The sequence below is a fragment of the Pongo abelii genome, chromosome 8, assembly GCF_028885655.2.
Source record: "Pongo abelii isolate AG06213 chromosome 8, NHGRI_mPonAbe1-v2.0_pri, whole genome shotgun sequence".
Classification (NCBI taxonomy): Eukaryota; Metazoa; Chordata; class Mammalia; order Primates; family Hominidae; genus Pongo; species Pongo abelii.
The window spans coordinates 29,524,010-29,596,098 of record NC_071993.2 but is presented as its reverse complement, the minus strand read 5'-3'; the positions used below and the strand labels follow the sequence as shown (position 1 = coordinate 29,596,098).

The 72,089-nt window shown below is 40.9% G+C and overlaps 1 long non-coding RNA gene across 7 annotated transcripts; it reads right to left on the bottom strand.

Annotated features, from left to right (window-relative positions):
• Positions 1-15,868: 15,868 nt before the first annotated feature.
• Positions 15,869-70,238, bottom strand: LOC129048196 (uncharacterized). 7 transcript variants are annotated; one of them, XR_008510358.1, is made up of 6 exons: positions 68,796-68,841; positions 64,120-64,190; positions 62,180-62,274; positions 58,214-58,310; positions 57,429-57,582; positions 51,563-51,902 (listed from the first exon to the last, which is right to left on the bottom strand). It is a non-coding gene; the product is annotated as an uncharacterized LOC129048196 (long non-coding RNA). The 7 variants fall into 7 exon arrangements; XR_008510360.1 differs by lacking the exons at positions 51,563-51,902; positions 58,214-58,310 and adding an exon at positions 15,869-16,602; XR_008510357.1 differs by lacking the exon at positions 58,214-58,310 and having other exon boundaries at positions 68,796-68,850.
• Between the last annotated feature and the right edge of the window lie 1,851 nt (positions 70,239-72,089).

Here is a 72,089-nt window from a genome sequence, read left to right as displayed (position 1 = left end):
ATCAGGTTTTTGTAGTTCTGGACACAAGAAAGGCAATGGGCCTTGTACCATCAAGCAACGGAAGTTGGAAAAAAAAAAGAAAAAACAATCATCTCTGCTTTGGGGAATCACTGAATTGGCAAACCACCCCCATTTCCAACTTTTCTATGACCTGAGCCTTTGATGACGGCTAACATCAAATTGGGAGTATTCTGGAAACACCACACCCAGGTCTGCGCCTTATATTTATAGAGCTTTTAGCACAAAGGCATTTTCTTCAAAGCACTTTAAGAGCTGGGCACACCCTGTCACACACATGAGCTCCATGAAAGGAATTGCAGCTTCACAGCAGCCCCAAGGCCTGAGCTGGCGAACAGGAATGCTTTGGAATACACTCCCTGGCCACAGGCGAGCAGCCCAGTTTGAAACTAGTGGGAAGAATGACATCAGGTGGGACCAGCCAAATCCCTGCTGAGGGGCCCGACCTGTATTTCTGCAAGAAAACCTTCGTCTTGATGATCATAGACCATGCACTAGACACATACTTTATCTCGTTTAATCCTAACATTCCCCCTACTGTGCAAATGAAGAAACTCCGAGGCAAAGAGAGGCAAAATAACTGACTTCAGGACGATCACCAGTAAGAGCCAAAGCTCTTCAACCTTGGTTAAAGCTCATCTCTCTCTACAATCATGTGCCTTTTGCTGCCGTTCTAATACATGATCTAAATGTATCAGAGAGAGGCTGACTTTAAGATCAAATGAGCCCAACATGGTTCTGGGTTGAATGTATTGCTTGACTTTGAGACCACCGTGACAGCCTCGGCATAATTCAAAAGCAGGCCCAAGTCCAGGAGTGGTGGCTCATACCTGTAGTCCCAGCACTTTGGGAGGCCAAGGTAGGAGGGTGGCTTCGGCCCAGAAGTTCAAGACCAGCCTGGGCAACACAACCCTTTCTCTATTAAAAATACGAAAACTAGCTGGGCATTGTGGCACGTGCCTGTAGTCCCAGTTACTTGAGAGGCTAAGGCGGGAGGATCACCCGAACCTGGGGAGATCAAGGCTGCAGTGAGACGTGATCATGCCACTGCACTCCAGCCTGCAAAAACAGAGTGAGACCCTATCTCAGAAAAAACAAACAAACAATCAAACAAACAAACAAAAAAAACAAAAGCAGGGCCAAAAAAGAAGGCCATCAAAGCCCACATTTCAGTCCATCAGTCAAGCCTTCTGGGGTCCCCATGAATCCCTGTTCTGGCTGTGGAGGGGATTTATACGTGTCATGTGTTGTCACAGCCAATCACAGCAAGAAGGGCTACAATTCCTTGTTGTCATTTTCCCCAACTTCAGTCCCCTTACTGAGAAAAACCAAGGCAAATCGCTTCCAAGAGGCCAGCCCAACAGGATAGCACTAACTCCCCTAGTTACAAACGTCTCACACCCAGAAAGCCTCTTGTGCACATTGGGATTCTGGAAAAATGTCAAAACACCACACACAGTCTCTTTACCTGGAAAACAAGAGTGTCCAAGTCAGGGCATTCATGGTGCCACCAGAGCAGTCTCCAATATCATGTATAGTTCCCAAATTCAATTTTCCATGGAAACCTCGGTCATTTTCCTCCAATAATTCCTCCTCTTAGAAAGAGCACAGATTCAAGTTCCAGCTCTGCCTCCTACTAGCTGTCTGACCTGGGCAAGTTTCTTAACTTTGTTGTCTGTAAAGTTGAGATAATATTACTTACCTCACAGACAGATGGTTATGCAAATGAGTGAAACAAATGACAGAAAGTTTAGGTCCATCAGATGATAATGATATTTAAATCTGTTTTCACTACTCTTAGTAACATTATTTTGGGCCAGGTCTCTAGTCCTGCGTCAGTGATTTGTCTTTTGTTTTTGTTGTTGCTTTTTGGAGACAGAGTCTTGCTTGGTTGCCCAGTCTGGAGTGCTGTGACATGCTCACTGCCCACTGCAGCCTCAACCACCCAGGCTCCAGCGATCCTCCCACTTCAGCCTCTCAAGTAGCTGGGACTGCAGGCATGCACCACCACGCCCAGCTAATTTTTGTAGAGACAAGGCTTCGCCATGTTGCCCAGGCTGGTCACGAACTCCTGAGCTCAAGTGATCCGCCCTCGTCAGCCCTCCAAAGTGCTGGGATTACAGGCATGAGCCACCGTGCCTGGCCCCTGATATGCCTTTATTTAGCACCTAATGTGTATGGACTCTGTCTATGAATTTATTGTAAAGTCAGAGACATTGAGGAACAGGTTAGTGTTAGACTGTGTATATGAAATTAAAAGAATTGGAAAACATGAAGACCAGATAAATAAAATAGAAGGAAAGTTCCACTAGAGAGGTGAGACTTTAGCTGGGCTTCCAGGCGTAGTATCTCAGTAGGATAAACTTACCAGACTAGGGAAGAAGGTGTATGTTGGGAATTGCGGGGAGGCTTCAGGCCTGGTGAGTTCTTCAGAAGATGGGGACTTTTGTTCATTCAGAGTGAAACGGCCAGTGAGCATTTATAAAGTGTTGACCACTACTGATTTGTAGTGTTTGGTGATTTCTGTGGTGTTCATATTTCCACCATAGCTGATTTCCACCAATGAAGCTGAAAACAGGCAGGCCACAGTGGCTCACACTGGTAATCCCAGTGCTTTGGGACGCTGAGGTGGGAGGACTGCTTGAGCCTGGGAGTTCAAGACCAGCCTGGGCAACATAGTGAGATCCCATTTCTACAAAATACAAAATAAAAAGTAATCAGGCATGGTGGCATGCACCTGTGGTGCTAGCTACCTGAGAGGCTGAGGCGGGAGGATCACTTGAACCCAGGAGTTTGAGGCTGCAGTGACCCATTGAACCCAGGAGTTTGAGGCTGCAGTGAGCCATGATTGTACCACTGCACTCTAACAGCCTGGAGACAGAGCAAAACCTTATCTCCAAATAAATAAATAGATCAATAAAAAGAATGAAAGCAGAGTCGGGGAGAGATGTGCAGCAGCCTGGCATCGTACAGTATTCCTATCATGTGAATACAATACAGATCAATGGCCTCCGTAAAATGGAGTAAAATCAGGAAGTGTTGACTTCTAAATATTTATTACCTTGGTTTTTAATATAATTTAATGATAAGTTTATGTTGTTTAATTTTTAGTAATGGATGCATTTAACAACTAACTTGCAGAATTCCTGGAAACTTCACATTCGGCTCAGGTGATTTAACAAGCTGGCTCTGGCACACCAGTGAGGCAGCTGCAAAAATCCAGGAAAGAGATGCTTATGGCATGCACCAGGATGTGAGTTGGGAGGTGATCAAAAAAGGAAGGATTTGGGATATATATGTATGTGTGTGTGTGTGTGTGTGTGTGTGTGTGTGTGTGTATGTTTTGTTTTTTGAGACAGAGTCTTGCTCTGTTGCCCAGGCTGGAGTGCAGTGGTGCGATCTCGGCTCACTGCAACCTCCGCCTCCCGGGTTCAAGCAATTCTTGTGTCTCAGCCTCCAGAGTAGCTGGCATTACAGCTGCCCACCACCACGCCCGGCTAATTTTTGTATTTTTAGTAGAAATGGGATTCTGTTATGTTGGCCAGGCTGGTCTCAAACTCCTGACCTCAAGTGATCCGCCCACCTCGGCCTCCCAAATCGCTGGGATTACAGGCATGAGCCACCGTGCCCGGCCAGATTTTGGGTATATTATGAAGATAGAGCAGGGAGGATTTGCTGGTAGCCTGCATTTGGGATGGGGAGGAGGAGAGAGCTCAAAGGTGACTCACGGGATTTTATTTGTCTCACTCCCTGTCTTGGCTCCCTACGTCTCGTGGCGAATGAGCTTCCCTTTTCCTTCACGTATGTCAAATCCTCCTTCTTCCTAAAATTAGCTCCAGCTCTACACTACAGGAGGCTTTGCGTCTTTTTCCTTTATATAGGAAAGGTTTTGAAAAAATTCTTGCTTTCCACCAAGGCATGTTTCTAAAACTATTTTTTTATTTGTGTAAAACAACATCCTTATTTTATTTAAATATATATGGGAGAAGAAAGAGAGAGAGATGTGAGGGGAAAGAAAGTGAAGGGGAAAAGGAGAAGTAGGAAGAAGAAGGGGAAGAGAAGAAGGAAGGAGAAAGGAGGAGAAGGAGGAAGGGGAAGAGGATGAAGAAGAGAAAAGGAAGAGGAGGAGGAAAGACATGCTGGAAGGCAGGGAAAGCAGGCATTCCCCGGTGGCCCAGGACGGCAGCCAGGATGTATAAGCTCCAAGCCAGGAATGGGCCCTTTCACACTGGGATCTATATTCTCATACATAATTTAAATCCGTTACAACAACGATGTATTGGTATTTGAATAATAAAAATCTACGGCCGGGCATGGTGGCTCATGCCTGTAATCCCAGCACTTTGGGAGGCTGAGGCAGGCAGATCACTTGAGATGAGGAGTTTGAGACCAGCCTGGGCAACATGGGGAAACCCCATCTCTTACTAAAAATATAAAAAATTAGCCAGGTGTGGGGGCGGGTGCCTGTAGTCCCAGCTACTTGGGAGACTAAGGCACGAGAATTGCTTGAACCCAGGAGGCAGACGTTGTGGTGAGCCGAGATCATGCCACTGCACTCCAGTCTGAGCGACAGAGCAAGACTCTGTCTGAAATTAAAAAAAAAACAACAAAAAAAAACTAAAGAAAGAGTGGGAGTCAAAAATAAAATATATTGTCACTAAATTCAACTTAAAAGGAGGGAGAGATACAGTCTTCTGAGGAGCAGGAGGGCCTGGCAGTGAAAGATGGGTCAGCAATGGTCCCTGAGCAGGCAGCATGGTGTCAGGTGTCAGGCATGGGACAGGAATTCAGAAGACCCAAGTTCTGCTCCAAAAGTCTCCTAGGCCGGAGAAACCTGGATCAACCCTTTAACAGTCTCTGCTTTGGGTGAGGAAATGCTCCTATGTAAAGTGGGAATAAAAATGCCACTTCCAGCAGGGCATGGTGTTGTGTACCTATAGTCCCAGCACTTCGGGAGGCTGATGCAGGAGGCTCACTTGAGCTCAGGAGTTTGAAACCAGCCTGGGCAACAGAGCAAGACCATATCTTAAAAAAAAAAAAAAAAATCCACTTTCATGCCTCAGGTCATTGTATTGTGATGAGGATCACATGAGAGGACAAAAATAAAAATTGTGGAAGTCTTTTGAGAAGGATTTTGCACTTTAAACACATGAGCTTTTACGGTAAATTGCTCGGGAGGTTGCCAAGAATTCATACAAAGAAACATGAACATCTTTCTAAGAAACTGGAAAATCCCAGTGATAGTTCTTCATGTAACAGGGCTAGGACCGTTCCTCAAACTGGATGGAACCACCTAGACACGTCAGTGGCCTTCGGATAAGTCTTGAATCAATGTGATCCTTAGTCATTCTGACTCAGCAGACTCGACTTGGTACTTGACACACCTGATGGAAAATAATTAGAGGGGACTTACCCATGGTCTAATGGGGAAAAGGAAGCTAAAATGATAATTTGAAGCTGGAAAACATTGATTGGCTTCCTCTCCCTTTCCAAAGCCTCCTCCCCAGAGCTCACTTCTTGGAGGACTGGATGGCAGGTGGAGATGGTGAACGGGGTCCTGGCCCACCTGGCAGCGCACTTAAATGGTCAGGGAGCATCAGCCCCCTTTGCTGGAGTCAGTCGAGTGTCCTTCAGCTCTCAGCGCTGCTGTGGGCTTTGAGCAGCCACGTGGCTCTCAGACGAGACATCTATTGACAACCTCAGAGGGCTCCTACACTGATCAATAACAGCATGCCTCCCTTGCCTTTGGCTAAAAGCTAAAGAGACAGGCTGATGCATATATAATCACTAGAATTTAATTATATATCACATTGATTTTTAATTAGAACTGTAGTGAGGACCTCATCTATTAAAAAAAATTCCAACTGGCAAATGGGTTTTACTCAATTTATCAAATAACTTGAAATGCACTGCTCCTTCTCACTTTTAAGCCTCTTGATGAGAAGCAAACCAGCTACGCAACCCCTGTCACGAGGGTGAAGACCTTGAAACCTGCTAGCATGTCTCAAACATTTTTATTCAAGTTCTGTATTTTGGCATGTAAGCCAGACACCCGGAAAAGCAATGACAAGGGGCTTCCGTGTTATTTATAACTAAGTCCAATTAACACTGGAAAAGGTCCCATTGGCTCTGATCCTGTCTAATCTCTTTGAGAAGTAGGTCCAGTGACACAGCCTGGCTCTACAATCAGATCTAGCACCACAGCTTGCCTCATCTGACCCCTGTTTTCCTGCAGAGCTTGGATGCCTCAAAGCTCCCCGTGCACCTTCGCTTGGTTTTTCAAGGCTGCAAGGCAAGAGCTTTGCAAGCTGGAGGTAGACTACGGACCCAGAGCCACAACTTCATCCTTCGTAAAGGCCCTATTGGTGCTCACATTTGCAGAGAGGGCTTGAGAGACATGGGCGTTGTCCTCCAGAATCACCAGGTTTCTCTTCAAAGTTGCTCTGGGACCTAACGGAGTCACACAAGCTGGCTAGTTGCTCACTGTGCAAGGAAGAAGAGGCTCAGATGTCTGCACCAGTCAATACTGCTGACCAAGGCACATCCAGTCACACAGTGTAGCCAGGATTCCCTCCAATGAGGAGCCTAACGGATGTGATCTATAGTCACAATAATATTAGTGTTACCTACATCACAGGCACTGTGCAAAACTCTTTGCACAGTTTGTCTTCTTTATCCATAGTTCAGAACTGTGGATGGATCTTCATTTTGCAGATAAGAAAACTATGACTTAGGCCGGGCGCAGTGGCTCACGCCTGTAATCCCAGCACTTTGGGAGGCCAAGGCAGGTGGATCACCTGAGGTTGAGAGTTTGAGACCAGCCTGACCAACACGGTGAAACTCCGTCTCTACTAAAAATACAAAATTAGCAGGGCGTGGTGGCACATGCTTGTAATCCCAGCTACTCAGAAGGCTGAGGCAGGAGAATTGCTTGAACCTGGGAGGCAGAGGTTGCGGTGAGCCGAGATGGCGCCATTGCACTCCAGCCTGGGTGACAAGAGTGAAACTCCGTCTCAAAAAAAAAAGAAAAGAAAAGAAAACCATGACTTAGAGGGTGTGAGCAGTCTGCCCAAGCTCACACAGGTGGCAGCGCTAGGACTTGAGCTGCAAGGCTCTTGCTCTTATCCCCTCTTCTGTACCACCTCCTGCATCAATGGATGTGTTCTGCCAGGCACGGCCCGCCACCTCCTCACACCTGCCAAGAACAGCCACGGGAACACGGCCAGCAGTGGTGAGAACAGAGCAGCCATTTCCTCACTTCCTCTCTGCTCACCCATCCCCCGAGCCCAGTCCGGTTCACTGCCCCACTTTCCTCATGGTGACTCAAGCTATGTTGACATGAGAAAAATTGCCCTGCCTCCAGGCATTTTCTTGGGCCAGCTCTCTGCCCAAAATTTCCTTCTTCCTCCTCTCCACTAATTCATTCAACTCAGCCCATATTTATTGAGCTTCTACTGTATGCAAGGCGCCATGCTACATGCTGGGAATCTCAGACTAAAACATGATAAGCCATTGTCCTCACCCTAGCCAGGTAAACAGACTACTAGAAACAATGAGAGAAGCCTTATGACGACATAAGCAAAGGTAGATACTAAATAATATGGGAGAGATGGGCATGGATGGTTTCCTAAAAGACACCCATCCTTCTGAGCCCAGCCCAAATCCCATCTCTTGCTGTTATCATCTCTTTTTCTCTACTTCTCATTCACCTCTCCCGGCCTTCCCCATGCTACGTTGCATCTCCTGTCCCATCCATCTGTCTTACTTAGCACCACAGGCAGACTAGTTCCAGACAAAAGAAACATTCTATAATTCTAAATCCTTCCAAGTACACAGAGTATCGCTTCATATGCAGGAGACTGAATGAAGACTTTAAGTATAATTAACACACCCTCTCCAGACCAAATCTTAGTCTCAGAAATCACAGTACAGATCACCACATACTGTAATTCCTCCATTCTGGCCTGGACAACTACTAACCTGTGTCCATCATTCTTTGGAATGAGCTCCTCTGCAGAGAAACCATGAACACATCCACTTCCCTGGAATCTGACTACCAGGGAAACAACAGGTGTTATGGAGGCCGAATCCTGGCTTCCCAAGAGGGCCACATGCTAATCCCTGGAATCTGTGACTGCCATCTTAAAAGGCAAAATCTGTAGATGTGATAAAGTCAAGCATCATAAAATGGAAAGATTATTCCAGATTATCTGGGTGGGCCCTACATGCAATAAAAAGTGTTCTAAGGGCTGGGCGCAGTGGCTCACGCCTGTAATCCCAGCACTTTGGGAGGTCGAGGCAGGCGGATCACCTGAGGTCGGGAGTTTGAGACCAGCCTGACCACCATGGAGAAACTCCATCTCTACTAAAAATACAAAATTAGCCAGGCTTGGTGGCACATGCCTATAGTCCCAGCTACTTCGGAGGCTGAGTCAGGAGAATCGCTTGAACCCGGGAGGCAGAGGTTACAGTGAGCCAAGATCCCACCATTGCACTCCAGCATGAGCAACAAGAGCGAAACTCCTTCTAAAAAAAAAAAAAAAAAGAGTTCTAAGAAGGAGGCAGAGAGAGATTTCTGACAGAAGAGGACGAGGTACTGCGACCATGGAGGCAGAGATTGGAGTAATGCATCCACATGCCAAGGAATTCCAGCAGCCCTGCCAACTTTGATTTTGGCCAAGAAGGACAGATTTTGGACTTCTGACCTCCTAAGCTACAAGAGAATAAACTTGGGTTGTTCTAAGCCACCAGGTGTGTGGTGGTGTGTTACAGCAGTCGTAGAAAACAATGTAATTGCTTACAAGTGTCGTGGAAGACAGCAGCAGGTACATGAGCTCATGCTGGAAGATCCCAGGTGGCTTCCCCTCCTGCACTCAGGGAAGAAGGGAGCCTCTTCTTAGACTGGAGATCTGCCCTTCATGTGCTCCAAGGGACAGATTGTGGCTTTTTTATGGGAAATGGCAAGGCTTTGGGTTGTGAGTCACTCTTTTCTTTCCTCCTCCTCCTCCTCCTTCTTCTTCTTCTTCTTCTTTGTGAAATGGGGTCTTGCTAAGTTGTCCAGCCTGGTCTTGAACTCCTGGGCTCCCATGATCCTCTCATCTCAGCCTTCCAAGTAGGTGGGACTACAGGTGTGCACCACCATGCCCAATTTCTTCCTTACCTTCTTCCCCATATTTCCAGAAGTCTTTGATATAACAGAGTTTCTGAATCATTTCACTGTATTTAGAGATAGTTCACCTAGTCAGAAAAAAATAAGCATAAATCCTCTTCCCAGAACTAAGGGAAATCAAAGCTCACTGAATGGAACCAAGCAAGAAAATGTGTTGAAAAACATGACCCACAACTTTTTCAATGTATACTTTGTGCTTCATTTCTTCATGCCCCTTTCTCCTGTCATGGATGTTGTCTGAGAATGAGCTCTACAGTTTAGTGTTAAGAGTTATTTGTGTACTGTCCAGTTGCTATAGGCTAATGCAGTAGAAGGAGTTGGAAAGAAGACAGTATTGATGAAAATTCAGCAGGGCTTACGCAATTCTGTGCAGGTAGGATTTAAGGATTTTTACACCCTTAAAACAAAGGTAGTCTTAGTGCAATTTCTCCTGAAGTGGGTTCCTTCATTCCTTAGCCAGAGGTGATCTGATGCTCACTCTCGTGTTGTTGAAGAAACACTTAAAACATATGAGCCAAAAATTGCAATAGAACATATTCCTCCTATCGAGAGCATGGGACCTCCGTAATGGAGTGCTCTGCCAAGATCTTAATGAGACAAAAAACCCTTAAGTGTTATAAAAATAAGAAATAAGAGGGCAGTGAATTTAGTTAATCCCATTGATTTCCTAATTCTTTGCCCTTATTCCCAAAGTATACATTTAGAAATGAGATGTAATTCTGGGAGTGATTTTCAACAGCCTCATAAAGGTGGGTAACTTGCATTTTCTCTCTCCAGGTCTACCACCTACCACTGTAAAATATGGACAGAAGTGCATGTGGCTCTAGGGGAAACTTTCCAAGCACATATTTAATAAATGCAGTATTATGCTGTTGCGGGGGTGAGGAGTGGATAGAGCAACTGGAGTGGCAGGTGTGGGGTAAAACTCTAAAGCTTCAATGCTTGCTTCCTTATCGCTGTCCTAGGCAACGAGTTAGCCAAGGGGAAGTAGATGTGGTATCCTTAGTTATTCGATGGCATGGCAGCATAAAGCCACCATCAATTTGCACCAGCCCAATGTTTTTGAAAATATTAAAAATGCACACCTAGAAGGTTCAAATCTGGTGTTATAGTAAAGTGGAGAGCAATTCCGTTCAGATGAAAGTTACCCTAAAATTCATTGCAGGAGCTTCTGATGTGCACTATGTTATCAAGGCAGCAGGAGATGACGCCAGTGTTCTTTTATAACCCTCTTACCTACAAGAAATCTTAACTTTGTGTGTGTCTACTTTTCGTGTTAAGCACCTTTCAATTTAGTCCATTTTCAGATACTGCAAATAGCATTGTCATTGTCAGCTTTGTGCATAGGAGCTGTTCTCCTGACTTTTCCTCTGCTTATAGAGTATTTGAAACCGGATTTCAATGTCTAGCCCTTTCTCTGACTTCTGGTATCCCTCTTAGAAGTCATTTCTTTTCTGAATACTTCTACTTTCTTATATGAGTGCAAAGGAACTGAAACTTCTTGCTCCCCTGGTCAAAGAAATTGCACAGATATCTAGAGTTATATACAGAAAACACCTAAATAGTCTCAAAAGATTGTTTTAAGTACATCTCAAGGCATTTTTCCTTTTTCGCTCAAGGTTCATAAATGTGAAGCTGGTTTTCATTTTACCAACTTTTGTCTACAATTAAGATGAAAAAAGGAAAATATCAAAATCCCATAGGAAATGCTGAATTCCTGGATGTTGATCCTAAGTATTCCCAGACAAGAATCTAGAAGAAAAGCAGTATATGAGTAGATCTTCACAGTCGAAACTCAGGCGATCTGGAGAGGTCTAGATAAAAACAGGCAATATCAAGTCAATATCCAAAAAGTTGCAGAATCTTGATTTCACAGTGACTAATGATTTAGGCAATTGTCAATATCAGCGGAATCTATTTGTCTCTAGAATAGACCTAATTTTCATTCTTTTAAAAGAACTACTCTACTCCTCATTTATTCTCCACATTGATATACAGTAAACAAAATTTAGATATTACCCACATTGATGTTAGCCCTCTGCTTGTGGGTTTTCTCCTTGTTTTCAAATGTCTAAGCAGATCTCTACCCTCTGATCCCAACAAACATCTTTTTGTTGGGAGATATCAAGAGAGTTTTACCTGCAACCAGGTAATGACTACTGGGAGGCTGTGGGTGGGAGATGAGTTATGAGCCCCCCTATGACATCTCCTGGGACACATATGATTGGTGGTGGGAGAAGCCAATCAATTACAACTCAAATCCATCATTTGAAGCCAGTTTAATACACAGGTACCTCATTTGTAACAATGCTGAACAATGTATAATTTCAATTTTGAAAGAGCTTGTTCTCCCAGGAACACTGAACGCATTGCATGTGCTTTTTTTTTGCTTGCTTGTTTGCCATTTTTTGCAATTCGTCTTTTAAAAAGGTGTATGTAGATCTTATTGTGGTTTCCTTCCATACCAGACATGCATCACAAATTACTAATTTCATTAGTTTTCCAAAAATGAGGACAAATCCTTCATTGTACAGTAAGTACTAAAATCTTTAGGTCTAAAAAGGGAATCTGGCCAAATTTTTCCCCCCAAGAACAGCTACTTTAAACCACAAGTTTCAGCTAAGAAACTTCCTGGCATCATTAACACATTAATTAATAACCAAGAAGACACAAGAAGATTTATATATGATGTTTGCTCTTAAGTGTAATCTAATTCCCTGACTTCATAACCAAGATTTTTTCAAACCTGAGTATTGAAAGCAACAAAGAAAATACTATTCCTTTCCCCATTTACAAAGGAAAGACTAGTTTTTCCTTTGTTTAACTATTATGTTACTGACTGTAGCCATGGCAACAATATAAAAAATAATTGAGGTAATAATAAAAGGATGTTTTGTAAACTTTATTTTAATGAAGGACCATGAATTTCATAATACAACTTATATGTTTATAAATGTGATCAGCCCTCAAATACAAACAAAACCCACCATTACAATCACTATCACTGGGGGGATTTTTAATGACTGGAATGTTTTGCTAGTTCTTACTTTGATTTGAAAGAAGCAAATCAGAAGGAAACAGTTTACTTTTGAGATTTTAAAGAAACCATATAAAATATGTCCACTTAATACATATTCATTTCATCTCTACTTCCCATATCTGGAGATCTATGGAGCAAGAAAGGATCTTCCAGGTCTTGTCAGTGCTTGAGTCACAAAAATAGATTCAGAAATGTTTATTTCTACTGACTTTTCCACTCTGGACTTTGGTGGGATTATTATGGTTCATGTAATTGTATTATTTTCAAAAAATTGTTAAATGTGATTTGCCTTTTGTAAGACTTTTTAATTAAATAAATTGACAATTTATGAAACATTCCCTTGTCAGAATATGAAAATTGGTTAATATGGTTATCACAGCAACAATAGGTGCGATAATTCAGGAAAGGATAGCATTTACTCTAAGTCAAAAAGTAATCAAGATTGTGGCTGGGCACAGTGGCTCATGCCTGTAATCCCAGCACTTTGGGAGGCCAAGGCGGGCAGATCACTTGAGTTCAGGAGTTTTAGACCAGCCTGGCCAACATGGTGAAACCCTGTCTCTACTAAAAATACAAAAATTAGCTGGGCATGGTGGTACACACCTGTGATCCCAGCTACTCGGGAGGCTGAGGCAGGAGAATTGCTTGAACCCGGGAGGCAGAGGTTGCAGTGAGCTAAGATAGCGCCACTATATTCCAGCCTGGGCAACAGAATGAGACTCCATCTCAAAAACAAAGCAATCAAGATTGTGAGTTCAGCACACACTAAAACTTCTCCGTCTGCTTCTACTGTATATAAATGCTTTCTATGCCAAATACATAGACATTTTAGAAAATTATTAAATTGTCCCAAAGAAGAAAAAAAAGTTGTACATTGTATTCAAAAGCAAGAAATAACCACCGCTACGGAGGAAGAGTACAAATGCATTAACTCATGAACTAAACACAGCTAAAGTAGAAATGAGTGAATTAAAATGTGGAACAGAGGAAATACCCAGAACATAGCATAGAGAGATAAAATCGTGAAAATTGTTTTTAAAATTACTTAAAACACATGGAAAACAGGAGAATTTGATGAACAGACTTTCAGTAGGAGAGTATAGAAAGAATAAGGGAGAAAACATTCAAATTTTGGGGGAAATTTCTAGGAAAAATGAAAGCTATAAATCAGAATTAAAATATCCACCAGGATGAATGAAGTTAAAATCTCTGTGCATACCATGTTAAAACTGCAAAATTTGCAGAATTTAAAACTGAAAACACTGTAAGTGATCAGAGAAAAAATTAGATTGCCCACAAAAGAAATATCACTAATAGACTTTTCATGAACAATAAAACAAAATAAAACCAAAAAAATGCCAGAAGAAAGCTAAGTACTATCTTAAAAACAGTTGAGGCAAAATAACTATTAACTTGGAATTCAGTTCCCAGACCATCTTTTAAGAATGAGAGCAAAATAGAAACATTTTCAGAGACATCAGTACCTAGGAAATATACTCTCTCAGATGTTTGCTGGAAGGACAACTAAAGAATATACCTCCACAAGAAGAAGACTGAATCCACAATAAAGAAATGTTTCTTTTTAAAAATTTTTTTATTTAACTTTTATTTTAAGTTCAGGGGTACATGTGCAGGTCTGTTATATAGGTAAGCTTGTCTCATGGGGGTTTGTCATACAGATTATTTCATCACCCAGGTATTAAGCCTTGTACTCATTAGTTATTATTTTTTCCCATCCTCTCCCTCCTACCCTTCACCCTCTGAAAAAACCCCAGTGTGTGTTGTTTCCCTGTTTGTCTCCATGTGTTCTCATCATTTTGCTCCCATTTGTGAGAACATGCAGTATTTAGTTTTCTGTTCCTCTGTTAGTTTGCTAAGGATAATGGCCTCCAGCTCCACCCATGTTCCTGCAAAGGGCATAATCTTGTCATTTTTTATGGCTACATAGTATTCCATGTTGTATATGTACAACATTTTCTTTACCCAGTCTGCCACTAATGGGCATTTAGGTTGATTCCATGTCTTTGCTGTTGTAAATAGTGCTGTAATGAACATATGCATGCATGTGTCTTTATGATAGAACAATTTCTACTCCTTTTGGTATATACCCAGTAATGGGATTGCTGGGTCGAGTGGTGTTTCTGTTTCAGGTCCTTGAGGAACAGAGGGCATAAGTTTCAAGGATCAGGACACAAATGCAGCAGAAACAGGATTCGAGTATTTCTTCCAACAGAGTTGTGAGTTGGGAAGTATTCCAAGATAACCCCAAACTTCCTTGCAATCCTGTCATAATTAATAAATCTTAAAGCAGTAACAGAAAGAGGAAGACAAAAAAGAAAAGAAGAAAAGAAAGAGAAAAAATGTGATTAAAATAAGCTTGAACTGAGACGTAGGTGATAACATGGTGTTCAGATAAGGAGAGTGTTTGAAAATAGCACAGAATGTAACTATATTGCCATGTTACAGAGAATATAGACTTTGTGAATTTTAAGTTTTGAAAAAATATATAAGTATACACATTAAAACTTTATTAACACTAATAGACTAGAAATGCAATAAATAAATTTCATATCAGTAGAAAGAAATAAAAGAAATGAACGGACCGCATAGCTATACACCATCCTATGATAATGGTGTCCCTTGGGGTGTGGACTGGGAACACTAGGGTTGGAGGCTAAAGAGGATTTTAGTTTTAACTCTAATGCTTTAGTGTCTTAAAAAAAATACTTCAAGCAAATATGGCAAAATTTGAAAAGTTAATATTTCTAGGTATTAACATTTCTAGGAATATAGGTTTTTGTTACATCATCCTTTATACTTTCTCATATTAAAATACCACAAGCAAGTATGACAAAATTTCAAAAGTTAATATTTCTAGGTGTTACCATTTCTAGGAATATGGGTTTTTGTTACATTATCCTTTATACTTTCCCATATTTTTATTTTATTTCCCATTACCCTTTATACTTTCCCGTATTTATTCAAAACAAAAAAAATGAAAAGCTTCTGTGCTTATTCTGAGCTGTTATCCAAGTGTGGGTAGAACATGAATGAGTTCCAAAGCAGTCCAGGTTCAAGTCCATGAAGTCTAGCAGATCAGTTCAGCTCCTGTCCAGAGCAGACACAGGGCTGTAACGCATTCCCCATCTGTTATGTACAGGTGAGAAAAATTCTTAATGGGAGAGAACTCCAGTGAACTTAAAGGGTCATTGCCTTTTAAACACTAGTAGTTTATAAAAGCCCCATTATCTTATGCTCTCTGTTGGTTTGAATTACTCGGTCCTGGCTTCAGTGTGCAAGTAGTGGAACAAAGATATCAATATAGAAACTGCCATAGCTGGGGGTCAGCAGGGGGTTACCCAATTAGAGAACCCTTAAGAAACCACAGAAAAGAAAATAACTTCTCTGTCATAATAAGGACCCTCTCCATGGGAGATGGAACAATCACTCTGTGTGTTAGTTTTCTCTTGCAGTGAGTGAATCATGAAGCACAATGAGAAACAGTAGATTGTCTTCTGTGAATGATGGACGCTGGCGGCGGGTTGCCCGTGGGATTAGTTGTTCCCTGGTACAGCTGTTAGACAGCACTCCACCCACGCATAAGGGAAAAGGAGTTAGAAAAGACAACACAAAGGGCAAATCAGTGAATGGGCTGCGTTTGCATTTCTCTCAACGGACATTTACATGAGAAGCATTCTCAAATGGGCTGCATGCTCTTGGAATATAGCAAGATCACGGTTATTGGCTTAAGGAAGTCCTGTAAATATCCTCCTCATTCTTCATTGGTGGATCTTAGTCTCACTGGTCAGAAGGCTTCCTCTTTATTGCGGAGTCAGGAATGGCTTAGGGCAGGCACTAGATCTGGATATTGATGCTACAATCTCTACCAAAGATGGCAAAAGCCCAACTCAGGCAGTGGCAGTGGGGATAGAGAATAGGTTATAGATCCGAGAGAGGTTTTAGAGGTAGAATCATAGGAATTGGTGGCTGGTTGCCTGCGCAGGAGTTGTGAGTCGGGAAGTATTCCAAGATAACCTCAAACTTTCTTGCAATCCTATCAATTGACTTAGGAAATAAGAAATAGAAGTGCTAAAGGAGAGATGGAGGTGGCAGGCAGGACAATTAGATGAAGTCTTGAAGATGTTGAGGAACATATGGACCTTCGTGGGGTAGATCCAGTAAGGAACAGGAAATGTGCAGCCGGAGGTTAGGTAGAGACCAGGAGATGGCAATTTAGAAATCACAGGTGCAGTGCTGGCAGCTGATTCACAGGTGTGGGTGGGACTGGCAAAGGCAGCATGTGATGTGGTAAAAGGGCTGAGAGTCCTCCAGTCAAAGACTTCTCACAGCCATGGGGGTTTCACGGAGTAGCTTCCTGAAAGGGACCGTAAGAATGGTAAGCAGGTGAGACCCCAGCCCCCATTTAAGTATAGATCAGCACTTTCTTGTTTCCAAAGTAAGATCTCTACATTAGGTTTCAAATGAAGAGAGGATCCTATGGCTCAAAAATTTTTCTGAAAACCCTTGCTGTTGTTCACAGGTTGGCTGAGGCTCATTAAACTTCTCCAGTGAGGAAAGGAAACACTTATACACCACTGGTGGGAATGTGAATTAGTTCAGTGACTGTGGAAAGCAGTCAGGAGATTTTTCAAAGAGCTTAAAATAGAGCTACCATTTGACCCAGCAATCCCATTGCCAGGTATATACTCAAAGGAATATAAATCACTCTACCATAAAGACACGAGCACACATATGATCACTGCAGCTCTATTCACAACAGCAAAGACACAGAATCAACCTAGGTGCCCATTAATGGTGGATTGGATAAAGAAAATGTGGTACAGGCCAGGCTTGGTGGCTCACGCCTGTAATCTCAGCACTTTGGGAGGCCGAGGTGGGCGGATCACAAGGTCAGGAGATCGAGACCATCCTGGCTAACACAGTGAAACCCCGTCTCTACTAAAAATACAAAAAGAAATTAGCCAGGTGTGGTGGCAGGTGCCTGTAGTCCCAGCTACTCGGGAGGCTGAGGCAGGAGAATGGTGTGAACCTGGGAGGCGGAGCTTGCAGTGAGCCAAGATTGCGCCACTGTACTCCAACCTGGGCAACAGAGTGAGACTCCATCTAAAAAAAACAGAAAATGTGGTACATATATACCATGGAATACTATGCAGCCATGAAGAATGAGATCATGGCCTTTGCAGCAACATGGATGGTACTGGAAACCATAATCCTGAGCAAATTAACACAGGAACAGAAAACCAAATACTGTGTGTTTTCACTTATAAGTGGGAGCTAAACAGTGAGTACCCATGGACATAAAGAAGGGAACAATAGACACTGGGGCCTATTTGAGGGTGCAGAATGGGAGAAGAGTGAAGATCAAAAAACTACCTGTCAGTTATTATACTGATTACCTGGGTGACCAAATTGTATATATGCCAAACCCCTACAACATGCAATCTACCCATGTAACAAACCTGCACATGTACCCCTTGAACCTGAAGGTTGGGAAGAAAAAAAAACTCCAGTGGAACAGGCCAGGGCATACCAGTTTCTCTGCAGTCTGAACATTGCTCCTAGCTTTGGGGTTGGCAGCTCTAGCCCTGGTGGAGCGCAGCTGGTAGGACCCCAGGGGCCAAGGTAGGCAGGGAGGTGAGGTCGTCACAGGTGGTCTATCAGTAAGCCCACACTGGGATGGGGAGGAAGAGGAGGCTTAGAGGAAGTCGGGTCCTGGCCAGGTAGATCTCGGGGTGAGATCGGATAAGCAGGCTAAAGGCACAGTGAAGCACAAGCAGCCACGTCCATTTCGGGGAAAGTCCAATTGAGAACATCCCAAAGTATGAGGCTCGATAAATGGGTGGGTGGAAATTTGTCCTCAAACAGGAATCACGTGCCATGTTTGGCACTGTTTGAGGAGACAGGGACAGCAGCTTTAAGACCGAGCTATGTAATGGAGTTCTTTCTTACTCCACAGCTGAGGGGGTGATTACCCAAGGTTGCATCATTTAAAGGACTCTAAGAATGTCACTTGGACAGGAGATTAAGCTTTTACCCACTGTCTCTAATCATGAAATAAAAGTGCAAATACCCCTCCCTTACACTTAACTTACATTTGAAATAAAAACACCTGAGGCCAGCATGGTGGCTGATACCTGTAATCCCAGCACTTTGGGAGGCTGAGGAGGGAGGACTGCTTGAGGCCAAAAGTTCAAGACCAGCCTGGGCAACAGAGTGAGATCTCATCTTTACAAAAAAATGTTAAAATTAGCCAGGCGTGGTGGCAGGCACCTGTAGTCCCAGCAACATGGGAGGATGAGGTGGGAGGATGAGGTGGGAGGACGGCTTGAGCCCAGAAGTTGGAGGCTGCAGTGAGCTGTGATTGTACCACTGCACTCCAGCCTCAGTAACAGGGCAAGACCCTATCTCTACAACAAATAAATTTTTTTTAAAAATGGCCAACTATGAAAGGGACAGGAAAACTAAAGAGAGTTAGAATCAAACCTTGTCATAAAATTGCAGAACTCATGGGATTGTCTTTGATCTGGGAACATTCAAGGGTGCTAGAAGTTAAAAGGCGGGAAAACTGGGACTGCTGAAAGGCCAGTGGATTGGGGCTGGAGTTGGGAAGATAAACTGTTTCTGCTGCGTTTGTGTCCTGACCCAGCCCAAAGGCACCAACTTCATAATTGGGACTACAAATCTCTTCTAAGTCAGAGTCCTAGAGTTCAGTGTGAAACCTCCTTTCCCACTCACATTTCCTGATGCTCTTCCTTTCCTGTTTGGAAAGCTCTGAGGTTAGCAAACATGCCTTTCAGTCTGTTGCGTGCAGTTGCCCCCTGCATTCCTCCATCTGCTCCCACCTCTCTACCTGGCCACTCACCTGAGCTCTCTGCAATTTCCACCACAAAGATGGCTCCAGTGCTCCAGGCAATGAGAACCCCATTCTTTCTGGACTGAACTTCAAACATCTCTTTTTTAATCTTCCTCTGCCCAGGATGATTTATTTTCCTTACCCTTTGTCTTTTATGAACCCCTCTTAAGAATATGCCTGTAAGCTAGATCTTGGCATTTTTAAATCCTTTTTCTAAAAGAATAGGTGGGGGGAAGGACTTTGCAAGCCACGAATATGATACCTCCAATGTCATAAAAACACCAGATCATCAACTTTTCAAGTCTCCTAGAAAGAAATACCCGGCAACCTTAATATTCCATTCCAAAGCTTAACAACTTTTATCCTAATCTGTCTCTCTTTTCATTATTTCTACATTTCAACTTTTCTGATATTGTTGGGATCCAATTCGTGTACCCCCAAAACCATTATCATTTTGGCTTGGTCTTTAAAGTCTTTGTCTCAATACTTTATACTAAAAAATGCAATATAAAAATTAATTGCCTTGTGTCATGGGAAGCCAGCCATTTAAAGTGTTGTCAACCTGCATTATTACCATGAGCATGACAATAAAGTTTAAGATGAATCATGTAAAGCAAAATTAGAAATGTACTCAGATGAAAGAGCCAGCAGGAGTTACAACCAAGCCTTGTAATGAAGGCATTGAACAGATGACGACATTCTAAAATTCCCATTTATTTTTGACCAGATGCAATTGGAAATAATGATAGGTCTATGTAAATTCAACCCGAGTTCTTTTTTCATTTCAGCTTACATGATGATAGATCCTAAGATGCACATATCTTCTGCCACTGCAAATATTCAAGAAGCAAGAAAGAACATTCGAAAGTGGCCTTTGCACCCTAATGATACATCTCTCCCCAGCATCTGTCATCAAGAATGATACTTGCCAACTCCTTTTCGTAGACATCAGAAAGCAGCATTTTGCTAATGAGAAAACGTTATATGACCGCAAAGGAAGTATACTCTTCATGACTGTTGGAAGAAATACTAGAATCAAAGTCAGGAAATCCGAGTCTTAATCCTGGCTCTGTCATAAGAAGACTTTGGTCAAATCATGTAAGCCAGTCTGTGTTCGCTTTCTTCATCTGACAAAAGGTAATATTTTAAAAAGCAAACAAAACAAAACAAAAAATACTTGCCCATCTATCTTATGGATTTACTGCGAACATGTCTTGAGAAGTATAAGGTATCCTAGCTGATTCTTACTCTCATTAGTGTTTATAGCTTTCTGGCCTCATTCACCTAAACAGATTACATGAAATTTCCTCACCTCCTCCCCTAAAAAGGGCAGTGCCATAAATTTAATGTATGTAAAAACAATCTGCCCTGACATGACTGAACAGGAATTAGACGTTAAACTGATTTAGAATTCACTGTTCTCTCTGACTGTAAACCCTGTAATTAGAGTGAGCTATAAACCATGGTGCAGTGTAATTCCTAGGAGCATTCTAGCAAATAGTATAGAATTTTAGGGGGAAGAGTCCTCGGAGATCATCACGTCCAACCTTTCATTTTACAGATAGCAAAACTAAGGCCTGGGAAGGCTAAGAAGCAGCAGTTAAGGATGATGTTGGACTTGGATCCAGATTCCTGATTCCTTGCCTTGTGGACTTTCTTGTTCAAAAGCTACCTGTTGACCTCCCATAATTCAGTTGAACTGACGTGTTGCGTCAAATACCCATTTAGAGATTTCTATCACAGCTAGTGTTTCTTTCTGCCAACACAGGCCTGTCACATAATAGTGGCAGGAATTCCTCTTTTGTTATTGGCTTCCATTATAAAACTAGAGAAATGTTTTCCTGGAAAGGTCTTCCCAGTAGGTTGAGTTGCTGATGTCTGCCCAGTGATACTATCTGTTCCTTGGAGGCAGACACAGTGGTGCATGGAAAAGACCACAGGTTTGGACTTAGAAGAAAAGCCTTGGAACTGGGTCTTGGTTCTAAGTCTTTGTAGTCGAGATCTTCAGGGAAAACTTGGTCTTATTCTGAGCAAATTTTCTCATCTGGGGAATGAAATAACAATCCTGAAAACACTTTGTAAATTATAAAGTATGGTATAAATACTGGTGATTATTGCCTTCGAAGCCCAAAAAAACACAGCGTGTGGCAAGCTGCAAAACTGACACTTGTTTAAAAAAAAATTTGGTCCCAAATTATACAACTCGATGGTTTAGTAGCCATTGTGGGAAACCAGCAGACTATTGGTATCCACGTAAGAGTTTTTTTCTCCTTTCTTATCTTTTGAATCTCTCCTCAGATTCTAACTTACCCCATTTCCGTCTCTGACTCACTAGAATTTTTTCTTTGCCCTGCCATGACCTGGCTTCCTATTTTCAGTAACCAAGATTTGCTCGTTACTCAAAGCTCACTTGAGGAGGTCCTGCACATATAGAACAATATACTAAGGGAATGGTGCCATATTGGACTGTTCGTTTTTCTTTGGCTTGGCAGTAACAGAAACTTAATTCAAACCCTCTTAAGCAAAATGGGTGATTCACTAAAATGATACTAAGACAGCTCATAAAATGTAAAGTAAAACCGAATAACCGGGAATGGGGACTAATATGTCTCCTGTCCCAGGGTTCACCTAGCTTCTCTCACTGAGTTGGCCTAATTCTCTCTCACTGCAGGCAAGTCCCCTCTGTATCATAGGAGATGGCCATGGCATGTCACTTTGTGACTGCAGAAACATCAGCTATGGTTTGAGAAATTTTGGAGCAGGACTCAAAGTAGCCTAGCTGAGGTCCGATGTTGAGGGAATAAGCTCAGGTTCTATGAAACAAGCCTGGGCATGCAACTCAAGTGGACCCTTTTAACCTCCAACCACAATAATTGGTTCAAAGAAGGGTCAGACATGATGGCTCACACCTGTAATCCCAGCACTTTCGGAGGCAGAGGTGGGAGGATCACGAGGTTGACCATCCTGGCCAATGTGGTGAAACCCCGTCTCTACTAAAAATACAAAAATTAGCTGGGTGTGGTGGCACACGCCTATAGTCCCAGCTACTCGGGAGGCTATGGCAGAAGAATTGCTTGAACACAGGAGGCAGATGTTGCAGTGAGCTGAGATTGTGCCACTGAACTCCAGCCTGGCGACAGAGTGAGACTCCATCTCAAAAAATAAAAAGGCTGTATCCTTTCAAAAGAAGTGCACAATTTCTGCTGACCTGTCAGAAAAAAAATTGATGTATACCACAATTTCTATGGCCTCATTTTTCGCCTCTAAAAACAGAGCTCTTTGCTAAACAAATAACATACAACCACTAAAGATCATTACCTCCAATCTGATGATTGAAAAAAATAAAAGTACCTACTTATAATAAATTATTTTTGAATGAATCTTCTATCATATCAATAACTCTTAGCAATCTAACAGCTATGCTGTACAAACATATTGGGGTACATTGCTTTGGACAAGTCATGGCATGTGTAATACTTTTCCTTCCACCTCATTCGTCTCTTGCCTACCTAAGTCCTCCTGCATCCAGTGAATCAAACACACATCTGAAGGTTTAGTTATAGTTCTAAGACTGCTCATACAGTTATAACTGAAGTCCTTGCAGGCAGTTTCTCCTTGTACTAACAGAGTTGACTTTGACTTTTCTCCAGAGCAGAGACTCTCGAGCTTTCACGTGCATAAAAATTACCTGGACAATGTGCTGAAATATGGGTCCCCTCACCAGTGGTTCCCAAGCTTTTCTGTTCATCAGAATTAACTAGGAAACTGTGAAGTATTTTGGAGGCCAAGCTGCATCCCAGATTCATGAAATCCCAGTTTCTGCGGGTGGCGCACAGGCGCCAGGAGTTTCTGATGTTCACCAGGTACTTCCAATGTTCAGACAAGTTTGGGAACCTGATATGGTTTGGCTCTGTGTCCCCCACCCAAATCTCACCTCGAATTGCAATCCCTAAGTGTCAGGGACCTGGTAGGAGGTGATTGGACCATGGGTATAATTTCCCACATGCTGTTCTTGTGATAGTGAGTTCTCATGAGAGTTGATGGTTTTAAAATGTTTGGCAGTTCCCCCTTTGCTCTCTCTCTCCTGCCGCCATGTGAAGAAGATGCTTGCTTCCCACCAACTTCCACCATGATCGTAAGTTTCTTGAGGCCTCCCCAGCCATGCAGAACTGTGAGTCAATTAAATTCCTTTCTTTATAAATTACCCAGTCTCAGGTAGTATCTTTATATAATAGCAGTGTGAAAACGGACTAATACAGAACTCCTGCCCTAGCTCTGACTGTACATTGGAGCCACCTGAACAGTTTAATGCAGTGAAAGTGCCTGGGACACAGCCTAAACCTAAAGCCTAATTCCAATCTGGGTGGAGGGAGAATGGGATTATTTATTGGCCATGAGCATTGTTTTAAGCTCCACAGCTGATTAGTCTTAACCCTCCACTAGAGACTATGACTGGGTCTGGGGTAGAGCCCAGATATCTGCATTTTATTAAGCACTCCCCTCTATCCCCCCAGTGATTCTGACTCAGGGGTCTATACCTCACTTTGAGTATCATTTCACTTAGACTCTGGCTGCACAAACAAACAAACAGCACTAGCATCTCCTTGGAGTTTGTCACAAATGCAGAATCTCAGGCCCCACCCCAGCCCCCACCACCTGAATCAGAATCTGTATCCAATTTGAGCTTAAATATCACCGGTCTAGAGGTGTTCCTAAATACCGATTGCACATTGGAATTACCTGGAGCTTTAAAAATGTGGAAGCAGGATCCCACTGTGACAGACTTTGATCTAATTGGTTGGCGGTGTGGCACCTGGATTTTTTTTTTTTTTTTTAATTGAGACAGAGTCTCACTCTGTCACCAAGGATGGAGTGCAGTGGTACAATCTCAGCTCACTACATGTAACCTCCTCCTCCTGGGTTCAAGTGATTCTCCTGTCTCAGCCTCCCAAGTAACTGGGATTACAGACGTACACATCCATGCCCAGCTAATTTTTGTATTTTTAGGAGAGATGGAGTTTCACCATGTGGCCAGGCTGGTCTCGAACTTCTGACCTCAAGTGATCCACCCGCCTCGGCCTCCCAAAGTGTTGAGATTACAGGCATGAGCCACTGCGCCCAGTCGGCACCTGGATTTTTTAAAGCAGCCAAAGTTGAGAACACTTCTAGAAACTCTGCTGTCGTTCATTTAATGATTATTCAGTTCTTTTAGTTGGGCTTAAAGATTTCAGTTACATCATTGACCCCTTTAGATCACACTGGAAAATTTCAGATCAGTCACGATAAGTCAGTGTCACGGCTTGAACTTGCCTGAGTTCATAACAGCAAAGCGTGCGGCTAATGCCAATGAAAAAAATGTTTCAACTAAGGGTTTTTCAGTTCACGTACAGTTATTCTCTCATTCCTGACCTGTTTTAAAGATTATTTCCTTTTTTCATTACATATACATGTAAAAGTCTTAAGTAATAGAGCATAAAAGGCCCTAAGTACAAAAGTTTATGGGAATTTTTTTGTAATATATTCCGAAGTTCAAATTCAGTCTCCTGAAAAATGACATAAGGGCCTACTCATGAGTCAGAACTAATGAGAAGGGCTTATCTTGTCCCCTTCTGTTTCCTTTGTAATACTAATGTAATTTGTAATGGTGATAAGATTCCTGAAGGATGCCATTAGAGCTGAACAAGGGTTGAGATCTGAAACTGGACACATCAATCCAATGCCCAGCATGTAGTAGGTGCTCAGTGAATGAACATTTATTTCTTCTCAAAACCCTCTCAGCCGTTATGTCTGTGTCTCTTACAATATATATCCTTTTCAGCCTGAATCACTGTCTCGGCATCGTCCTATTCTGCCCTTCTAGACTTAGATTGTAGGTTTCTTTTTTGTTGTTTGGTTGGGTTTTTTTGGGAGGGAGGAGGGGACAGGGTCTCGCTTTGTCTCTCAGGCTGGAGTGAAGTGCTGTGATTATAGCTCACTGCAGCCTTAACCTCCTGGGCTCAAGCAATCCTTCTGCCTCAGCTTCCCAAGTAGCTGGGACTACAGATTTGCCCCACCATACCGGCTTATTTATTTATTTATTTATTTAGAGAAAGAGTCTTGCTCTATCACCCAGGCTGGGGTGCAGTGGCACAAGCTTAGCTCACTGCAACCTCTGCCTCCCGGTTTAAGCAATTCTCCTGCCTCAGCCTCCCAAGTAGCTGGGATTACAGGTGCCCACCACCACGCTCAGCTAATTTTTTTGTATTTTTAGTAGAGACCAGGTTTCATACGTTGGCCAGGCTGGTTTTGAATTCCTGACCTCAAGTGATCTGCCTGCCTCAGCCTCCCAAAGGGCCAGGATTACAGGTGTGAGCCACCACGCTGGCCAATTTTTAAAAATGTTTTTGTAGAGATGGGATCTTGCCATGTTGCCCAGGCTAGTCTGAAACTCCTGGGCTCAAAAGAGCCTTCCACCTTGGCCTTCCAAAGTGCTGGGATTAGAGGTGTGAGCCACCATGCCCAGCTGAGATTGTAGATTTCTTTTGAATGGAGAACATGTCTTATTTATCAATCCCACCTTTTGTGCCAGAATACTACATAGCATAGAAATCAACCAATTGCATGTGTGGATAGGTCATAAGTGGATGAGATATTCCTTTGCACGATTTTCCTTGACGGGTAAGCTGACATCTTCCTTATAGAGGTATTCAGACTGAGTTTTCTCAATTTATCTTCATCAGTCCCTGCTGAGTCAATCTTATTGGGCATCTCTTTAACTTGTCAATTCTGATCTAAGCCAGGGAATTCTGCTATGTGTGCAGCTACAGCCAGACTTCAGACATCTGAATGGCCTTGGTCTTTTTATAGTTTTCACTTGGCAAATAGACTCAGGCTCCCGCAGACTTGCTGATATGGAGCGAGGTAAATCAATTTCCACCATGCCAGGTACTGAGGCTGAGGCTTCAGGACCACACTGCTGGACACAGAAACTTCCTCATCTTTTCTCTCATTCCAAACTTAAAATAACACTGGCTGTCTTACAGGACACCAGGAAGACTGCAAAGATCTTAACCCTGGTCTCAGGACAGACTATAGAATAAGCATCTGAGAGAAGAAATGGAGAGAGTGGGATCATTTTCCCTCTAAGAAAAGAAAGGATGATGGAGAAAGCAGGTAGTATAGGAAGAAGCAACCTCAGGTAACTGAAATACAGTCACGTTTGTGTTAAAATAACTTTTCTAAGTTTATTGGGATCCTCTAGAATAATCAACTTTTTGTGACCTCCCCATCTATCATGTAGCTGGTGATTATACCACATCCCCTAACAGGAAGATGTTGACTCTGCTTCCAAGGCAAACCAATTATGAAATACAGCCATGGCCACATTCTTGCTCCATTCTACAGTGCAGTTCAACAACTGGGTTCAAACCCTTGGTGTGACCAAAAAAAACCAAAAAATTAAAGAGAAGTGGAAAAGGAAGATCGTTGATTTTGTAGACCAAAAGGAAACTAAGTTAGCTGCTTCTAATTTCTCTGTGAAACACTGGTTGCATCTTACTCCCTCAAAAATAACTGGTGTTTCTCTTAGATAATGCAATTATTTATAGGCTTCTACTGAATCTTTTATATTATCCTTTTCTTAGACTTCCAGGGCAGGCACAACTGGGCAAATAGTAAAAAGGTTTATTTTAATTTTTTTTACCTTGATTAAGTAGATTGTATGCATATATGTATTTAAAACAAAAATAAGTAAGAGAATGATAAAATGCATGACTCGAATCCTGGCTACTCTTGATGGGGGAGGCAAGAGGAGGGGAGAGAGGACGGGTATACAGGGAAACAAAAGTTACAGATATTATTCCGGGCTTAAGTATGGGCAGGCAGTTCACGGGGGTTCACTATATTACTATAAATAAGTAACCTGTAATCCCAACACTGTGGGAGGCTAAGGCAGGAGGATCTCTTGAGCCCAGGAGTTCCAGATCAGCCTGGGCAACGTGGTGAAACCCCATCTCCACTAAAAATACAAACAAAGAAAAAAATTAGCCAGGTGTGGTGGTGCCCGCCTGTAGTCCAACTACTTGGGAGGCTGAGGAGGGAGGATCGCTTGAGCCCAGGAGGTTGAGGCTGCAGTGAGCTGTGACCACACCACTGCACTTCAACCTGGATGACAGAGCAAGACTGTGTCTCAAAAGTAAATAAATAAATAACAAAAACAAGTATTACAAAAACTATATTTCTCATTGTTCTACATCTGCCTTGTAGGCAGTTGCATTGGTAAGTTTATTCTGTAAGCTATTTAACTTCTGACATTTTCCCCATTGATCTTCTTCCACAAGTCCAAGTGAGTAAATAGAGTCAAAGCCCACTTGGAGGCCCTGCAGCCCTCTCCTTTCTCACCCGTACCTGAATGTGTGATGACTCCTGAACTGGGCTCCTGTGCTATGAAGCTTGCCCAACAGTGGAAAAATCTCCAAATGTGGTTCTTATGCCAACTCTCCTTTACCAGTGAGCCAAGCTGCTAGGAAGAAGTTATGTTACTCTTTCTTATGTATATTGCACATCAGGCTCACTATGCGCTGGTTACTTGCCCAAGTCTGCTGAGACAGAACACTCACACACGCAAGCTACATGAAGCGGATTTATTACTTAGGCAGCAAGGGACAACAGAACCCTGGAATTCACGATGAGCCAGTGCCTCCCTAAGTCTCAGGAAAATTGCTCACGGCAGATGGAGTTTCATCTGTGTATGCCCCAACTGCATCGCAGCTGAGGGACCCGAAAAAGCATCCTGCCCTGAGTTTTATACCCTGTGGTTACAGGACTCATTAAGCTAAACCATTGAAGGACATCCTTTTTCTAGGAGAGGCTGGAACAGAGCCCAGGCTGTTCCAGCCAGCTCCCCCTTATCTCAAGATATTGCATTCCCAGCACACTCATCAGTTATTCTTGAGAACAAGCAAGAAATGGGGAGAAATGGGTTAGTCCAAGGCCCCCAGAGAACTGTCTTACATATATCTTTTTAAGAAATCTTTCACGAAGGAGTGGTTCTATAGGTGGATATGGGCGTTCCTGGGGCTGGCTGTAATACCATGAAACACTGTAGAAGCTTTCCCAGCCAACCTGTTTGATCAACTCCAGAAACATATCTGGTGCCCTGTAAGACAAACAGAACAATGGCCTGGGCTCCCAGAATGCTAAAGGTGATGGCTGGCCTCTTCTCCTCCTAACTGTTGACTTATTTGCTTACTTGGAGTTACTTAATACCTTGTGATAACAGTCATAGTCATATAATTAAGAGATTTAATGTTGAGTTAAGTAAATTGATGAAAACAAATATCAGAAGAGGGTTGTTTCTATAAACCTAGGTTGAGTGTTTTGGAAAGCTAGATAAATGTGAGTTGCAAAGACGAATCAAATTAGGTAAGGGTTAGACAACTAAAAATTATTGGGTAGGAAATTCTACAAATCTATGAGGAGTCTGCACTCTGGTTGCTTTGTGCTTGTCCTCAGTTTTATTCTAGTTTAAAGAGAGCAAAACTAGAGATAAAGCATGCTGCTTTACAGGAATGGGTTTTGTGAGGAAGAGAAAAAGGAACCCTAAGTAGAGGCCCTATAATTGAAGTAAAAGGCCTCAATCTTGCATCAAAAGCTCGGCAAATGAATATATATTTATACATGTCAAGTTCAAATTGTCTTAAAGTATATATATGTGTTCATCCATTTTCATGCTGCTGATAAAGACATACCCGAGACTGGGAAATCTACAAAAGAAAGAGATTTCCTGGACTCACAGTTCCACGTGGCTACAGAGGCTTCACAATCATGGTGGAAGGCAAAGAGGAGAAAGTCATGTCTTACATGGATGGCAGCAGGCAAAGAAAGAGCTTGTGCAGGAAGACTCCCATTTTTAAAACCATCAGATCTCGTGAGACTCATTCACTGTCACGAGAACAGCTAGGGAAAAACTTGCCCCCATAATTCAATCACCTCCCATTGGGTTCCACCCACGATGTGTGGGAATTGTGGGAATTACAATTCAAGATGATATTTGGGTGAGGACACAGCCAAACCATATGAATATGTAACATTTTTAATGTTTCTTTGTTCCATATTATTATCCTTATTTTTAGTAACTGACCCACTTACAGTTTCAATTATATTGGCTAAGAGGCTTTCTCCTGTGCTACCAAAACTCACCCCCAGGACCTAAAAATGTTAAATATCTGGGAGGGTAAGCAACAACAATGAAACACAAGTTTTCATCATTCTCTCCTTTGTCCTTTATTAATTTGTTTGAGTGAAGACTTAGGAGGCAGGACAGTACTTATTTAAGTACTGACCTTACCAAGAGCAGCCCTTGATCAAATTATGCATGATACTCATCAAAACTTTTAATAAAGTTTTTTTATTAACTCTACAAAATAGGAATGCTTCATTATATGACTATTTTTTTTTAAAAAAAGGCAAAGAATACAGATAAAGCTAAGTTCCTGTGATCACACCAAACTCCATCCTAGTTCGCTTATGGAAATTAACCACTATAATCAATTTGGTAAGTACCCTTTCTGACCTTTTCCTATACTTTTACATATTTACATATATGTCTGTCTTAGTCAATTCAGGCTGCTATAGTAAAATACCTTAGACTGGGTAATTGATAAAAGAAACAAAGATGTATTGCTCGTAGTCTGGAGTCTGAGAAGTCCAAGATCAAGGTGCCAGCAATTGGAGTCTGGTGAGGGTTCATTCGTTGTAGATGACAACTTTCTGCTTTATTCTCACGTGGCGGAAGAGTTGAACAAGCTCCCTGAAGCCTCTTTTATAAGGGCACTAATCTCTTTCATGAAGGTGAAACTTTCAGGACCTAATAACTTCCCAAAGGCCGCACTTTCTAATACCATCACATTGGTGACTAAATTTTAACATATAAATTTCGGGGGACCCAAACATTCTGACTATAGCACTGTCTATAGAAACGTATACTCATGTTTTATGCTTTCTGTTTTATTTTACATAAATAGTTTTTTATTACTTATTGTTCTTCAATTTAACGTTTTACACTCATCAACATATGTTGGGGATATTTTTGTAGCATTAGTTTATTTCAACAGTGGCCATTTTTGTTGTTGTCAATCTTTTATTAATATAAACAATGCCGCAGTGAGCTTCTTTGTGATTCCTTGTGCACATCTGTAGAAATTTCTTAGGGTAGGATACTAAGGAGTGGGATTGTTAAGCCTTGAGTATGCACATATTAAATTTTAATTGATAATGCCAAATTGTTCCTAAGACGCTGTACTAGTTTGCACTCCCATCGCTTCGCACATCTGTTCCAGTTTAATATAGGAACGACTTCGCAACTTTAACCAAACTTAGTATATGAAAAATTGTATCTCATTAGTTTAATCTTTTACATAATTGGCTTTCGGATTCCCATATCTTCCTAAAATTGCCTCATCCTCCCCTTTTCATTTTTATACTCATTTTATTCTCATTTTGTTCTTTTCTTATTGACATGTCGAAATTCTTGGAAGTAATACTTTGTCTATTGTATATGTTGCAAATATTTTTTGCTATGTTCTTGCTTGTCTCTTTAACTTTGTTAATTGTCTTTTAACATTTAAAAAATATTGTTATTGTTTTCTTTCTTGTATTTGATGCAGATGAGTTTCTCATTCTTTGTCCTTTCTGGCTTTATAAATTCTATTTAAGAATGCCTTCCCCATTTTAAATATTAGAGATATATTTATCTATATTTTCTTTTAATGCTTTTATATTTTCACGTTCTTTACATTTAGCTGGTTAATCTATATGGGGTTTATTTTTCTAGTTAGGTTGATTACAAATAAAATTTTATTTTATTTTATTTTTACTAAATGGATAGCTGTTTTCACATGAAAGTTCTTGGAATTTTTATTGGAATTACATTGAATTTATAGATTCATATGATGATAAATGATATCTTTATAATAATGAATATTCTCACTGATAAACAAGATATATTTATCACTTATGCAGTTTTTTTAATTGTTCAGAAAAATTAGACATTATTTTTAAAGATCTAAGATTTTGAGCATCTCTTGTTAGATTCATTTTTAAGGTTATAGTAATTTTTTTTTTTTTTTTGAGACAGAGTTTCACTCTGTTGCCCAGGCTGGAGTGCAGTGGCATGAATACAATTCACTGCAGCCTCGACCTACTGGGCTTAAGCAATTCTCATGCCTCACCCTCCCGAGTGGCTGGGACCACAGGTGTGTGCCACCATGCCCAGCTAATTTTTTTATTTTTATTTTTTGTAGAAACAGAGCCTCATTTTGTTGTCCAGGCTTGTCTCAAACTCCTGGGCTCTAGTGATCCTCCTGCCTCAGGCTCCCAAAATGCTGGGATTACAGGTATAAGCCACCACGCCTGGCCCTAGTTTCAATCACTTTTAATCACTATTATGAATGGGAGTCTCTTTCTCTCTCTCTTCCTACTCTGCCCTCGCTTACCCTCTTCTCCACACCCCATATATAGTTTTAAACTGTTAGTGGCAGTGCATAGCAGAACTAGTAGGTTATTTTTAGTGATGACATCATATCCTTCCACACCACCAAACTCCCATATTAGCTCTAATACCTTGTCTTTTAATTTTTTTTTAAATCTAAGTTAGGGATTCCCTACCTGCTGGTCACGGACCCGTACCAGTCCCTGGTCTGTTAGGAACCAGGCCGTACAGCAGGATGTGAGCAGCTAGCAAGTGAGCATTACTGCCTGAGCGCTGCCTCCTGTGAGATCAGCCATGCCATTAGATTCTCCTAGGAGTGAACCGTATTGTGAACTGCGCATGCCAGGAATCTAGGTTGCACGCTCCTTATGAGAATCTAATGATAAATGTAATGTGCTTAAATCATCCCAAAACCATCCATCTCCCTCGGTCCCTGGAAAAAAATTGTCTTCCATGAAATCAGTCCTTGGCATCCAAAAGGTTGGGAATTGCTGACCTAAGTAGATAATTTTTATCTACATATAACAGCTTAGCATTTACTCTCTAGTTTTTTTACTCTTAATTTGTGTGTGTGTGTGTGTGTGTGTGGTGTGATTTCATTGGTTGGCATTGCTTCTAAAAAGTAGGATAAAAGCGACTGGAGGCAAATATTCCAGAACTTTTTCTGATTTTAGTGGGAGTTATTATAATGCTTTGTTACTAAATATAGTGTTTGCTGTCGACTTCTAATTGATATATTTTATTAGGTTAAGCCAGCATACTTTTATAACTGATCTGGTAAGGGATTTTTTTTAAAATTTTAGGAATTCTTTAAAATCATGATTAGATGTTGAATTTTATAAAAATTGGTTTCAATATGCCGGGTGCGGTGGCTCACGCCTATAATCCCAGCACTTTGGGATGCTGAGGCGGGCAGATCACCTGAGGTCAGGAGTTCAAGACCAGCCTGACCAACATGGTGAAACCCCGTCTCTACTAAAAAATACAAAAAATTAGCCAGGCGTGATGGCGGGAGCCTGTAATCCCAGCTACTTGGGAGGCTGGGGCAGGAGAATCGCTTGAACCCAGGAGGCAGAGGTTGCAGTGAGCCGAGATCGTGCCACTGCACTCCAACCTGAGAATGACAGAGCAAGACTCTGTCTCCAAAAAAAAAAAAAAGGTTTCAATATATATTAATAGGATTGCATTTTCAGTTTTAGTTTGGTTTTTTAATTGACATAATAACTATACATTTTTATGGCGGTACAGTGTAATGTTTCAATACACATGTACATTGTGCAATGATCAAATACCCTAATTTAGCATATCCATCACTTCATATATTTATCATTTCTTTGTGGTGACAACATTCAAAATTCTCTCTTCTAGTTATCTTGAAATACACAATAGATTATCCTTAGCAATAGTCACCCTACTGTGCAAGAGAACACCAGGACTTATTCCTCCTAACTGTAACTTTGTACCCATTAACCAAGGTCCTCTTAACCTCCTTCTTCCTACCTTCTGCAGCCTCTGATAACTACTGTTCTACTTTCTACGTCTATGAGGTCAACTTTTTAAAATTCTATATATGAGTAAGACCATGCAGAATTTATCTCTCTGTGCTTGTCTTATTTCACAAAACATAATATTCACTAGGTTCATTCATGTTGTCACAAATGACAGGATCTCATTCTTTTTTATGGCTGAATAGTATTCCATTATGTATATATACCACATTTTCTTTTTCCATTCATCCACTAATGGACACTCAGGTTGATTTCACGTCTTGGCTATAGTGAATAGTGTGGCAATAAACATGAAAGTGCAGATATCTTTTTGACATACTGATTTCATTGCCTTTGGATATATACACAGAAGTGGTATTGTTGAATCATACAATAGTTCTATTTTTAATATTATGAGGAACCTCCACATTGTTTTCCATGATGGCTATACTAATTTATCTTTCCACCAACAGTGTAGAAGAATTTCCCTTTCTCCACACCCTCACTAACATTTGTTATTTTTTGACTTTTTGATAATAGCCATTCTAACTGGGATGAAGTGATGTCTCATTGTAGTTTTGATTTGCACTTCCTTAATGATTAGTGATGTTGAGAATTTTTTCATATAACTGTTGGCTGGCCATTTGTATGTCTGCTTTTGAGAAATGTCTACTGAAGTCTTTTGCCTATTTTAAAATCAGATATCTGGTTTTTTGCTACTAAGTTGAGTTCCTTATACATTCTGGATATTAATCCGTCAGATGTGTAGTTTGCAAATATTTTCTTCCATTCTATAGGTTGTCTTCTCACTATGTTGATTGTTTCTTTTGCTGTGCAGAAGCATTTTAGTTTGATATAATCCTACTTGTTTATTTTTGCTTTTGTTGCAATGTCATGAAGCATTTCTTCTATGTTTTCTTCCAGTAGTTGCATAGTTTCAGGTCTTACATTTAAGTCTTTAATCCATTTTGGGTTGATTTTTGCATATAGTGAGAGATAGCGGTCTAGTTTTATTCTTTTGCATGTGGATATCCAGTTTTGCCAGCACCACCTAGTGAAGAGGCTGTCCTTTCCCCAATGTGTGTGGCATTTTTGTCAAAAATCAGGAAGCTGTAAATGCATGGATTTATTTTTGGGTTCTCTGTTCTGTGCCATTGGCCTGTCTGTTTTTAATGCCAAAACCATGCTGTTTTCGTTACTACAGCTTTGTAATATATTTTGAAGTCAGGGAGTGAATTGTATATCTTTATCTTAATCTGTTAATGTAAAGAATTATATGGCTATATTTTCTAATGTTTATTTATTATCTTAAGCATGTTTACATTAATGAGATAAATCCTATTTAGTCATGATGATGTTAATATGCTGCCAGGTTTGATTCTAATATATCTTTTTTTTTCCTTTAACTTTTATGTTCAGGGGTACATGTGCAGGATGTGCAGGTTTGTTACATAGGTAAATGTGTGCCATAGTGGTTTGCTGCCCAGATCATATATCACCTAGGTATTAAGCCCAGCATCCATTAACTGTTCTTCCTGATGCTCTCCCTCCCCCCACTCCCACCCCCGACAGGCCCCAGTGTGTGTTGTTCCCCCATGTGTCCATGTGTTCTGGTTGTTCAGCTCCCACTTATGAGTGAGAACATGCAGCATTTGGTTTTCTGCTTCTGCATTAATTTGATGAGGATAATGGCTTCCAACTCCATCCACATCCCTGCAAAAAACATGATCTCATTCCTTTTTATGACGGCATAGTATTCCATGGTGTATATATGTCACATTTTCTTTATCCAATCTATCATTGATGAGCATTTAGGTTAATTCCATGTCTTTGCTACTGTGAATAGTGCTGCAACGAACATACAAATGCATGTATCTTTATAATGGAATGATTTCTATTCCTTTGGGTATATACCCAGTAACAGGATTGCTAGGTCAACTGGCATTTCTGCCTCTACATCTTTGTGGAATCACCACACTGTGTTCCACAATGGTTGAACTAATTTACGCTACCACCAACAGTGTAAAAGCATTTTATACTGTCCTATAATTTTTATCTAATTTCACATGGTCTCATAAAATAAGTTAACTATCTTTCCACTTAAAAAAATATTTAAAAATGGAAAGTTTGTTAAAGATGGCAATTATCTTCTTTGAATATTTGTGGAATTTCCCCTTAAAGCCAATTGGATGCAGGGAGATTCTTACTTTTTTATTTTAACGTATTTTTATTACTCTCTTCTAGCTTCTAAAACTTGTCTCTATACTTATATTCCCCCCTTTTATTTATTTATTTTTGTTTTTGAGATGGAAGTCTCACTCTGTCACCCAGGCTGGAGTGCAGTGGCACGATCTCAGCTCACTGCAAGCTCTGCCTCCCGGATTCATGCCATTTTCCTGCCTCAGCCTCCCGAGTAGCTGAGACTACAGGTGCCCACCACCACACCCGGCTAATTTCTTTTTGTATTTTTAGTAGAGATGGGGTTTCACCGTAGCCAGGATGGTATCGATCTCCTGACCTCATGATCCGCCTGCCTCAGCCTCCCAAAGTGCTGGGATTACAAGCGTGAGCCACCGAACCCAGCCATATTCCCCCTTTCTTGCTTCATATTATTTACTGAAACATCTCTATTATTTCTTTGCTAACAATTACCATATGTTTTTTGATGTTATTGGTATTTTCAAAGAAGTGTCTTGTTATTTTGTAGTCATTATTAAAATCAAGTGTTATCTAAAATATAATTATTTTTTAAGTTTCATTTTTGCTTTATTTTCTTTCTTAATCACTACCTTCTTTGGATTTATTTTGGTTTTATTTTTCTGACACTTTGATTGGAAGCTTAGTTTATTCATTTTACATCCTTCTCATTTTCAAGTAAAGGTATTAAAAGTTATAATTTTTTTCAATTGGAACACTTTCAATTGCATCACAGAAATTTTGATATGTAATCTCAGCATTAATGTCAAAATATTTTATAATTTTCACTAATTTTCTATTCAGTCTAAGAGTAATTATAAGTTTTTTTTTTTCATTTTTAAGCATACAGTTTCTTGTGGTAGTATTCTATTATTAATTTGCAATTGTATTGCACTGTGCTTATTATAAGTGGCCAATATGATAACTTTTGGGGACTTGATGAAATTTCCTTTGTTGCCTAACACATTGTTAATATTATACACGTTCCATGTATGTTTAGAACAATTACCTATTTGCCTTCATTAGAAACAAAAGTTTTGATTTTGTTGGTCAAATCCTGTCTTCTCTATTCTTACATATTTTTTGACTATTGTAAGTGCAGATTTCAGAAAAAAGTTGTTGGGGTCTTCCACTATAACTGGATTTCTTAATTACTCCTTGTTTTTCTATCGGTATTTTATCTATATGCTTTGAGTTTATATTCTTCAATGCATAAATATTTAAAACTAAAACTTCTTAGAACAAGTTTCTTTTATGAGCATGAAATAGGGCTGTCATTTTTCAGGCTTTTTATGCAAACTGCTTTGTCTGTAATAAGTTGATGGCCAGGACTATTTTTTTTTCCTCTTTAAGCCTCCTATAAAAAGAATATAAAGAGATAAAGATATTATTTTTAAGTTCATTATTGTTATTTTTTAAGTCCACAATTCAGTGGTTTCTTTAAGTACAATTGTTTCAGAACCATTTATTGAAAAGCACTATTCATTTCCCATTGTTGTCTTGGCACCCTTGCCTAACTCAGTTGATCATAAATGTGAGAGTTTATTTCTGGGCTTTCAGTTCTAGTCCCCTAATCCATAATCTATCCTTATGCCTATAGCTTTGTAGTAAGCTTTGAAATCAAGAAGTATGTTTTTCAATTTTTTTTCTCCTTTTTAAGATTGTTTTGCTATTTTGGGGCCCCTTGCATTTTCATATAAATTTTAGGACCAGCCTGACAATATCTGCAAAAACAAAACCCCAAAAAACAAAACTTTAAAAAACAGACAGCTGGTATTTTGTTAAGGATTGTGTTGAATCTGTAGATCAATTTGGGTATTGCCATCTTAATAATATTGTCTTCCAATTCATGAACATGGGATAACTTTCCATTTCTTCAGGTTTTCTTTAAATTATTTCAATGATACTTACAGTTTTTAATGTACAAGTCTTATACTTCTTTTCTCAAATTTACTCCTAATTATTTTATTCTTTTTTTATGTTGTTGTAATAGAATTTTCTTAATTTTGTTTTTAGATTACTCATTATTAGTGTGGAGGATCCAATTGATTTTTGTATATTGATCTGATACCCTGCAATCTTATTGACCTTATTTGCTAGTTCTAATAGTTTAACTTCTTCCTTTTCTATCTGGATGCATTTTATTTCTTTTTCTTGCCTAATTTCCCGGGCTAGAACATTTAACACAATGTTGAATAGAAGTAGTGAAGGCCGACATTCTTGTCATGTTTCTTACCTCGGGGAAAAGTATTCAGTCTTTCACCATTAAGTACAATCTAACTGTTTAGTTTTTGTAGATACCCTTAATCAGCTTGGGGAAATTCCCTTTCATTCCTTCTTTGTTGAGTGTTTTATCATAAAAGGGTGTTAGATATTATTAAATGCTGTTTCTGTCATTAAGATAATGGTATAATTTCTGTCTTTTATTCTATTGTTATGGTGCATTACATTGATTGGTTTTGTATGTTAAACCATTCCTGGGATGAATCCCACTTGGCCCTGGTGTATATGTTCCTGGATTTGGTTTGCTAGTATTTTGCCAAGGATTTTTGCCTCTATATTTACAAGAGGCATTGGTCTGTAGTTCTTTTCTTGTGCTGTCTTAGATTTTTTTTTTTTTTTAATCATAGTAATACTGACCTCATAGAATGAGTTTGAAAGGGTTCCCTTTTCTTGTGTGTGGGATTTGTTTTTGTGTGTGTGTGTGGTTTTTTTTTTTTTTGAAAGAGTTTGTGAAGGACTATACTTTTTTTTTTTGCAAGAGTTTGTGTGTGTGTACTCTATCACCATATTTTCTGTTACTCTCTCCCCTGCCACTTGTTAGAGGGTTTTTACATTTTCTTTTGTTTGTTTTCTTTCTCTTCTTCATCTCCTCTCTTTCTCCTCTCTTCTCTCCCTCACCTCTCACCTCCTAAGGTATAAAATTTTTACACTCTCCTTCCCTCCTTTTATAGATTACTCTTACATTTTAACACACGTACTTAAATGTGTACTACTACAAACAACTAGACTTAGTGTCTAGAGCCTCCCCCTAAACAAGAACTGAGAACATTTCTGATCTCTTACTCTCCACATCTCCTGTCACCTCACTCCTTCACCGGCTTTTCCACCACCACCAATTCCAATTACATTATCTGTCCTTTTAGGTCTATAATTCTAATAATTTTTTAAAATACCGATATTTTGTTATTTTTAAGAGTAAGTTTTATTGGTTTTCTTTACTCCCCATTGCTTCTTACTTCCCTCTTCTTCTTTCTCAGAGATGATAATAAATTTTCTGTCTTTGTACATCTGAAAATGTCTTTATTTTTAAATTAGGCATATTTACAAAAATATACTGTAACCACCCTCTGTACTCAGCACCTATATTTAACAACATTTAGAACTTTCAGCCATAGTTGAGATATTTTATTTTTGCAAGTGAATTAAAACATTGCATTACATACACAGTTAAAGCATCCTTCATCTTCTCTTACCCTTCCAGAGGTAACCATTTTTCTAAAGCTCCCATGCATATTTGGGAACTTTCTTAAGTTCCCATGCATATGAAAATAATTCTCATGCATAATTTTGAACTAGATACAGAAAGAAAGAGAGATATAAAAATAATAAATATAACAAATAAAGCTGATTCCTCTATTTTTTAAATACACATAAATGGTATCACATGGTGTTAGTATCACCCTGAACTCATATTATCAACCGACACTAGATTTATCCCGGCTCTCATATGCTACTTTGCTTCTTTCTTATTAACATTATATATATTCCACTGTTCATTTTTTTTCCATTTTCCTATGATGAGTTATTTCTACATTTTTTTTTTGCACGTTTAGGTAACCTCATTATGTAAAAATTCAAAGACATTGCCCCAGCATCTTCCTGCATTGGTTTTAGCTATGCCCATGCAGATGCCAGTCTTATTCTTCCTGCTTGGGAGTTATCTGGTGTTTTTCTCTAGATACTTACAGAACTTTTTTCTTCATTTGAGGGTTCTGGAATTTCCCTGTGATGCATCTTTTCATTTATTCTACATGGAACTTAAGCATATTCAACCTCAGTACCATTATCTTTTTGCCAGATATGAGAAATGTTCTTATGTGATTGTTTTGAAAATTATCTCTTCATTCTTTCTCTTTTTTCTTCCTCTAATTTGCTATATTTGGAGCTTCTGAAACTATCTTCCTTATCTCTTCACTTTTCTTCCATTTTTTTCATCTCTGTTATTTTCCTGCTATACTCTTGGAGAACTCCTCAGCTTGATTTTCTAGCCCTGTAAGTGTTTTATTCTGCTATTTACACAACATCCAGCAAATATTTATTGAGCACCTAGTGTGTGCTAGGTATTCTCTTGGATATGGGAATACAGCAGTAAACAAATAAAGTTACTGTCTTCAAGACTTCCTATTGATGGGAGCCAAAAAATAAACAATATGTCAAGTAGTAGAATGTGTGTGAAGAAAAATAATACAAGAACAGGAGATAGAGTATAACAAGGAATGGAATAGAAAAGATAGTCAGGAAGATCTCTTGAATGACATGGCCTCTGAGGACTACGATTCCCTGAAATTCTGCAAAATTATCTCAAAGAAGGTTTTCCCAGGACAAGAGGGTCTCTGCTAGCCCCTACTCTTCTAGCCTGACAGATCTCATTTCTGATTTAACTTTTTGACATCGTGTAAAATGAGTTGGCCGTTCTATTCTGCATCTGCTTCTCACCCTCCACTGTTCCTGCTTTGGGTGGGGAAGGCTGAGGACAGGGCCAGCCTGGTGTCACCAGGGCGCTACAAAGACTCCAGAACCGCAATAGGGTGTGATTTATCACACTGAGAGTTGAGACGGAGTCCTCTCCAGAGACAACAGAAGACGCTGCTGTCAGAGGAAAGAATGAAAACAGTGCCGGAGCGCCAGAGTGCAAAATGGCAAGGGGAAGTGAAAATGAGGAGAGGTGTAGAGCAGACACTTTAATGTTTGCAAAATGTGGGAGCACCGGTGAAAAAGGCAAGCCCCAACACAGTGATATTAATTTAGGGATCCTGTTCAGGCACTTATAATCTGCCTTAACACTTGTGGCTTTTCTCTGTGGGCTGGCTGAAATGTGGTTCATTGAGGGCAAGGGAAATGTTGGTTAGAAGCCTGGCTTAATGGCTCAAGTGTACAGAAGACACCATCTAATATATAGTTCACTATAACTAAAAGTAAATCTACCATTTGATCTAGCAATCCCCCTCCTGGATATCCACCCAGAGGAAAAGAAACCATTATATTATACGAAAAAGATACTTGCACATGCATGTTTACAGCAGCACAATTTGCAATTGCAAAAATATGGAACCAGCCCAAAAGCCCATCAATCAATGAGTGGATAAACAAAATGTGGTGTGTATATATATATATATATATATGGAATACTACTCAGCCATAAAAAGAAACAAAATAATGGCGTTCACAGCAACCTGGATGGAATTAGAGACCATTATTCTAAGTGAAGTAATTCACGAATGGAAAACCAAACATTGTATGTTCTTATTTGTAAGCGGGGGCTGGGCTATGAGGACGCAAAGGCATAAGAATTATACAGTGGACTCTGGGGACTTGGGGGAAACAGTGGGAGGGTGGTAAGGGATAAAAGAGTACACATTGGGTACAGTATACACTGCTCAGGTGATAGGTGCACCAAAATCTCAGAAACCACCACTAAAGAACTTATTCATGTAACAAAACACCACCTGTTCCCCAAAAACCTATTGAAATAAAATAATAATAATAACGTAGTTCACTGTAAAGGGAACCTATAAAAGCCAGTGCTACTCTAAATGGCTGTTATAAAGGATGAAATCTCCTTGACTAAGATCTAGTAGAGGACAGTCAAGCATCAGATGGATGGATGGACTACAGAGTTTTAAAGTTTTAATAAAAAGTCAAGATTCTATGAGGCTCAAGTTGAAATACAGAGCATAAGCTCATATGAAAAGGAGAATGCATTATTCAGAATAGACTTGGCTATTACACGATGATCAAAAAAACAGAAGTCTCTGTGGCTTGCCAAAGAAAGGTTTTATTCTCACTCACATAAAGTCTAATGGGAAAGATGACTCTGAAGAGCATCTCTCCTCCATCTGGTAACCCAGGGATTCAGGCTGACTTCATCTTTTGATGAGGTGAACTCAACACATGGCTTCCATGGTTACTGAATCAAGGAAACCAAGGCTGTGTGTTCAGATGTGATATTTCTAAGGAACAGATCTGGAAATGGGTTACAATGCTCACACCCCATTGATGAGAACCAGTTCCATGGTCCTAATCTAACTGAAAGGGAGGCTAGGAAATGTAGTCATTCTACTTGCTTTGGAAGAGGAAGATTCAATGGGATTTTGTGAACATGTAGCATTGTCTTTGCCACAGACAGATGTGAATTACATTGTATATAATAAGGAAAACCTATAAGAACCGATTTTTTAATTACTCCATGCATAAGAAGCTAATAATAGTTTCTCTGTGTCCCAAGTGAAAGCTTTGTTACTCCAACTTCTCAAAAAGTGAAGGCATGTCCACCTGGAAAGTTTCACTCCATGAGCACCTGGACTCCAGATACCTTGGGGGAAATTCAAGCAGAGAAAGCTCTCTCTCAAATGGATTTTTGTCAGTTCATTTGGAAAACACTTTGGGTCCCTTGGGAGACAACAAAGATAAGAATGTCTTTATGACATTCCTCCTCCTAGGCACATTCTACGGCTTTTTCAGGGTCAGGAAAATGAGTGGCCTGTCTAAAGTCATCAGCCGGGTCACTGTGTCAGTAACAGGATGAGAGTCAGCACACGGCTGCTTGTGCTCTTCCTATGCACACATGAGGTCAAGAGATCTTTCCATTAGACAATGAGTCCCTTGCAGGTATGCTCTGGATTGGGGTTAGGGATGGCTAAATCAGGTCAAGCAATTTGACTAAATCTCCTAACCCAGAATTCTTCTCTAAGTAAAATCAACAAAACAGATGTGGTTCTCCCATTAGTCTTTATTTGTTGTAATTACCCACTAATGTGCCTTTTAAGGATTTAGAGGCACATTAGCCTTCAGTCTTGCAACAAAACCAACAAGTCTGCCAGGTTGCTGTGCTCGCTGGATCTCAAAGACTCACATTTCCAGCCTGCATGCATTTTAGAAGACAAACTAATTGGAAATTAATTGAGGAGAAACCCTATAGTGGATTTACACCCTATTAATTTAGAGAAATATCCTTAATTTCTAAAATCCAATCTTCTTTAATCCTGACTTTCAGGAAGCAGTTTTATGTTGTGGGGAAAAAAAAATGATGCAAGCTCTAGAAATACACAAATCTTCATTTTGCTCCTCTTCCTGTGACTTATTAACTAAGGAACTTTCAGAAATCGCCACACTTCTCAAAACTTGTGCTTCCCCACCTGTACAACAGGCTGATGAAATATCTGGCCTCATGGGTTGTTTTGAGGATTAAGTGAGATGACAATATAAGATATCTGGCACCTAGGAAGTGCTCAGAAAATATTACTGTCACTGCTCCTACTTCTGACAAGTGATCTTTTAATTATTTACTGTGCCCAAAAGAATTGCTGCTTCTAAATTTCTTCCAACCTGCAGCAGATGAGATCTGTGGAATATCAAACATCTCAACGAGAAGTGAAAATATCATCAATCATAGCTTCAGCTCTCAAAGGTGAATTTTATCCTAAAACTATTTGATTCTTATTAACATATGCTCATGGGTAGAAAAATTTTATGTCCTTTAATTTCAGGACATCTACCTTAAACACAAATTTGAAATATGGGAATATTAGTAATCATGTTCCATTTGTTAAGCTTTTATGCCTAAGGCAAGGTACCAGAGATTCCCAAAAAGTAGATACTTTGATTGGAGTAAATAATTCGAGAAAACTATCATCATAAGCTCCCCAATAGCCCTGGGATATATGTGACCGGAAGAGTCAATGATGAAGGAAATAGATAATCGTACGGCTGCCTAAGAACTCAACAGCTGTGAGTAATAGAGCTTGTATACAGCAGGTGCCAATCAATCTCTTTATTTATAGAACATCTTCAACTTACCAAAATATTTAGAAATAAAATTTTCTAGTTAATTGCTAATAAATTTCATTGTTTAATTGAGAGTCAACCAGAAAAACCTTATTTTTTGTTTTACCTTTATTGTTCAAAGTCTCCCTAAAATGTGAATAAGAGGGATTTCTAAACAGCATTGTAGCCTTCGTCTCCTAAGAACACTTTTTTCTGAGAAGAGAAAGGCAGCACAGCATAGTAGCAAGACACCTAGACTAGATGTCGCCAGGCCTGAAGTTTACCCTTAGAATTTTCCACAGTTGAGTCACATGCCTTTGGTTGTATCACTTGGCTCTATGAACCTCAGTTGCCACTGAGATATATTCAGTTATTTGTAATATGATATTCAGGCATAAGAATTCTGCAAAAGTACAGCAAAATGAATGTATTTTCTCAACTGACAGCTGTTGAGGTTCTATATGTCCTATGAGCAATTGTGATTTGTACTGTCATTATTATTACCTGTGAAAGTCACTCATATCCATGTGGATGTGAAAGACTAGTGCAAAGATGAGCCACAGGGCTGTTTTTCACATTAGTAAAAGCTTGAAATCAACCCAAATGTTCTGCTTTTTGTTTGTTTGTTTTGAGGAAAAAAAGGGGCTAAAGTGTAGTAGTGCAATCATGGCTCACTGCAGCCTCAAACTCCCAGCCTCAAGCAGTCCTCCCATCTCAGCCTCCCAATTACCTGGGACTGTAGACACACGCCACAACATCCAGCTATTTTTTTTTATTTTTAGTAGAGACAGAGTCTTGCTATGTTGCCCAGGCTGATTTTGAACTCTTAGGCTCAAGTAATCCTCCCACCTCAACCTCCCAAAGTGCTGGGATTACAGGCATGGGCCACTGCACATGGCACCAAATGTTCTAAATATTTGAAATATACAGGCCTGGGTTTCCCACTCTATCTCCCTTCCCACACTCTGTTATGAGACGTTGACCACAGGTAGTTTTTTCCATGTAAAATGTAGTATATTGTGTTATATGAACGTTGCTACTGTGGTCACAATGTATGAGACTTGGGCCTGAGCCATAAGAGACCAATGTGAACTTGTGTAAGGTGGTCATATGGGAAACTAGCTTCCTATCATGTGGCTTGCCTCAAGACTCTGCCCAGTACACATGCTCCGTATTAAGTGATGTGAAAACTGATCCAAACAAAGTCTCTCTGTTAGGAATGGTAAGAGAGTAGCAGGGACCAATGGATCTCTGTGTCAAGGGGATAAAACGGCCCAATCACTAGTGGTGGAGGTCCCCTGAGCTTGCCTTGCCTCTTGAAAATGAGACATTCTTCCAGTCTTTCTTAAAGTCTGGTACCTGGAATGTCTGAACAATGATAAAGACAGCTTTCTTGATTTCTTCATATTCTAATCTTAGCTTTCCTCACTTAAGTAACCTAGCAATGTGTCTTCTTTGCAAACTAAAAATGTCTACGTTTAAGATACATTAGCGTATATGTATACAAAACTTGATAACTTTTTCCAAAACTACACATACAGAGGAGATCAGAAGGGAAATCCATCAGTGTGTTAACAATGTGAGAATACTGGTATCTACTTTTACTTTCTCCATGTTGCTTATCTTTATTTTCTGATTTTTTTAAACACACAAGATTGTTTTTATTGGAGGGAATGAATTTTTTGTTGTAAAAATAATAAGTTCTATCCAGCTCAGGGGCAAGATGACATAGAGTTACTTCTCTCTGCTCTTCCTCTCTAAAAATAGCTAAATATCCCGGAACTAATTCAGCAGACAATCATAAAAGAATTTGAAAAAGTGAGAAGAAGGCTAGAAATGTCAAGCCTTAAGGGATAATGTCAGAGTAAGTTCCTTGCGTTTTTTTGCTATGGTTCATATATCACAGACTGGACATCAAAAAGGCAGCCTTTTTGCAGACTTGAACCACCTACAGGAATAGACAAATAAAAATGCTTGCTCTTTCTGCCAAAGAACTGAGAAAGGGGTGATCCAGCAGAGACCTAATGAAGTGATCCACCCCAAACCCAAGGCAGTGGCAGGCCAATCGGCTGCAGCAGCAACTAAAACCCAGTGCTTCCAAAACTACCCCTCCATTCACACTGAAAGCTCTTCAGGGATTGATTGAGTGAGAGCCCAGCAGAAGCAGAAGACCAAAGTCAGCTAGAACAATACACAAGGGCTCTGAAATTAAATGGTCATTGAACCAATAGCTCACAAAAATAGGCAAGACCTAAACTTAAACAGAAGTTGAAATAGAATCAAAAGCTGCCAAACATAATATTCAAAATATCCAAGACACAACAGAAAGCCATTAATGATGGGAAGAACCATAAAAAACAAAAAAGTGGGAAAACACCATCAGCTGACACCGGCACTGAGATGAACCACGACTTGGGATTATCAGACAAAGAACATTAAGTAGCCATCATTAAAATGCTTCTACACTTACATATTTTCTAGGAAGAAATAAAATAGAAAATCTTGGCAAAGAAACAGAAGTGTTTTTTTTTAAAAAAATCTATAATTTATAGTGAAATTATAGAAATGAATAATACAAGTGAAAATTATAGAACTGAAAAATACAATTACTAAAACTAAAAAAACCTCACTGCATGAATTCAGTGGTAAAGTGGAGACAACAAAGAATAGAATTGGTGAACTTTAGTTTATTCAAAGAGAAAATAAACTAAAAAAAAATTTAATGAATGAATCCTTAGCATTTATGGAACAAAAATGTAAGTTTAAAAAAATTATATTATTGAAGTGCCAGAATGAGAGGGAAAAGAATGTGAAGCTGAAAAGGGAGTCAAATAAATAATGGCTGAAAATGTCTCCAGTTAGCAAAAGACTTAATCCAACAAATCCAAGAGGTTGAGAAAATCCAAACAGCATAAACTAAAAGAAATTCCCACCAAAACACATCATAATGAAACTTCTGAAAACGAAAGACAAAGAGAAATGTCTTAATAATAGCAAGAGAGAAATAACATATTACCTGTAGCAGAACACCAATTTAAATGAAAGCAGATTTCTCTTTGAAGCCAAGGAGGCCAGAAGGAAGTGACACAACACTTACAAGTGCTAAAAGAAACGAAAAAAAATTTAAAACACATAAAACTGAATGAAAATAAAAATACAATGCATCAAAATTTTGGAGAGACATCTAAAGTAGGGTAGAGAGGCAAATTTATAGCACTAAATGCTCACATTAGAGAAGAAGAAAGATCTCAAGTCAAAGATAATAGCTTCTACCTCAATAAACCAGAAAGAGAAGAGCAAAATAAGCCCAAATCAAGCAGAAAGAAGGAAATAATAAAGAGAAGAGCAGAAAGAAATGAAATTAAAAACAAGAAAACAATATAAAAAGTTAATGCAACAAAAATCTGGTCCTATGAGGAAAACCCAATCTCTAGCAAGACTGAGAAAGATAAAAAAAGAGAAGATACAAACCACCAGTATCAGATAAAATGGGGAACCACAACAGATCCTGCAACCATTAAAAAGATAATAAAGAAATACTATGAACAATGTTATACTCATAAATTCAACAATAGAAAAGAAATGAACCAATTCCTCAAAACCACAAACTAACAAAACTCAGCCCAGATGAAGTAGATAACTTGAATAGTCCTATAAAAATTAAAGGAATTGAATTTATAATTTAACAGCTCTTGGAAAACGGTTTCACTGAAGACTCTTTCTTACCAAACATTAAAAGAAGAATTCACACCAATTTTAAACAATCTTGTCCAAAAAATTGAAGAGGATGGAACAGGTCCTAACTCATTTTATGAGGCACATATTATCCTGATACCAAAAGCAGACAAACACAGAACAAAAAATTAAAACTACAGCTCAATATCTCTTACAAATTTAAACATAAAATTTCTCCACAAAAGATTAGCAAATCAAATTCAGCAATGTTATAAAAAGAATAGTACACTATTCTTTAGTACAAGGGGGATTTCTTTCAGGTATGCAACCCTTATTCAACACTTGAAAATCCATCAATGTTTAATCCACAGTAGTAACAAGCTAAAGGAGAAAACTCCCATGATCATATCAATTGTTGCAGAAAGAAAATTTGATGAAATTCAAAACCCAGTTATGACAAATACTCTCAACAAACTGGGAATAAAGATCTTCCTCAACCACATAAAGAGCATCTATACAAATTCTATATTTCTATTCCCAGTTGTAGATGACCATTAAGCTAGCACCATACTTAATGTTCAAAGATTGAACACTTTCCCTCTAAGATCAGGAACAAGGTAAGGATGTCTGCTCTCACCACTGTTATTGGAAGTTCTAGCCAGTGGTAATAGGGCAAGAAAAGAATTAAAGAGCATACAGGCTGGAATGGAAGAAATAAAACTGCCTCCATTTGTAGATGAAATTATCATCCACATGCAAAACCCCAAGGAATCTATAAAAAGTTTTCTAGGACAAATAAGTCAGTTATTAAGGCCACAGGATACAAGATCAATACATAAAAATCAATTTTATTTCTGTGTACTAACAACAAACAAGTTCAAACTGAAGTAATTGCAATACTACTTGCAATTACTTCAAAGAAAATGAAATACTTAGGTATAAGTGTAACGAAACAGGTAAAAGATCTATATGCTGAAAATTACAAAGTATTGATCTTTTAAAATCATAAAAGACTTAAATAATTGAAGGGCCATATTGTGTTAGTGGATTGGAAGACTCAACATAGTAAACTTTTCAATTCTCCCCAGATCTACAAGTATAATGCAATTCTTGTCAAAATCTCAGAAAAAAAAATTTAGATAGAAAATCATATTCTAAAATGTATATGGAAATAAAAAGTCCCTGTAATAGCCAAAACAATTTTTTAAAAGAATAAAGGGGTAGGAGTCACTCTTCCTGATATTAAGTCTTACTACTTAGCTATAGTAATCAAGACAATGTGATAGTGGTGGAGATATAGTCACACATATCAATGGAACAATAAAGAGCTCAGAAATAGACCCACAAAAACATGTTCATTTAATTTTTGGCAAAGAAGCAAAAGTGATTCAATGAAAGAAAGACAGCCCTTCTAAAAAATGGTGCTGGAAAATTGGACATTCATAGAGAAAAAAATAAAACTCAGTCTAAATCTTGTTTCTTATTTTAAAAATTAAAATGTATGATAAAATGTACAATAAAATGTATCAATGGGAAACAAAAAAAATAGAGAAATTTTAGAAAAAAAAATAGAGGAGATCTTCAGGATGAAGACCAGGCAAAGAGTTATTAGACTTGGCCAAAAAGAAAATGTATAAAGTGGGCCTCATCAAAATCTTAAAACGTTTGCTCTGTGAAAAACCCTGTTAAGAAGATAGAAAGGCCGGGCACAGTGGCTCACGCCTGTAATTCCAGCACTTTGGAAGGCCGATGTGGGCGGATCACGCCATCCTGGCTAACATGGTGAACCACCGTTTCTACTAAAAAATACAAAAAAATTAGCCAGGCATGGTGGCGGGAGCCTGTAGTCCCAGCTACTCGGAAGGCTGAGGCAGGAGAATGGCGTGAACCCAGCAGGCGGAGCTTACAGTGACCCGAGATCGCGCCACAGCACTGCAGCCTGGGCGACAGAGCAACACTACGTCTCAAAAACAGAGCGAGAATCTGTTTAAAAGAAAAAAGAAGAAGAAGAAGAAGAGGAAGATAGAAAGAAAGACAAATTACAGACTTGGAGAAAATACTGCAAATCGCATATTTAACAGAGGGTTTATATCTAAAATAGAAAACAAGTTTTCAAAACTCAACATTTTAAAATATTCAGTTGGAAAATGGACAAAAGACATGCACAGATTTTTCACTGAGGAGGATATATAGATAGCAAATAGGCCTATGAAAACATGCTCAACATTATTAACCATTAGGGAAATGCAAATTAAAGTCACAATAATTGTCTCTATATACCTATTAAGATGGATAAAATAATAAATACAACACTGGCAAGGATGTGGAGAAACTGGATTACTCGTACATTACTGATGAGACTGCAAATGGCACAACCACTTTGAAAAATAGTTTGCACTTTCTTTTGAAACTAAAAATGGACTTACCATACAACCCAGCAATTGCATTACTGGGCATTTATCCCAGAAAATAAAAACTTATTTTCATGAAAAACTTCTACAAGAAGATTTACAGCAGTTTTATTCATGCAAGTAAAAAACTGAAAACTACCTAAATGGCCTTCAATAGGTGAATGGTAGAACAAACTGTAATTCATCTATACTATGGAATACTACTCAGCAATAAGAAGGAATACACTATTGACTGATGCAACAAGTTGGATCAATTTCAAGGAAATTATGCTGAGTGAAAAAGCCAGTCTCAAAAGAATACATACTGCATCGTCCCATTTATACAATAGTGAAATCATATAATTGTAGAGATGAAGAATCAATTCATGTTTGCTGGGGGGTCAGGAATAGGGTTATTTGGAAAGGGAGTAAACATGACCATGAAAGGAAGCATGAGAAAGCCTTGTGGTGATTATAGATCCTGTTTGTGACAGTAATTACACAAAGCTATACACATGATCAAATTACATAGAGCTACACACACACACACACACACACACATATACACACACACACATATACACACACACACATAAATGCATGCAAAACTTTTAAAATTTGAATAAACTCTTCAGAATGTAGCAATGCCAATTTCCTGATTTTGATATTGTGCTGTGGTCTTGCAGGTTGTTAACGTTAGAAGATACTGGATGAAGAGGCACCAGAACTCCTTGTACATTTCTTTGCAACTTCCTTTGAATCTATAATTATCACAAAATAAAAAGTTAAAAATAATAGTAAGTGCTGTTTACTTTTGGAGACCAAGGCAGGGGGCTCATTTGAGGCCAGGAGTTTGAGACCAGCCTGGACAACATAGTGAGACCTCATGTCTACAAAAAATTTTGTAATTAGCCAGGTGTAACGTTGCATGGCTGTAGTCCCAGCTACTTGGGAGGCTGAGGTGGGAGGATCACTGGAGCCCAGGAGCCCGAGGCTGCAACGAGCTGTGATCACACCACTGCACTCCAGCCCAGGTACAGAGCAAGACCCTGTCTCTAAAACATATAAAAATAAATACATAGTAAGTGCTGTTTAAAATATTTACTTCAAAAAATACATATCCTTTTGCACTTATGTTCATTATTTTTATCCATAATTTTCCAGAAAAAACAGTTTGTGTGTAAGATAAAAACAGGAAATAAAAGCACAATAAAAAGGAAGATATTTTGAAATTATCTGAATGATTTTGAAATTATCTGGTGATAAGTGTACCCTTGCTACACTTACCAATCAATCACTCAATCTAGAATAATTGATCCGGGCCATGAGCAATTTTTAAAAACATAAAAATAAAAAAACTCTTCAAGATATTTCATGGCTCCTTCTCCCCCCGGCTGGATTTTAAGGACAGGACAAACTGCTGTTGAGAGAAGTGCGATTTGAATTTAAAGAAACATGGACTAGTGTCTTCGGAGCAAACAGAAGAAAAGTAAGAAAGACCTCAACTCAGGCATCTGAAATGAACTGTTCATGAGGACAACAACCAGCTCTTCGAGCCTACTTTATATAAAACCCAGATCAGATTCTATTGGGAGGAAAAGAAAAGGTGGGAGGAGGAAGAAGCTGAGAAGAACATCTCCAGGAGTCAGAGCTCAGAAAATAGGAGAAATCTACAAATCAGGAAAACACAAAGAATAATTATGAGGAAAGGGGTGTCAAGCACCCAGGTACAAGTCATAACAACTGTTACTATCTTACCCAGTGCAATATTTTTCTTCCAGTCCGAGACAGAAATAAACATAAACTATTCTAGAAACCTGGATTATATTACCGTGTAATTGTTTGCATAGAATTAAATGGCTTGGGAAACAGGAGAGCCCAGAACCTTGCTCCCTTTGTACTCACTGTCTTAAATAAATTGTCCTGTTTGCCAATTTGCTTTTCCACAAAGAGAGGCTCCATCCTGTCTCTGAATTTTTTTTCAAAAGCTTATTTCTGCGTTTTAAAATTCATTTTCAAGAATCTATTCAGCTGAGAGTAAAACCGTTTAATGACTAAAGTTTTGAATCTAAGTAGACGAAATTATTTATGTAGATCATTAGAAATACATGAGTGGCGTCTCTCGTTTCCTGTCTAGGGAAAACTTATCGTTAAATACGCTTTTGCACGGTTACTGAAACTGAAGCAACACCCAGTTCAAATCGTCTGCAGACCTTAAATTATATTTCCAAAAGCAACAGCTCTTTTTTATGAACAATGGCAATACTTGTTATGGGTTTAAATAGGAATTCTTCATTTGGAATTTTTGAATATGGGGACATTCTGGGAAATGTCCAGAAAAAAAAAAAAAAAAAATCCCGCCAAGCGTTCAGCAAACAGTTGCATAACCCTCTTTTTATCTCGGGTGTTGACCCAGTCATTCATTCCATGTTTGCTGTGGTGAGTTCAGCAAAGCTGGTTGCCAAGACAACCATAATCCGTGAACAGAGCCGGCTCCATTGGTGGTCAGTTACAACACGCTTTGTCCCGTCGGGTGTCCTGTAACCGAATGAATGGAGAGACAGAAAACAAGCACCTTCAGTAAACATGACCTAATGAGAGCGGCGTCCTCCAACTGCCTGGGAGGCACCGGAAGAAACCTACCAGGAGCCAGGACTCTCACACCGACAGAGGCATCTCCTCCCAAAAGAAGTCCGTGTCATAAAGGGTCCCTTGGTTGTGGGGTTTAATGACATGAAACTATTCTATTCACCTCCAGGGCTAAGGAAGTATCTTTTGATTTATTGCACTGTTCTAAACACTATGTAATTAGATGAGCTTGGAACTCTGCAAGGGGGGCAGTTTGTAGTGCAGATCCGTTTCCCACTGAAGTGCATGGAGGCTGCAGGAGCGGAGGTGGAGGGGACGGAGGTGAGTAAGAGAGAGGAGTTCCCCTGTGGGGCCCTCAGACTCCAGCTGGGATAGGGCGTGGTTGTGCTGGGCAGGGACCCTGCGCCTGTGCCCCGTCCTGCAGGCCAGCAAGTCGCCCTTCCTAGGAGGCAGTCTTCAGTCTACACTCTGCAAACAGCGCCCCCCGGAACTGTGCAACATGGGGGTCCTGGCACTTTCGTGTACGAGTGTTTCTGAAAGGTCAGAGCTCCGTGGCAATTGCAATCTTACTTGAATTATTTCTGCTGCTCCTTTTCGATTAATATCGATCGAGTGTGTTGTAATGTTCTGGGACACTTGTGAATTCTAGTATCATTAACGTGTGAATCCAGGTTGATAGCAACAAAGAGTCATGTATGAAATGCCTAAGCAAAAGGCTTAGATTTCCATAATCACTTAATACTTGATTCCTTTAGGTTTTATTTTGCCAAATATATCTTTCCAGAGATAGCAGCAAGTCATTAATTTCATAATGCAAGATACTAACAGGAAGAACCCTGTTCAATATAAATGTACCTTTAGTGGTACTTTATTCAGCTCTGCTTAGCTAAAGCAGTATTATGGGCTGTGTACTCATTTGGAGTTTTGTGCTCCGAATCACCTGAGAAACTTTTATTAGACATACAGATGCCCAGACCACATCACAGATCTGGAGTGGTGCCCAGGTACTGGTATTTATATTAAGTTCTTTTCTGTTTCAGACACAGAGCTAAATTTAAGAGCCACTAGTTTGTTTGATAAATCTGAATAACTCTTGCTTTTCCAAATTCACTAAATGAATAGGGAGATCTAAATTTTTTCCCACATTAGCTGTATTAGCCTGGCCTGAGATAGGATTTCACTGTCCTGAAGGAAGAAGAGGGGCATGGGGCTTTTTCAATCAACATTCGTTTAATTGCTTGTTTCTTATGAAGGGCATAAGGCTGTGAACTGATCATTTTATTGGTAAACCCAGCAAGTGCAACTCCCTCAGGCAAAATATTAGGACCGAATACAGATTCAATAGGTGTGAGAGAGACGGAAATAGGTGTATCTATTTGAGGTTCTGGACTAAGAAGGAATAATTGTAGCATTTATCAAGTATTTACTATGTGCCAGGCACTGTTTCGGTGTTTTCTGCATAATATACGCATGTAACCCTTACAGTAACTTAGCCCTCACCATGTTACCCGTGGAGGATGTCCAGGTTCTTGGCATTTTGGACAAAGAACTGGACAAAACTCACAAAGCAAGGAAAGAATGAAGCGACAAAAGCAGAGATTTATTGAAAACGAAAGTACACTCCACAGAGAGGGAGCAACTGGAGCATAGGGGTTCAAGAGCCCAGTTACAGAATCTTCCAGGCTCCAAATACCCACTAGAGCTTTCCCGTTTGCCACTTGGTGTTCATCTCATGCAAATGAAGCAGTATCCCGCAATCAGTCTGATTGCAGTCTGGTTGCAGAAAGCAACCAATCAGAGGCTAAAGTGAAGTTACAAAGTTGCACTCCTATGCAAACAAAGACTTATCCTGCAATCAGAGGTACTTTCAATTTTCCATCTGCTGCGCAGAAAAGACGGGGTTTGCTAAGGGAGAAGCCTCTGGTCCTTTTGTTACTTAAGCTTGGAAAGTTGAGGTTTTCCTTTCAATTTAGTTCTAAGAGGTCAGCTTGAACTGGCCTTAGGTTCCCTGCCTCCAGAGCCTATTCTCCTGCCTCAACCACAACCTGTGGTAACTTTATCATCATGCCAGTTTCCCAGATACAGAAATGGAGGCACTCAAAGGTTCAGCACTTTGCCCAAAGTCACACAGCTAGTAAACAGCAGAGCTGGGAATGGGAGGTGGGAGAATCGTTCTGGAACCCTCTGTCAGCCACTGCACTCTACTGAGGCAGGTAGCATTGTGTTTGTCCTGAAAAATCAGCCCTTTATGACTCTAGTAAGAACTTTTTCATTCAACCATCCTCAGTCTCCCATTTGCCATGAGTAGCTTATAAACTCATCATATAATCTTGCTACAGAAAAACCCACCAGAATTACAATTAATTCTTTCCCAGAAATATAGAGAAGGAAAACTACTCTTCTTCTTCCACATAACTAGAGTCTTGGAGGACAATCTCAATGTGTATTTGTCGGCGAAAATGGGTGAGCGGATAGAGGTTGGAGAATAATTAGGTTGCCCTGACCCTAATTCCTTATTCTACATCTAATATTGTGTCTGGCTAAGCCAGAGGAAGTCCCAGCCTCTAGGTTATATGGCAGCCTAAGTAAAAGCATGACCTCAAGGCTGACTCTAAAGAGCTATTACAGGAGATCTTCGGCAGCTCCAATTCCATCCTTAACATACGCTGGCCACATCTACTTTCATGCTCACCTGTCAAAACTCATTTCCACCATCACCAAGGGGCTATACTAATTATTCTGTAGTCGCTTTGGCATATTGTAAGTTTTGTATTATTACTTCCAATAAGCATCTCACTGGCTAAAGCTTAGAATATCTTTTTCGTTGTTGGGATTTATAAAAGATAAACAGGATATAGAAATATATAGTATGGCTGGGTGCGGTGGCTCACGCTTGTAATCCCAGCACTTTGGGAGACCCAGGTGGGCAGATCACTTGAGGTCAGGAGTTCGAGACCAGCCTGGCCAACATAGCAAAATCCCATCTTTACTAAAAATACAAAGATTAGCTGGGCATGGTGGCGTGCACCTGTAATCCCAGCTACTCGGGTGGCTGAGGAGGAGAACCGATTGAATGAACCCAGGAGGCGGAGGTTGCAGTGAGCCGAGATCACGCCACTGCACTCAAGCTTGGGCAACACAGCGAGACCCCATCTCAAAAATAAAACAAAGTACAGTATGCAGGTCCACAGCCACAAGAATAGCCACTCTCAACTGAGTGGCTGTCAGTAACCGCCACAGTTTGCACATGAGCACCCCTTCCTTGAAGTAGTTGAGAGTTGGCCACCACCAGTTCTCCCCTTGTCAAAAATCACACCTCTGCTCTCAAAGGAGTCCCAAACAGGGATGTCTGGGTACCACTTTCTCTCCAATCTTGACATGCCAAAAGGATAAAGAAATAAACCGGCTTGCCACATTTGAGATGCTGCCAACCTCTGGCTTTACAGAAGTGGTCATTGAAATGGTCTTTGGGACAAGTGGTGTGGGTCCCAATGGCCTCACACAGAGCCCTGTCACTGATGGAGAGGAATGACAGATGTCCTTCTCCTCAGCCCCGGGCCATGCCACAGGGACACTCTGTGGTGCTCCCCTGTCCACAGTGCTTTTGCTAGAGCACCATCATTGTTAATTTCAGAACAGGAGAAACCGGAAAACAGTCAAGCTCCTTACTTCTTTGCATGCATACCTGGGCCCAGCCCCACCCAGGCTCATACAGCACCTTGGCTAGAACCTGAGTCCCACCCTTACTGTGGCTGTATAAATTTACATGTGATTTTAATAAAAAATAGATGCACAAGCCCCACTCCTTGCCCAGGCTTGCTTTGTATGATGCCCAGAACAATGCATTCCCAATGTGGATGTTGAATAAAGCACCATTTGATGATGATCTTCCTTGTCAAGCCTCAGAGCCCCCATTTTCCTCTTTAACAATAAAAGCCCTTGGCTGTTCAGCTTCCTTCTTACCCCAAAGCAGAGATCCCGGCTGAAGATCACATTCCAGAGCTTTCTGTGCCCACTGCCCCTTGGCCTCCCCTGCAAGGGTCCTCAGTGTAATTGCAGGCTCAGGTTTGACTTCCTTGGGAAATGTCTTTAAAATCAGAGAAATCTAAGCAGAGTTCAGAATCATTCTGAAAACTGTCCCCAACCCCAATCCCCAGCCTATCTTCATGCCCTGCATGGGGGAACCCACGGTACATTTGAAGGCCCCAGGCTGGATTGGCCTGTGTTCACTGCAACGGCCTTGATCCAATCACTTGCTGAGGAAGAACTCCCGGGGAGATGAATGCCATTACAAATCTTACCCTCAACATGAAACGCCAGTGATTGTTTATTAAATTGCTCTTCAAAGAGAAAACACTGGCAGGCATGTATCATTAAAATGGAAGCAAAGGGAAACGCTGTAACCTTCAACACCGCGTTTTTCTCCGTTAACCCCAGACCAATACAACTGAAATAGCCGGCAGGAACTTCTGGCCCTGAGCCCCATCAATTACCTTAATCTCAGCCCAGGGAGGGGTAATACAAACCATCCAATTTAAGTATTTCCAAACACTGCCATAAGAAAGAAAGAAAAAAAAGAAAAAGAAAAGCCCTCAACTCTTAACTCCACTGTCTGAAGTCCAGTTCAGGACAAATTGCAATATACATGAGTAACATGAAAACATAAAAGACATACCTTCCAGTGAAAACCTTGCACAACTTTCCCAAGTAAGCAGAATTAATCACAGGGAACAATTACCATTTCCAGTCTGAATATTTATGACATAACAGAAAACCCCTTTAAAATACTCAGTGGCTCATAATTTTTAAAAGAGCTACAGAAAAAGAAAAGGCACTCTAAATTTATGATGGAAAGTTGGGGGGAAGTCTTGATGCCCCACCCGCTGTATTTGGTATGTCCCACACATCATTTTTATTCCTCTCCCTTCCAGAATCCCAGTTTTTTTTTTTTTTTTTTTTTTGAGATGAAGTCTTGCTGTCACCCAGGCGGGAGTGCAGTGGCATGATCTCAGCTCACTGCAACCTCTGCTTCCTGGATTCAAGCGATTCTCCTGCCTCAGCCTCCTAAGTAGCCGGGATTACTGGCGGGTGCTACCATGCCCGGCTAATTTTTGTATTTTTAGTAGAGACGGGATTTCACCATGTTGGCCAGGCTGGTCTCAAACTTCTGACCTCAGGTGATCTGCCTGCCTCGGCCTCCCAAAGTGCTGGGATTACAGGCATGAGCCACTGTACCTGGCCCAGAATCCCTGTAACTTTCACTCCCACTTTTGCTGATAGGTCAGCTGGGTGGCAATGGGAAGATGGGATGTGCTGAAGGCACTAGTGTCTTCTGTTCCCAGCACTTCTCTTTTCCACTCCAGGTGTTTCCACCTTCCCCAACCTCCTCCCTCTCCAGCAGCTGTAGAGTAGGCATTGGCATGCGGAAATGGAAATAACACAGGACCAAGAGTCATGGTCCCTGCTCTACCACACCTGTGTGTGATCCTATGCATGGCTCATAGTTTGCTGATCTGCAAAATGGAGGCCTTCAATTGGAGCACTTCTGGTTTCCTTCTGCTTCTATCAATATAAGAATTCTGTGATTCAAGTATTGCTTCAAGAGATGGAGCCATCATTCGCTCATTCACTGAAAAAGCACAGATTGAGTAATGAGTATGTGTCAGGCACTGTTCTAGGTTCTAGAATGAAAGCAGTGAACAGAAGTGTCCCTCTGTCCCTCATGGAACTTACACTCAAGTGGAAAAAACTGGACAACAGCCAAGTACGCAGGTAAAAATAGTATAATTTCAGATCACAAGTAAGAAGAAGGTATGTCCAGGGTAACGCTATGGCTTTTTTAGGTAGCATAGTCGGGGGCCTGAATGAAGTATGGGAATGACCAATTTCTGGGCTGTTACTCAAATATAGTAATGGGAAAACCTTCCAGTTATTTCAATATTTCAGAAAGTTCCATAGAAACTGTGTATTCAGCCAATATGTTAACTAAAATGATACTTAACTTTTGGCTGGAAATATTGCCATTTGAAATGGTATTACTGATCATCTCATTCCTCTAATCAGCCAAATTAGGGATCCTGAGAATCTTAATCTGATTGAAATATGGAAAAATCAATGATTATATTACTTATAAAGTTACTAGAGGGTTGCGAGTGGCAAATATTTGAGACCACTGGCTGTAAGACTAGACACCTCTAGAATGGATGTTGCAAGCCTTCCTCTTATCCAAAAGAGAAATAACACCCTTGTTTTGAACATACCCAATTTTCAACCATGATTGTGTGGCCTGTGGATTAACCAGATTCCTACTCTCTCCAAAGACTATTTTTCTGTGATTTACTATGATTCCACTTGAGGCTGCAGGGAGAGAGAAAATACATCTAGTGAAATTTTACTCTTAAAAGCTGTTCTTTTGAAAGCAATGCTAAGAGAAGGAGTTGAAACTATTAGCTTAAATTTAGGAGAAACATTGAATTTCAGTTACTCATTCTCTTCATATTTTCCAGTCTCTTCAGGTATCCAAGCATTCATACAATAACTTTAGTTAAGAAACATCTGGCCGGGCACAGTGGCTCACGCCTGTAATCCCAGCACTTTGGGAGGCCAAGGCGGGCGGATCATGAGGTCAGGAGATCGAGACCATCCTGGCTAACACGGTGAAACCCCGTCTCTACTAAAAATACAAAAAAATTAGCCGGGCGTGGTGGTGGGCACCTGTAGTCCCAGCTACTAGGGAGGCTGAGGTAGGAGAATGGCGTGAACCCGGGAGATGGAGCTTGCAGTGAGCTGAGATCGGATCGTGACACTGCACTCCAGCCTGGGCAACAGAGTGAGACTCCGTCTCAAAAAAAAAAAAAAAAGAAACATCCTGTATCTCTGCTAGATGCCAGGAATACAAAATAAATAGAACACCACCTCTGCCATTAAGGTGCTTATAGTATATAGTGGCTCAAAGCATATACTAAATTATACAGATGAAGTTTGTACTTGAAATATAGTTTATCTCTTACATTGTGTCGGTAAGAATTATGCTGTAGTAACAAACAGTTCCCTTTTTATTTTTTTATTGAGACAGAGTCTCGCTCTGTTGCCTAGGCTGGAGTGCGGTGGTACAATCTTGGCTCAGTGCAATCTCCACTTCCCAGGTTCAAGCAATTCTCCTGCCTCAGCCTCCTGAGTAGCTGAGATTACAGGTGTGTGCCAGCATTCCTGGCTAATTTTTGTATTTTTGGTAGAGATGGGGTTTCCCCAGGTTGGCCAGGCTGGTCTCGAATTTGTGACCTCAGGCGATCCACTTGCCTCAGCCTCCCAAAGTGTTGGGATTACAGGCATGAGCCATCATGCCCAGCCCCAAATTTTTTGTGGCTTAAAGCTACCAAAGTTGATTTTTCACTCGTACTACATGTCTATTGAGAGTTAGCAGAAGCCCAGAGGAGTTGGGGATGGGAGTGGAGTCTATTCTTCCTAAATATTTAGGTATTCAGCTTGATAAAGCAGCCACCATCATGCATATTACTGGTTGTCATGCCAAAGAGAAAGGAAAGCTCTGGAGGATCTCAAGTAGGAAACTCAATCTTCTAGCACAGAAGTGACACGTTTTACATCAAAACTCATTGGCCAGACTAATCTCAAGAACCCACCTACCCACAAAGCACTCAGGAAGTGGATCCTACCATGTTCCCAGAAAAGGAAAGAACTGAAAATATTTCACGAACAGCAATCACGATTATGACAGATATAAAAGAGCCAAAAGACCTGGTCTCTGGCCTCCAAAAGCTTGCCTGCTAACAAAATTTGTTTCATCAAGAAAGAAACTAAAAGTTCTTAAAAGACAAGTTTAACAATGCCTCAGGGAATATAATTATTTCGTTATTTACATCATCATGTTGAAACCTCCTGTTTAATTGGAAAGCATGCCCTCTACTTGCCCTCCACTTCTCTGTAGAACGTTTCCAGATTAAGAAGAAGGAGGGGTAAGAAGTGTAGATGTTCCTATCCCCTAGAAGCACGCAATCCAAAAAGTCATGAAAATCAGACCCTCAGGTTCCATCAAGACTCTGAAAATAAGTATGTGTATTAGCTCAGTCTCCAGTCTCTCTCATCAATCCCATCCTAAGGAAAAGGAAAAGTGGCCATTGTTACCCTCCCATTGCCAACTGGGCAGCCTCCCAGGGCTCAAGAGCAGAGTTGGGAGTATCAAGAGAATGCTAACCTTTCAGAAGCCCCAGAGGAGAGCTGGCATTTACACTGAAGCAATTAGCCAGCAATTTTGGCATTTGTGATTGGCTCACAGAGCCAGCAACCCAGCCAGAATGCTTTTCTAATAAACATTGAGTCTGGTTCAACTTGAAAGTGTTCCCCCAGAAAAGTCCACTGTACAACAGCAATCTCACGTATGTAAATAATCGTTGGGCAAGTTTGTGACAGAATCTCAATTTTGATTAGACATTGTCCATTTAATTAGGATGCTCACCCCAAATCTATTGGACGGGATGGAAGAGATGTTGTCATTCCAAATTCTACTGTGGCCAGCAGCTGACATGACTTCCCAGTCTAACCAGACTTACAATTGCTAAATCTTTCTGCTTAGAATTTGATATGAAATACTAGAGGTCTTCAAACATTAACGGAAATGCATATTATGAAAAAAATTCATGAATTTCAAATTTTTTTGCACCAACATAAATTTGTACTAACTTATTATAACATGTCTGAGCAGGATCTAGTCTGAGGCATTCTGAAGGATAAGACATCTGTTGGAAAAGAATCCCTGTCACAGCAACATGAATTCTGCTAAAGTAAAACAAGAACAAACACCAAATTTATGGTGATGCTTGGGTGAAAGAATGGTGAAATCATTAATGCTTTACAAAAAGTTAATGGGGACAATGCCCCAGAGAAAGCAGTAGTTTACAAATGGCTCATTTATTTTAAGAAGGGGTGAGATGATGTAGAAGATGAAGCCCATAGTGGCAATCTACATCAATTTGCAAGGAATAAATTAATTTTGTTCATGCCCTAATTGAAAAGAACCAACAATTAAGAGCAGAAACAATAACTAACATCATCTCAATTAACTAAATAACTAACTAACAATCAACTAACTAACAATAACATCATTTCACTTGGTTCAGCTCACACAATTCTGACAGAAAAATTGAAGTGGAGCAAACTTTCCACTTGATGAGTGCCAAAACCATTGCGTCCAGATCAAGAGCAGAGGAAATAGAAAGTATTGAGCTTTGGGAATTCTAAACAAGTGGCATCAAGATCCTGAAGCATTTCTTCGGGAGAAGAAACATGTAACTGGGGATGAAATATGGCTTTACTTGTACAATACTGAAGACAAAGCACAATCAAAGCAATGGCTACCAAGAGGTAGGAAGTGGTCCAGTCAAAGCAAACATGGACCAGTCAAAAGCAAAGGCCATGGCACCAGTTTTTTGGGGTGCTCAAGGTATTTTGTTTATTGACTTTCTGGAGGGCCAAAGAACAATAACATCTGCTTATTATAAGAGGGTTTTGAGAAAGTTAATTAAGGCATTAACAGAAAAACACCAAGGAAAGCTTCACCAGAGAGTCCTTCTCCACCACGACAATGCTCCTGCTCATTCTTCTCATCAAACAAGGGCAATTCTGTGAAAGTTTTTATGGGAAATCATTAGGCATCCACCTTACAGTGTTGATTTCAGTCCTTCTGATTTATTTTTGTGTCCCAATCTTAAAAAATCTCTAAAGAACACTCATTTTTCTCGGTTTATAATGTAAAAATGATTGTATTGACATGGTTAAATTCCCAGGACCCTCATTTCTTTAGGAATGGACTAAATGGATGATATCATCACTTATACAAGTATCTGAAACTTGAAGAGTTTATGTAGAGAAATAAAGTTTATATTTTTAACATTTATCTTTTCATTCTATTTTCCATGAGCTTTTTAAGTCCCCTTGTAAGAGAAAAATTTGTTTTGAGGATTGAAAATGTTTTGATTTCTAAGTGACACCAGGGTAAACTTTTCTACCTGTAATCCTCAAACCACTATAATTATGACTAATAAATATAATAGTAATTCTTATGATACCCAATGGAAAAAAAATATCTTTTATGACCTTGTCTACCTCCAGGCTAAACCACTCTATCTCCATGTTCTAGGTTTCTTCAAAGGCTGGTCCCCTAGCCACCTCCCCTCTCTCCTTCTACTTCCATACACCAGCAAGTCATTTACCTGAAACTTCTCTCACCAATGACTTCTTAATTGCCCAGTGCAACAACTTCTTTTCCTACTTGACATTCTGCATCGTGGTGTATCAGGAGAGTATCCTGTGGGTAAATAAATAGGCTTCAGGAGCAGTAAGACCTTGAATCCAGGATCTACTCTTATGAGCAGTGTGATATGAAGTCTTGGAAATCTAGGTTTCCTCATCAGGAAATGAAGATAATACGAGCTCCTATGTCATGGGTTTCTCATGATGATTAAATAGAATAATATGTGTAAACAGTCTGACAGTGCTTGGCACAAGGCCAGCTCTCAATGTTTGGTTATTGATTTTAGTACTGAGCTGGGTGTGGTTCATGCCTGTGATCCCAGCACTTTGGGAGGCCAAGGCAGGAAGATCACTTGAGGCCAGCCGGGACAACATAGAGAGACCTCATCTCTACAAAAAATTTAAAAATTAGCCAACCATGGTGGCACATGCCTATAGTCTCAGCTACTCAGGAAGCTAAGACAAAAGACTCACTTAAGCCCAGGAGTTCAAGGATACAGTGAGCCATGATTGCACCACTGCACTCCAGCCTGAGTAACAGAGCAAGACCCTGTCTCTTAAAAAATAAAAATCATAATTTTTCTTTAAAAAAAGATATTAGTATTGGTGGTGGTGATCACTTTTTTCTTCTTCACACACTCTCTTCTCCCCTTATTTGGTTTCTATGATACATAATTTCCTGGTATTCATTTAAAAAATTTGACGATATTCTCACTTGATGCACCAAACCTCCAAATCTCCCTCTCCTGTGTTCCCACATTAGTTCAGAGGCACACCATTTCTCACCTGGACTATTACAACAGTCTTTGAGAAACATTCCCCACAGTGGAATCTTTGCTCATTCCAGTCCATGCTCCACACACATACATAATTCAGAAGCAAAAAACTCTTTAAAAACCTTCAAACATGGCCCTCTCCTGATCCAAACATTTTACAGGCTTCCTGGAAGTAGTGACCACAGTTCCCTTGGTAACCCTCTCCTTGGAAGAGCATCCCTGGAGACTCCCTTCAGTTTGTTACCTTAAATGTTACCTAAGCCTCCTCCCTAGATTTCATCCAAATTTGTCTCTGTTTAGCAAAACTGTCTTCCCAACCCCCAGGCCATAAGCCAATAGTGGTCTGTGGCCTGTTAGGAGCCAGGTCGCACAGCAGGAGGTGAGCAGTCCGGTGAGTTAGCATTACCGCCTGAGCTCCACCTCCTGTCAGATCAGTGGTGGCATCAGATTCTCATAGGAGCACAAACCCTGTTGTGATCTATACGTGTAAGGGATCTAGGGTGCACGCTCCTTATGAGAATCTAATACCCGATGATGTGAGGTGGAACAGCTTCATCCCAAAACCATCCCCCCAACCCTACCCCTGTTCCGGGTCTGTGGAAAAATTGTATTCCACAAAACAGTTCTCTGGTGCCAAAAAGGTTGGGGACTGCTGGTCTACACCATTTGTGGCTTTGGTTGGTAATACTCTTTTAATTTCATTTAAGATGAAGTTATTTTATGAGTGAGGAAACGTTCAGCTACAAGTAATAGAAAAAAACCATCAATTCAACTGGCTTGAACCAATAAGAGGTCATATTATGTTCTGTATCGAGAAGTCTGAAAATTCAGTGGCTTTTCAAGGTTCGTTAATCCAGTCATTCAACAATGTCATCAGGGACCTGAGTTCTTTGCATGCTTCTATTCCGTCATCTTCAGAATGCCTGTTTGATTCTGATGGTTTCAAGAAATCACAACCTGACATGGCACTACCCAGTGGACAGTATGCGGTCCCAACCAGCCATGAGTCAAGCATCTTTACCTCCATTTTATAAATAAAAAAATACAGGCTCAGATAGGTTAAGTGACTTGCCCCAGGTCACACAGCGATTAGTGGTAGAAACAGGATTTGGACTTCTGTTTACCTGACTCCAAAGTCCATGCTCATAAACACTTGGTTCTACTCCTTCCAAGCATGACAACAAATGACTTTGCCCTGGAAAAAGTAGGATTAAACGTGGTTTAAAAGTAGGATTCACCAGGCTAATATTTCACGCACACTTCATAAGACCTGGATTTCTATCATCAATCATCAGCTATAGTCACCATTCTTAAAAAATACTAATAGTGTGCTTACACTACACAAATGTGTATAATGTCTTAATCTTTAATTTCTAATCAGAACACGCATTTAGACAATGTTTTCATATAATGGTTGCAATTGGCTTCTATGTGTGTGATATGACTATACATAGATGTATGTATATACGTCTGCATATGAGTATATGTGTACGATTCCATTTCATTGATAAACTAACCAAGGGCCAAAAAAGTTAGGAACCCTGTCCAATTTATACGGCTAGTAAGACATTGAGTGGTTTTAGGAGACGACTCGATGACCTCCTAATACAATATTCTTTCCTGGAAGACCCTTAAGCTAACAAATTGCTTCCATTCAAAGTAGAGGGAATTGTAGCAGAATTTCGGTGAGCTTTTCTAAGTGACATGATAGCAATGTCCTATCAGATAAAGGGACTCAGTGCAGGGAGCATGTGTCATACCCAGCGGTGGTGCGGCAGGAGAACGAGCACATCAATCTCACATGTCGCATCATTTTCTCACAAACCTCTGTGAACCACATCCACCCTCCATATTTCTTGCCTTTCTTTTCTTTTTTTTTTTTTTTTTTGAGATGGAGCCTTGCTCTGTAGCACAGGCTGGAGTGCAGTGGCGCAATCTCGGCTCACTGTAACCTCTGCCTCCCAGGTTCAAGCGATTCTCCTGCCTCAGCCTCCCGAGTAGCTGGGATTACAGATGCCCACCACCACGCCGCGCTTTTTTTTTTTTTTTTTTTTTTTTGTATTTTTAGGAGAGATGGGGTCTTGCCATGCTGGCCAGGCTGGTCTCGAACTCTGACCTCAAGTGATCCATCTGCCTCGGCCTCCCAAATTGCTGAGATTACAGGCGTGAGCCACCGCACCCGGCCTCTTTTTTTCTAATACGAGAAAAAAGCATACAGATCTATTTAATATGTACACACAGGGAGAAACACCTTTCCTCCGGTCCATATTTCTATCTAGGTGAGTACCAGACACACTTGATAAGTAAGCAAGCAAATCCCTCCTTGATTAGTGGAAAACAGAGGAAATGTGAGTTACTTATTTGCCCTATTTACCTTCCAAGAGAATCACAAAACAAGTGAAGTTAGTGAATACTCCTCCCAAAACACACGCCAATTTGCATCCTGCCAGCCTGAACCACCTGCCCAAGGGCTTGTAAAGCAAATGGGAGACTATAAATAACTCAGGTCTAATCCTCAGGGCAGGTGTCAGGGTCCTCAGACTGCTTCAAATGTGTCCTGATGCCTGACTCCCCGGGAACACAGCAACACCGATCCCAGGTCATCGAGCCCTGCCGCTGCGCCTCTGCACCGAATTGGCTTTGAGAAACCACACAGCTCCCATGACAGGCCTTTCTTCTCCTTCTGCGCCTCAGAAGCTCAGGATGGTCTTTCCCAGACCACATTAAGCCAATCAGATCTGGAGCCTGAGCACTGGCCGGGCGTCTTCTTCGCTTGAGCCCAGTGGACGCAGGCCGACCCCCTCGGCAGCCCTGATTTACGCATCTAAGTATCAGGACAGCCTTGCTTTGCTGATTTTGGAGTCTGGCAGCATTTCCTGAAACGAAATGGTGGTTGGGCTAAGGCCTGGCAGCGACCTCCCGGTGACACGAGCTCATGAATACGCGGGTCTGTTGCTGCTTCAGCGGCGTAATTCTCCGTGCGGAAACCTTCGGTTAGGGGCCGCCGCCTCCCTCTGGTGCGCAGCCAGCCCCGCTGCCTTATTTCTCTTGGCCGAGCTGACATTACTGTATGTTAGCTTTGCTCTACAAGTTCCCGTGGTACAGAGGGGTGCTTCCACACATGGGGAGGATGCGGGGAGACGGAAGGAGGTGGGTGCATGTGGCTCTCCAGTGGCACCCCAGTGCTGCGCGCAGACCCGTGCCTTGAAGGATCCCTATTCCAGAGACAATCAGGGTGTTCCCCCGGAACCTCAGTAATACCTTTCTCTGAAGCACTGTGGGCAGGCATGTTTTAGCAGCAGGGGCCAGTAGTCTGTTCTTGCCAAAATCTTCTTTACCTCTTCCCCGTCTAGCTCTGGGTGGCCAAGGGAAATGGCTTGGCGGACTGGAACTGCCTCAGGTTCAACTGAAGGGAGCCTGTGCTGCCTGGAATCCAGAAGGCAGCACAGTTTTCTTTGGGAGCCCTCAGGGGCCTCCTCAGAGCTGGAGCCAGGGAGCGTTCCCCTTTGTGGTTACCCTGACACCCTTCCCACATCCCCTGCACGTGCTTCTGCTTTGATTCAGAACACCACAACAAAATCAGATCCACCCCAAAAGAACACATGCCTTAAAAGTAGAGGAGAAAAAGGTTGTGGAGCCACAGTTGCTTCTGCTTCACGACTTATCAAATTCTACAGAGCCTTTCTATTACATAGAAAATAGGGCCGGGCGCAGTGGCTTACACCAAAAATCTCAGCATTTCGGGAGGCCGAGGCGAGCGGATCACTTGAGGTCAAGAGTTCGAGATCAGCCTGGCCAACATGATGAAACCCCGTCTCTACTAAAAATACAAAAGTTAGCCGGGCGTGATGGCGCCCGCCTGTAATCCCAGCTACTCCAGAAGCTGCAGCACGAGAATTGCTTGAACCCAGAAGGCAGGGGTTGCAGTAAGCCGAGATGTACCCATCACCCCCGACTCAAAAACAAAAAGACAAAAAAAAAAAAAAAAAAAGAAAGAGAAGAGGCTGGCTCATGGCAAACATGTTAAGTAAGTTTCATCTCCTGTGCCAGCTCCATTTAATTGGTAATGGTGTTCTAGAGCACTGCACTAAGAAAGCTTCTGAGGCAGAATTCAACCAGCAGGAAGGAATGCTAGTATCCTTTACTAATTTCCTTTTTTTTCCCTTTTTTCACTTTTTTTTTTTTTTGGTAGAGGTGGAGTCTTTCTACGTTGCCCAGGCTGGTCTCGAACTTCTGGTTTCAAGTGATCCTCCTGCATTGGCCTCCCGAAGTGCTGGGATTACAGTCGTAAACCACCACTCCTGGATTATCCTTTACTAATTTCATTCATGGATGAGAGATTGGGAGAAGAAAGAGGAAACTGCTGCATATTTTCCACATAAGTGTCATCTTCAAGGTAGGAGACAGGGCCAAACCGTCAAGCATTGAAACCCAGGCTTTACCACTTTCTAGCTGTATGATTTGGGGCAAGCTACTTAACCTCTCTGAATCTCACAAAGCCTTATCATTATGTGGAAATCATATTTAAAATTATTGGGAAGGAGACAAGATTTGACATTTTAAAAGTGTCACTTCCCCCTGTCCTGAGAGGTAAAGGTTGTGTCCATAGGCCTGGAATCAGATGGGCATGGGCCTGAGGCTTAGCTGTGACTGCAATGTGGGGTGAATGGAGGAGATCTAGCAGAGTAATGCCTTTATAGAGGGAAGGTTTACAGAGGGCAAGCCATCTAAATAGAGCTGGATACAGAGAGGAAATCATAGAAGAGTCAGGGCCAAGGACAACCAATCCAGTTCCAAGTGGATGGTGCAGGAGCTACGCCTCGAGTGCTTCCCAGCCAGGTTGGAAACTGCTGTGGCAAATTTTTTCCTAAGGTCCCAGGAAGATGCCAATAGCACTTAGACGTGAGTTCCCAGACCTAAGGATCTGGCACTGGAGGGCAAAGGAGGCACATCTTAAATATTTGATTTCTCCTCCCCTTTTCCCACCTGCTAGTTCCTCCAGTCATGTGCCAGCCAGGTGTCCATGACAGAGAAAGGCCACTGGGATGAAAGGGCAACCCTGTTCAATTGGAAGCTCTTTGATTTTGCTAAACACACTAGTGGCTTTGGGTGTGTACACCAGTTATGAAGCTATTGTCTCTCAGCTCCATGTCTTCCTTTTGTATTCTGCTCAGTGATGCTGAGGTCAGACCTGCAAACCACACTTCTATATGGCCACCTGCTCTATTAGGCTCCACCAAGAAGGGATTCAAGAGGGAGACTGCAGGGCTGGAAGAGGAGAAGGGAACATATTTCTTCTTGTCTGTTTCCTACTCTTTTGAGCATCATGGTAGCAACACTACTTCACCACAGCAGAGGCAGTTCCTTTCCACATCAGCCACAGAATCCAGGTGCCAGCTTTTCCAGCACTTGCACAGCCAACTTCTTCACACCTCAGCCTTAGAGACACCAGCACCAGATAGACAACGTTCCCTCTGTGGAAATCTGGGTCCCAGACCCTCAGACTTCTTCTCCCAGCTCAGAGACACTAGCTCTGACTAAGAAGTGCACTTTCATCCTAGGTGAAAATCCCATTTTCACAGGGCCCACCCTCAAGCATTTATGTTTTCATAGCTCCAAACTATTCCCTTAGTTCTTTCAGCCCTTGGGGTGGTAGCTGCCTTCTGCAATTGCTACCTCTGGGATACCTTACTATACATTCTGCCATTTCAGTTAACTGGTCAGTAACCTAATTCTAGTTAGCAACTCTGTATAGTAAATTCTCTCTGTGAAAGTCAGTGGTGTGGTTTCTGTTTCCTACCTGGACCCTGGACTCTGAGTCAAACCTGAGAATTCTAGTAGAAGAGCATGGAATTGCTCTGCATCACAGAAGGAAAAGAATGTGAGCCTGCCAGAACAATCCAGGAGGGAGGGTGAGAGGCAGTCATGGAAGCCGCGAAGGGGGCCCCCAGCAGACAGACAGCCTAGAGAGGACACAGGGAGTGGGGAAAGGGGGTCAAAGGGCTATAAGAGCATTTTAAGAACTGCTTGGCTGTGTGCAGTGGCTCACACCTGTAATCCCAGCACTTTGGGAGGCCGAGGCAGGCGGATCACCTGAGGTCAGGAGTTCGAGACCAGCCTGACCAACACGAGAAACCTCGTCGCTACTAAAAATACAAAATTAGCCAGGCATGGTGGCAGGCTCCTGTAATCCCAGCTACTCAGGAGGTTGAGTCAGGAGAATCGCTTGAACCTGGGAGGCAGAGGTTGTGGTGAGCCAAGATCGCTCCATTGCACTCCAGCCTAGGCAACAAGAGGGAAACTCTGTCTCAAAACAAACAAACAAAAAACCACCCTGCCTGCTAGTCCCTCCTCTCTGTTTTTTTTCCAAACCTTCAATAAAGTCTACTCCATCCATAGGTAGTGTGAAGAGAGTTCATCGTTCATTTTAAAGACCTTTTGAGACGCTTAGAGATGGACTTGATGCCAAGTATTATCTTGTTAACTTGTACACTTTTAAGAACTGATCATAATCCTTCTCGTTATAACTGTTGAGAAAAAGCTAAGAGTCTTTGATGAGCAACGTGAGTTTTTGATCAAACAAGTCTTCAAAGCAATGACTGCCCAAGGATTCTTAGAAATCATATAACTTTTCTACTAGTGAAAAAATGTTTTTCTTATCACTCGTTCACTTTAAGGTGGAGCGAAAGATGACATTGCTGGTGAGATATTCAGCACTCTTTGGTCACGTTGGAAAAAAATTTTATTTCTGTTGTCAGAGATGAAGAATTGTTAAAAACAAAATCTTTTTTATTCCTCCTAAAGACATTACAGCCCACAAAATCTCCGATAGCTTCCTGTAGCACGTATTTTACTATTCAAGGGACAATTGAATGGGTTTATTTCTTCTTATGCTACATCTCAGCTTTAATAAGTAATGTCTGGCTGGGTGCGGTGGCTCATGCCTATAATCCCAGCACTTTGGGAGGCAGAGGCGGGCGGATCACCGGAGATCAGGAGTTTGAGATCAGCCTGGCCAACATGGTGAAACCCTGTCTCTACTAAAAATACAAAATAATAATAATAATAAAAACAAGTGATGTCTTTGAGCTAATTTATGCTCTCCATACCTTATGATCATCTAGCTGTGTGTTGGCAAGTCCAGGATGGTGGCTTTTGACAAACTGTGCTTTAAGGCAAACCACGGAGTAGAGAAAGATGGACAGCAGAGGATTTGGGGCTTTAATGGGCACACGGTCTGCTTAGGAGGAAGCTCATTAGTTTGGAGCTCCTGCCCCTTGTCTTTGTGAAGTCATTACTGGCCCCCTGGTATGCTGCTCATATGCAAGGCAAAAGAAATTTATGGGAATCAAAGCTTATAGAAACAGCAACAACTTTAAGAAGCAGTTTGTTTAACCAAATTAAAATTGTTCTTTTTTTCTTCCTCCACTCCCAGAAATGCATTTCTGTTTCCACTGAGTTAATAAAGAAATGCGATGCAAACAGATCTTCTGAGTTCTCTGAAGCCCATGTCCCAGTCAGGCTAATAACTACAGCCCAACGCACTGCAGCCACTGCGATTATGTGGCAGGTGTTGTGTTAAGCACTTTATACATTATTGCTCATTTAATCCTCTCAAGAACACCGTGAACTAGATGTTATTTTCCACATTACACAAATGAGAAGATTGTGGTTGAGGGTGAAGGAGGTTAGAGAACTTCCCAAGGGTTCTTAGCTTCCAATTAGGATAGCCAGCATTTCACTCAGGTCTGCTCTATCAGGGGTCCGCAAGCCCCCGGGTCCGTGGTTTGTGGCCCATTAGGAACCAGCCCGCACAGCAGGAGGTGAGTGATGGGTGAGCCAGTAAAGCTTCCTCTGTACTTGCAGCCACTCCCCATTGCTCACATTACCACTTGAGCTCTGCCTCCTGTCAGATCAGCAGTGGCACTGGATTCTCATAGAAGCACAGACCCTACTGTGAACTGCACATGCGAGGGGTCTAGGTTGTGAGCTCCTTATGAGAATGTAAAGCCTGATGATCTGTCACTGTCTCCCATCACTCCAGATGGGACTGGCCTAGTTGCTGGAAACCAAGCTCCACACTCCCACTGATTCTACATTATGGTGAGTTGTCTAATTATTTCATTATATATTACAAAGTAATAATAATAGGAATAAAGTGCACAATAACTGCAATGCACATGAATCATCCCGAAACCATCCCCTGCCCCGGTCCGTTGAAAAACTGTCTTCCACAAAACTGGTCCCTGGTGCCAAAAAGGTTGGGGACCATTGTGCTACATTCTGTAGCCCATGTTTTTACCCACAGTGGCATAAAGACAATCTGTTTCTGGTTATATGATCACATAACTAGTTGTATGTTGGGCACGATTTGGTCTCAAACTTCATTTTGGAAGGAGAAACCTATGAAGACAAAGTCCGTTTGACTTAATGTGCTGGAAATCACTACAGAGATTCAATCCATGGATCTGTGTGCTGGACAGTGGGGAGGGCACTACTGAAAAGAGGTAGAAGAAATGCCTCAAGACTACACAGACCCTGCGCTCTGCTCTACCCCACAATGGAATGGTACCTGGACCTGACATGGTGCCATTATAAATTGACAAAGTGGATTTTTTTTTTTTAATGATAAAAAGTAGCTGGTGAAAACATGAGAAGCACAGGCATTCATTCAACAAATCTTTATTGTGCATCTGCTATGTGCCAGGGACTGTGCTAAAGACATAACAGTGAACCATGTGGACCCTTGGCCTTCGGGGAGCTTCCTGCAGGTCAGTGTGCCCTGTCATGCACCAGGGTGAAAGTGTGCATTGCCAATGCCTTTGTGAGAGTGATAACTCAATGCATAATTTTTAAAAGCCTTTAAAATGTGCTGATGCTCTTCCTATTTTTCTACTTTTTCTTTCTCTTTCTGAACATTTTTGTCTTCATGCCATAGGTGGTACAGAACAAGGTACGTGGGGGCAGGGGAGGGGCTTGTGAGGCACCATGGTGGCCCAGAATGGGCTGTCAGGACCATCAAGAGGTGAGGGGCTGTGTGTGCAGGGGGAGGGCTGGCCTGGTGAGGAGTCAGGGCCTGGGTGAGGCAAGAACT